We start from the raw sequence: 59,598 nt of genomic DNA, 5'->3' as shown, positions 1-59,598 counted from the left end.
GACAGTGATGTCAGAGGCTTCCCCAGAGAAGGAGTCCCATAGCAGAGACTATACTAGCACTCTGCTTCGAGACTCCTGCTCTGGGGAAGCCCCTGACATCACTGTCCATATATGGACAGTGATGTCAGGAGCAGAGCTGGAGTCCCAGGCAGAGTGCTAGTAGTGCTCTGTCTGGAACTCCGGCTCTAGGGTTTCCCCTGAGATCACATTCCGGTCCAGGAGGATCCCCTGACATCACTGTGTATGGACAGTGACGTCAGGGGCTCCTCCAGCAGAGGAATCCCCGGCATCTACAGGGGAGCTGTGTGATATCATCTACATGGGAGCTGTGTGGCATCATCTACAGGGGGTCTGTGTGGCATCATCTTCAGGGAGGCTGTCTGGCTGTATCTACAGGGAGGGCTGTGTGGCTGTATATACCGGGGGCCTGTGTGGCTGTAGCTACAGGGGCTGTGTGGCTGTATCTACAGGAGGGGCTATGTGGCTCTATTACAGGGGCGCTGTGTGGCACTATCTACAAAGGGCTGTGTGGCACTATCTACAAGGGGGCTGTGTGGCACTATCTACAAGGGGGCTGCGGGTCACTATCTACAAGAGGGCTGTGTGGCATTATCTACAGGGGGCTGTGGGGCACTATCTACAAGAGGGCTGTTTGGCACTATCTAGAAGAGGGCTATGTGGCACTATCTACAAGAGGGCTGTGTGGCACTATCTACAGGGGGCTGTGTGGCACTATCTACAGGGGGGCTGTAGGGCACTATCTAAAAGAGGGCTGTGTGGCACTATCTACAGGGGGCTGTGTGGCACTATCTACAGGGGGCTGTGGGGCACTATCTACAGGGGGCTGTGGGGCACTATCTACAAGAGGGCTGTGTGGCACTATCTACAAGATGGCTGTGTGGCACTATCTACAGGGGGCTGTGTGGCACTATCTACAGGGGGATGTGTGGCACTATCTACAGGGGGGCTGTAGGGCACTATCTAGAAGAGGGCTGTGTGGCACTATCTACAGGGGGATGTGTGGCACTATCTACAAGAGGGCTGTGTGACACTATCTACAAGAGGGCTGTGTGGCACTATCTACAAGAGGGCTGTGTGGCACTATCTAAAAGAGGGCTGTGTAGCACTATCTACAGGGGGCTGTGTGGCACTATCTACAGGCGGCTGTGTGGCACTATCTACAGGGGGGGCTGTATAGCATCATTTATAAGGGGGCTGTGTGGCACTATCTACAAGGGGGCTGTGTGGCACTATCTACAAGAGGGCTGTGGGGCACTATCTACAAGGGGGCTGTGTGGCACAATCTACAGGGGGCTGTATGGCATCATTTATAGGGGAGCTGTGTGGCATCATCTACGGGGGGGCTGTGTGGCACTATCTACAAGGGGGCTGTGTGGCACTATCTACAAGGGGGCTGTGGGCACTATCTACAAGAGGGCTGTAGTACTATCTACAGGGGGCTGTGGCACTATCTACAGGGGGTTGTGTGGCACTATTTACGGAGGGCACTGTGTTATTATCTACAGAAGGCATTGTTGCACTAGCTAAAAAAAGAGATGTGTGCCACTATCTACAGAGGGCACTGTGGCACTATCTACAGGAGGGCCATGTGGCACTATCTACAGGGGGCACTGTGGAATTATCTACACGAAACAGTGCATAGCAATAACTACAAAGAACAGTGTGTGGCAATATCTACAGGGAGCAGCGTGTGGCAAAATCTACAGGGGGCAATGTGGCATTATCTACAGGGAGTAGTGCATGGCACTATCTACTGGGGGCAGTGTGGAGCACCGTCTGCAAGGGGCACTGAGTGCGGCACTATCTACGCTGGTTTTTACACTACCAGTAATGCTCAGCACATATGGCCTCCAAGCCCTAATGATAAAGTGAGACATCACCTGCCTGTATACAACCAGAAAACCAGAGAGAGATACTGGCTACCAAAATAGTTCTCAGCCAAACTAGTGCAGAATTTTTTGTTCGTTTATTTGTATGCAGAAATTCTGGAAAGCCGCCACACCCTAAGTTTCCCTGGAAACAAGTTTCAAATGGTGGCAACTATGCTGATCTGAGGTCTGATTTAATTCAGGACTCTGGGGCCTGATTTCAATTAGGGGTCTGGTGTCTGATATATACTATATGTGTGGCACTGTTTACTATGAGACACTATCATTTACTGCAGTACAGTATTTTGGGGCAGTTCGCATCACAGCAGACACATTATTAGGGGTAACAACAGGATGGCACTATTAAAGGGGGCAGCAGCATGCCAACGATAACAATCATTGTTACTGCATAACAATTATCAATAAATGATTGTTGAGCTTTGGTTACACTGACAAACTATCATTATGATTGCTCAGAAACGAGCGAATCGATTATTAATGGGCGTTTAATAGGGGCGTATTTATACTTAGTCCCTAGGGCAGCGTGAGATGTAAATACAGCCCTGACGCTATGTTACGTTGATAACAGAAGGACTAAAAGGGTGAAGGATGGTGGTTATAGATTTTTCTGGTCTTGCTTCCAGCTCAGCCCTGGCTTAGACACTGGCTTGCTATTTTCTTCCAGAGTAGATTGCTCTCTGACTGTTCATTCCTAGTTATATATCTCCAGCCAGAGATGTTGAAACAAGTCCAATGGAAAATCCATTAAATCCATTGCAGACAGTCATAATAAGACCAAGTGTGTTCCTGCCAATCATTCACGCTACGGAATTGTTTCATGTGGGGCCACTAGTCAAATGGTGAAATAATTACTTATAATTATTGATATTAACTTTTGTGGCACTACACATGTAATTCTGTATTTGTTAGAAATCCCCTTTATTTTGCTCATTGTAGGGGGTTCCAAGGGTTTGGACCTCCACTGATGAAACATAAATGGCCTAACATAAGGATAGACCATCAATATTTTACTCACGGAATACCCCTTCAAACCTACATATAGTCACCCAGCTCTTCCAGGCTACTGAATGACAAATCTACTTGTGTTATGCAGTGAGTCATCCCCCACTCACGTGTTGCTACATAACTTTTTAGATCTGTCATACAGGAGTCTAAAAAATCTGGATGACAACTATTCCGAGATGTGTAATGATGCTCCAAGGCTGAATTCACACAGGATGGAAATGCTGCAGTTTTACCACAGCGCATCAGCAGCATAATTTGAATATCCGTAACATGCTCGGATTTCCATTGTTAAAATGTTAAGCAATATGTGGATGAGATTTGTTCAAATTTTATTCACATGACAGAGACTGTAATCCGCTGGGAAATTCTGCACAGAAAATCTGTAGCAGGCTTCAGTCCCAGCCATGTGCATGGGATTTTAACAAATATCATCCACATGTTGCTGAAAATCAGCGGAAATCAGAATATGCTGCGGATTTTCAAATCTCCAGCATGCTCATTCTGTTCTAAACACTGCACATTTCAGCCTTTTACAGCAAAAGCCACAGAAACGCTGCAGAAAATCCGCAGCATTTCCGTCCCATGTGAATACAGCCTATCAGTGTAAATACAGCAATATAAGTACAGATGACCGAATCGATTATACACCAATCGAGTTCGTTATGAATTTCCCAAAAGTTTCAGATTGGCCGAAATCGACCAGCACGAATCTCTCAAAATTAATCGCTCCATTTTACAGATCAGAAGACGACAAGAAGCCAAGGAAGAAGGATCACATGACCTCGGGCGGCGGCCAGTGGTTCTTCTCTATAATTCCTTTCAGTCCTCCCTCTATCACAATCAATCATGAGAGGTATAGGTGTAAAGGCCCTTTTACATGTCCAATTTTCAGGCAAATTGTTCACATGAACGCTCGTTCCCCTGTGTAAATAGGGTAATGATCAGCCGATGAATGAGAAAACGCTCGTTCATGGGCTGATCTGCTGGTTTATGCAGCAATAAATATTATTGTTGTTGGTAGCCCATCTCCCTGTGTAATCATGCCGACATGATGGAAATGTATGGGGATGAATGATCACAGTAAGGGTATATTCACACGCAAACGCAAAATACGTCTGAAAATAGGGAGCTGTTTTCAGGCGAAAACAGCTCCTGATTTTCAGACGTTTTTTTAAGAACTCACGTTTTTTGCGGCATATTTTACAGACGTTATTGGAGCTGGTTTTTAATGAGTCAATGAAAAACGCCTCCAAATCGTCCCAAGAAGTGACATGCACTTCTTTGGCGCGGGCGTCTTTTTACGCGCCGTCTTTTGAAACGAGTAAAATTATACCTCGTGGGAACAGAACACCGTAAAACCCATTGCAAGCAATAGGCAGATGTTTGTAGGCGTAATGGAGCCATTTTTTCAGGCGTAAAACTTCCAAATTACGTCTGAAACCACTGCGTGTGAACATACCCTAACTATCGCTCGTTCCCATACATAACCAATCATTGCTCCTTGTGAAAGGAGCAAACAAGCGTCGATTCAACAAGCTGCTTCGTAGATTGGCTGGACCAGCTGTCACTGAACCCGTCAGTCCTGCTGAACTGACAGATACAGGTTTCAGCGCTAGATACAGCTGCTCTATATACAGGATACAAAGCAGCTGTTTCTCAAATAGTAAAAATAATTTAACAAAAAGTATTTAGAAAGTTGCACAAAACACACCGATAGACATTTTTATTAAAAAACAAAACGATTTCAAAAAGGTGTACATAGCCTTTAAATTTGCTAAACCATTAATTTGTGTTACATTTTTTTGAAAATAAAGAGGTTAAAAAAATTATGCCGCATCAACCAGGATTTTACCGGCGTGTGTAGCGTTAACACGGCCTATACCACAGGAACATCTTCAGTAAATAACCCTGAAAAAACGTATTTTAATCTTATAATAAAACACGTACAGGAAATATGTGCAAGATTGCATTACTCCGCTGGGTTTGGGATCTATTTTAATAATAGAAAATGAATGTTCGGAGCTTACGTTACATTCTTTCTGTCAGAATGTTTTCACTGCTTACCAGGTCAACTGCAGTTCAAGCCTTACAAATAGGATGGAGGTGGTTCCAGAGAAGCGAACGCATTAGTAATTCCTAACACCGGCAATCCGCAGCCTGGAAGACATTCACAATAGGCGGCTGGCCAAAATCTTCTATGTCTTTGTCTTAATTAAATAATAAAAGCTGAAAGACCCACAGAGCGTTACTAAGTGGAGAGAGGAATGGAGAAATCCATGGCTTTTAGCCTCAGCTTTAACTGGGGGTTTTCACAATCAATTACTGCTAGATATAAACATGGTAAAGGATTTGGAAGCTGAACAGGTAACAACTTCTCCCTGGTCTTATATTGACTCAGATTTATATTGTAAAATGTTTCAGCTGCGCCATGTTACAGTGTACAAGTCACCCGTAGAAAGAAGGGTACCTGGTACTGTTACGAGGAGTGGAGATGTATGCTCTCACACAGCTTTCCCATGTTCCAGAGTAGCAAATCTGTCAAGGTATGCAGTGATACATCATCTGACTCTATGATACTGCATACTGTAAGTAGGCAGCCGGTTAGGACTCGGGAAAAGTTGCGTGACAATTCATTGTGGGAGCTTTCATTTAGTCCATACTGTTACTCATTTCACTTTTCAGAAACAGACGTAATACTAAAATGGCTAAATAAGAACTAAAAGACTTAAAAGGGGTTTTCCCACCATTGAAAGTGATGACATGTCTCTAGGATACGCTATTACTTTCTGATCTGTGGGGGTGCCGGCTGATCCTCATAATGAGCATGCGTGGCGCTCTCTCTACTAGTTCTTGAATGGAATCTGCTGCCAGCGGCCGTCACCCCAGTCAAAACAAGGATCGGGTAACCCCCGTTCTTAATATAGGTGGGGGTCCTAGAGCTGGGAACCACATTTATCAGACATTTATGGCCAGTAGCGTAGCTATAGGGATCGCAGTGGTCGCAATTGCGACAGGGCCTCTCAGCCTACGGCCCCCTCACCATGTCTTCCTACTGTTACTGTAGTAACTGAGGCCTATGTAATAAACTACAAGGGCCCCTGTTACTACAGTATTAACACTCAGGGGCACACGCAGGAGGAGTTTCCTGTTGCCCGGAAACCCCCCGTGACCAGGGCCGCAAGGCCCTTACATACTAGTGGTGTCGGACTGCCGCATTCAATTGTATCTGCGTCCTCAGGCCGCAGATACAATTGAATACTATGGCGAAGCAGGGAGCCTGCTCCCTACTCTGCCATTCACTAGGATACAGGCCACACCAGGCCTGCAGCCTATAATACGCTGGGACAGGATCCCTGCGCATGCCAACGCGATGACGTCACTGGATCATGCCGGCCTATGCAAGGATCCAGTCTCGGTGCCTTATAGGCTCAAGGACTGAGGAGGCTGTGGAGCTCCGTTCTTCACAGGAGCGGGGATAGGTAAGTATGTTTTTTTTTTCATTTGTTTGGGGGGCACCCATGCACTATCTACAGGGGGCACTGTAGCATTATCTACAGGAACTACCACCTACGATGGGCTTGTACTAGCACCAAATAGGAAAACAAGTGGATATGCCATAAATGTCTATGTTGGGAATACCCCTTTAAACTAAATTTCTGCGTTTCTCTGAAATAGCATTGTTCATAATAGTATAGATGCATTGCTGCAGGGAATTACAAACCCCCATCTGCAGGCTGCTGTTTATGTCGGTCAGCTTTCAGTCTGCCAATATACTCTGGACTACATGATGCCATAAAACAGCCTGCGTGAGCTGGGGTATTTACAGGGCAAAACAAGAAAGTTACAATGCCCAACAGAGATGCATCTGCCCTTCGAATTTTCTACATTTATAAAATAATTTACACTATTAGCATGCAGAATGTCATTTTCTTTCAATGCTAACAACAAATTTTTGTGGAATTTTCCAGTCTTTATAAGTTTCTCAGAAACATGAAATAGATTTTAATTACTAAAATTATCTCTGAGGTCCCCAAAAATATTATATACCTAGAATTTCACAATGTCTTCCTGCTTACGTCTATATATAGTGTCATGGTAATCTTATGTTGAAATGCGTTTAGGTCATATAGTATAGATCAGGAGTGTGCCCTTCAGGAGTCACAACAAGGGTGGATTCACACGCGGCAGATTTGAACTTCCGCGACTGAAAATCAGTTCCATTCATCCAAATAAATGGGGTTGTTTCTATGGCAGGTGTATGAATTTCTGCAAGTTCCGTTTAGATTAATAAAACAGATTTTTAGTAGCAGAAATTTTTGCAATAAAATCTGCCGCGTGTGATTTCACCCGGGACGGATACACTGCGTAAAAGCATGCAGAGTAAGGCTATGTTCACACGGGGTCTTTTGCCGAGTTTTTTGACGCGGAAACCGCGTCGCAAAACTCGGCAGAAACGGCCCGAGAACGCCTCCCATTGATTTCAATGGGAGGCGTCGGCGTCTTTTTCCCGCGAGCAGTAAAACTGCCTCGCGGGAAAAAGAAGCGACATGCCCTATCTTCGGGCGCTTCCGCCTCCGACCTCCCATTGACTTCAATGGGAGGCAGGAGAAAGCGTGTTTTATGCCCGCGGCGCTCAATGGCCGCGGGCGAAAAACGGCGCGATAATTGCTATTCACACGGAGTATTTTGGGGGAGGAATATCTGCCTCAAAATTCCGTTTGGAGCTTTGAGGCAGATATTCCTCCCCCAAAATACTCCGTGTGAACATAGCCATAAGTCCTGTGCGCCGCAGGGAAATCCAGGCGAAAAACTGCATCAAACTGTGGTGCAGTTTTTCACCCGGAATATCCGCTGCGGAAAACTGCTAGCAGGCTGGCCTCCAGGGATAACGTTTCATCACAGGAGACCGCTGCAGCCTGTGGTTGGCTGCAGTGGCGGTCACCTGGGATGAAGCGTCATCCCAGGAGACCAGCCTTCCGATGTCCCCCAGGCCGGCCTCATGGGATGACGTTTCATCCCATGTGACCACCACTACAGCCTGTGATTGGCTGCAGCAATCACATGGGATGAAACGTCGTCCCAGGGGGCTGCGCTGGAGGAAAGAATACAGACTTCTTGGTAAGTATCAGGCTGTTTTTTCTGAGTTGTGTTTTTTTGCAGCGGGATCACTGTGAACCCGCAGCAATAAACGCAACAGCTGCTATTTTTTTGCGGGATTTAGCTCCCCATTGAATTCAGCGTTCCTAAAAATATATGGACAGCGGCGTCGTCAGAAGTGCTGGAGTCCCCGCGCAGAGCATCAGCCGAAGCTCTGCTTGGGAACTCCAGTGATAGGAAACCCCTGAAGTCATATGGACAGTGACGTCGGGAGCAGGGCTGGAGCCCCCGGGCAGAGCATTAGCTGATGCTCTGCTCGGGAACTCCAGCGATAGGAAACCCCTGAATTCAATGACCAAATATGGACTTCAGGAGCAGGGCTGGAGTCCCGAGCAAAGTGCTAGCTTATTCTCTGCTCGGGGACTCAAGCAATAGGCAATGTGACTGCCCCTTGTGGTCATGTTCTTGATAACACTCCGACACGAACAGCACATGACGCAAGCCCTCAGTCACATGAGGCCGTGTCGGTGCGTCATCATTATTAGAAAAGCTCCAGGACTTCCGGGAACAATTCATGAGGTTAGAACTGGATGATTTAGTACAGAATTTTAAATTAAAAGTACATTAGTAAGTTACTTCTTATCACATAAATACATTATTGCAATGAGATTTTTGGTCCCTGGATAAGCCCTTTAATGATGGTATCATGGAGCTATGTTATACTATCGATATAAAAATGAAGCAAGCAGCTCAAAGAAGGGTAACGTGACATGCAGTGATAACTATTAAATACCTTTCACCCTGTTTTATCTGATACAGCATAACATAATCCTGCGTGACAACATCTTTCAGCGACATAGTAATGATATGATTTCACATGACATGAAATATTTACCAAGGGTAAGGTACACAAAAAAGCTGATTTTTTTGCAGCATAAGAATATGTAATTTTCCACGGTTACATTATACATCACTCCTGTCTTATAGATGGAGTTTACCCATGCAGAACCTGCTGGTCAGGCCACCTGCAGCCCGACGCATTTACTATATGGGACCCATACCTATCTCTAGAACGGGGTCTCCTAAACCCTGTTCTACCTTTTTCTGCTCCCGCTGCCTCTTCCTGGTTATATGGATGGGAGTTACGAAAAACAGCGTAACTTGCTGAGCTACGCTGTTTCTGTAACTCCCATAGTAGTGAATGTCAGTTACGGAAACAGCTTAGCATGCGAGTTACGCTGTTTCCATAATTACTATTCAGTTCTATGTGACTTACGGAAACGGCATAGCTCAGCGAGTTACACTGTTTCCTTCTTCATGGTCGGAAATCACACGAGTCAGCCAAAGAACAGAGCGGTAGAACGGGGTTTAGGGGGCCCTATTCTAGAGATAGGTGCGGGTCCCAGTGGTGGGACCTGCATCTATTTGACATTTATGACATATCCTGTGGATATGTCATAAATGTCCCTGATGGGAAAACCCCTTTAAGGCGTAATCTTAATACATTTCTCCCATGTCCTGGAAAGTAATGTTGTTAAACAAAACAACATTAAATTAATACAAAAACAGTGAAGCAGAGAATTTGCAAAGTTACACAACTGTTGTGTAGAGTTGTATTAGTTAACTTCAGCCCTGTCACTGCAGCTGGTAAAGGGCCCAGAGGCCGAGGGCATCGGCAAACTTGGGGAGTGATTCTTAGGTCATAGAAACCCCAGTCTGAGCAGTTCATGAGAAAACATTGAGGTAAATGAATAAAAATACTGAGATACTGATTTATTACTGAGCGCAATGTGAGCTGAATAAGTCCCTATGCAATGCGCCCTCTAGTGGCAGCTGCAGGCAGAAAGAATTTTATAATTTAACTAGATAGTTGTGTGACGGATATTCTGCACCTATTTAGATTAAATACAATTAAATTATAGGTACACTTTCCTGCCCTATAATACCACACCAGTAAGCCCTTTACCTCCCTGAACCATATAATAATAAACTATACATCATTATATAATATTACTAAATGATCCTAGACCTCCAGGGGTATTAGATATCAACCCATAAGCATCCTAGACCATCATGGATAATAAATATCAATATTAACCCCTTCATCACCATAGACCACCATGCATAATAAATATCAATATTAACCCCTTCATCACCATAGACCACCAGAAACTTGATATTAACGGCTTAATCCAGGAATACGATCACTATCTCCTGAATCATCCCATATATACAGTGAAGGAAATAAGTATTTGATCTCTTGCTGATTTTGTAAGTTTGCCCACTGTCAAAGTCATGAACAGTCTAGAATTTTTAGGCTAGGTTAATTTTACCAGTGAGAGATAGATTATATAAAAAGAAAAACAGAAAATCACATAGTCAAAATTATATATATTTATTTGCATTGTGCTGTAGGATTGGAGTACGTATAGAAAGTTGATGTTATAATCAGGAGTGGAGGGGAAAGGAAAAAAATCAAGTGTTTGGCTCCGGAGGGGGCCACTACGGTACAGGAACATTGTTTTTTTTTTTCTTTTAAAGAAACATGATGGCGACTTTCCGCTGTCTATCTCCACTATGTGGGTTTTCCTTTGTGTAGAAGAGCTGGTATATGAGACCATTGTCCATCCATTGTTTGCTGCGGAGATAAAACTAGTTATGCTGCTGTTCACATTACTACAGTTTACTGCCAACCAGATATTTTTTTAAGCTGTTGCATGACATTGGCATGTCGAAGCTTCCCTTTCTCAAAGATGTTGTTCAGCAGCTGGGTAAATGTATGTATAATGCATACCCCAGCTACCACAGAACTGCTTTTTTTAAAATTTATTTTAATTATAAATTAAAAAATTAATTAAAATTATAAACTTTCTACAGCCACTTGCGGAGCCATGCGGCATATGAATTTATTATAGTCAATGAGAGATGTATAAAAAAATACCTTTGCATTGAACTTCCCCTAGAGATGGCTGCAGGCAAACAGAATTTTATCATATAACACTATAGCTGTGTGAAGAAAAGCAGGGGATTTGTGCCACAAAATTAAACTATTGGTACACTTTACCCTAGACCACTTGCGTTTCCTCCTTAACCATCTCAAAACTACCAGGGATATTAGGTATTAGCCAGTCATCCATAAATTTATGGACAATCCGTATGGGTGGAGGGCATTTTGCCATCTTCACATGAGCACCAACAAGTTTCGAAAACCCTGCGTTGAGTGGGTTAGGCTAGGGAAGATCAGGAGCCTTTGGTGGTCAGGAATGGAGGAGGAGCAGCCTGGGAAGAGGTGAGGAGCAGGGGGTGAGTGACAGCCCATTACCGTATTATATGTGTATTATAATTCTGCTCATTGTATAGAAAGCGGCCCTAGCCTGCCTCACATGTATACATAAGAGAAACAAATGATGTGTGTATATTTAATGGAAAGATAAAATTATCGGCTAATTTGATAAAATACATATGCTGCACATATGTCATTGGTTCTTCGCTGAAGCATATGGGAACACCACTGATTTGGATGGAAGAGATTATTTGTGCGGAGCGTGTTCCTGACAGCTGACAATGAGGTGTGAGTCACTCGACCATAAACGTGTTGTTCACCAGACAGGTATTATTACTATTGGCTGTGACATTTGAATAACACAGATAATAAAAACTTTCAAATGGTATAAAATGCCACTAATCTTTCAAACTTCACATTTCCCATGTACCATATGTCTATTCACTCTCATAGAATATAATAAATGCAAACCAAAGTGGGGTTATATTAATAAATAACCTATACCCCCTCCCCACGCATGCTCACAGCCAGCCACCGCTCTTTTACACCTAGACCAGATCTGTGCCAGAAGGGGAGATTGAAGCTCTTGGACCCAGGACCACAGTTTCCAAGCAATAGCCATGCAGTCATTGTACCTTCCTTATATAATGCTTATGTGTTCTTATGTGGCATTGAACGTCTGAAGGAGAAGGGTCCAAGATGCGGCTGCTACCGCTGTACCCCCTGTAGTTATACAACTGGATTTCCTGCCATTACAACAATTGAGACAGAGGGTGTACCTGGCATCCAACACCCCTCTTCCAAGTGTTTTTTTCCGAATCTGTAAAAGGTGCTTGGCAGAGGATCTGCACTGTGACAGGCCTATAACACTAGCTTGACCTATCACTTAATTCAATCATAGATACAGTTTAAACTGAAAGTTTACATAATTAAAGGGGTTGTCCACTTTGGGGGCTGTTTTTTATACTAATGACTATTCACAGGATAGGTCTTCAATGTATGATCGATGGACCCCGCACCGATCAGCTGTATCGGCTGCCTCCAAGTGCCGGAAGCTATGCAGGGTCGGTGAGAGAAGCAGTGGACTCTGACCACCGTATAGCGGCCATGCTGCAGTACAGCAGCTCTGCTCCTATTCAAGCAAATAGGAGCAGAACGACAGTAACACAGCACAGCCGCTATATAGTAGTCAGAGTCCACTGCTTCCAGCACCGCCCCCTGCACATCTTCCGGCGACCAGAACAGCTGATTGGTGCGGGGTCCAGGTGTCGGACCTCTACCAATCATATTCTGAAGGCTTATCCTGTGGATAGATAATCAGTATAAAAAACAGCCCCCAAACTGGATAACCCATTGAAGGCCTTATTACACGGACCAATGATCGGGTGAACGAGCGTTGGTATGAATTCTTGCTCCCGGTCATTGCCCTGTGTAAACAGGGCAGCAATCAGCCAACAAATGAGCAACGCTCCTTTGTTGGCTAATCAAATCTTATATGCAGCCCGGAAAATGGTTGCTTGTCGGAAGCACAACTCACAAAATAAGCAGGGAATGTGCTGCCGAAAATATGTAAATCCTTGGGGACCAACAATCCTATTAATCTTTCTCCCCATACATCCCGATCATTGCTCTGTTTAAATGGAAGAAGGGTTCGTCATGCTGTATTGTCGATCGGCGTACAGGTAGAAAATAGAGGAATGCTAAGGATCATTGTCCTCCTGGAAGACCTAGATACAACCAAATTTCTTGCTAATGCCTTCAGTAGGTCTAGATATTTCTTCCTCATGATGCCATCTATTTTCTGAAGCGTCTCTCTTCCAGCATGACACCCCCCCCCCCCCCCCCCCCACAGTATGATGATGGCATCCCCATGCTTTGCAATTGGGATGGTGTTCTTTGGTTTAAAAGCTTTACCCTTCTTCCTCTATACCTAGCATTGACCATTGCGATTAAAAAGTTGAATTCTTTTTTCATCTGACCAGAGAACACTCCTCCATAGGTCTTTGTCCAGGTGATCATCTGCAAAATTCAGTCTGGCTTTCTTATACCGAAGAGGCTTTACGGTTGAAACTGCGAATCCATTCATTTCGATTGGGCACGAACACCTTTCCGTATATTTACGGATGTCTGTCCGGGTCATAGAAATGATCCGCAAATTATAGAACATGTCCTATTCTTGTCTGCAATTGCGGGACGGACTCTCCCATAGAAATCCAGGGGCACTTCCACAATTGCGGACAGCTACGGATGTGTATCCGTAGCCATCGGATCTGTATTTGGGGACAGTAAAAACCCTTACAGTCGTGTGCATGAGGCCTTAATGGTGGATATAGATACTTTAGCTCCTTCACCATTTCTTACGTTGTTGTCTTGAGGTTCAGTTGACCCATTCTTACTCCAATTTGTTCAGCCCTAAGAGTTTTGTGCCTCCTTTCTGAACGATGCAGAATCTGAGTCAAGTAAAATTATCTATATTTGCATACAATGGTTTGTGCAGATATTCAGAGAAGGATCCAGACTTATGGAGGTCCACAATTTAATTTCTGATGTGTTGGCCGAGTTGCTGAGTTATTTCTATTGTATCAAGGGGAAAAAAAGCCACTGGATATAAAGGTAGTCACAGGCACACTCATTACCTCTAAAGCTTCTAAATGTCTTTACACCACTTTCTTGAATCTTTTTCATTTTTCAAAAACACAGTATACTTGAATCTAAACTTCTGACCCACTAAAAATGTAATACATTGAATTAAAGCTGCTCTATGGCAGTTCTCCTCTCTTGCTAATAGAGTGCCGCCTTGATGGGACATCCACTTTAAGGGGTTAAGGCGTTATTTCCAACTGAAACATTTATGGTATATCCACGGGATATGCTATAAATGTCTGATATATGCTGGAAAGGCAAATATCTCCAGAATGGGGGTCACCCTTCCTGGTGAAAAAAGAATGGAGATGTGGCCGTGCGTGTCTCTTCATTTATTCCTATGAGATTTACGGAAATAGTCAAGCAATCTGGCTCGGATATTTCCATAGAAATGAATGGAAAGACATGCATGGCCGCCACGTCTCCATTCAGTCTGGGACGGGGTCGTGGAACCCACATCTATTATACATTCGTGCCCCCTCCCATGGATTTCATTTGGGAATACCCCTTCAATGGGGTGTAACATATTGTTATGGGGACATCAGTCTCATGCACGTATGGAAGTATTTGTGGCTGATGCACTGTTACGGGGATATCTGTGGTAGGCTTACTTAAAAGGGTTGCCCAGGCTGGTGGCTGTTTTTTATACTGATGACCTATCCGGATCCTGTGGGGATCCAACACCCTGAGCCTGCACAGATCAGCTGTTCCGGCTGTCTACGGACGTCGGGAGCCATGCAGGGTCAGTGCCAAAATCAGATGGTTCCCATCACTGTATAGTGCCCGTGATGCAATACTGCAGCTCTGCTTCTATTCAAGTGAATAGGAGCAGAGCTGCAGTAACCCAGCACAGCCACTATACAGTGGTCGGAGCCATCTGCTTCTAGCACCGACCCTTCTGGAGGCAGCCAAAACAACTGGACAGTCCCTTTAAGTGGACATCTGTGACTGGCACCCTGTTAAAGGTGCATATGTGGCTGGTACTCAGTTCTGGTGGCATCTATGGTTTGCACACTGTTATGGGCCATCTGTGGCTGAAACGCAGTTATTGTGACATATGTGGCAGGCTGACTGTATATGGGCCTATGCGGCATGCATTTTCTGAAAGTATAGGTAGTTGAGGACTTAAAGGGGGTATCTGTGGCTTACTATTTGGGGCCAGTAACAAAAGCTTGTAAAGAATTTTGAGCACCTCACACCAGTTTTCATTGTATCACAAGCACGTTCAAATGTTGGAGGGTCTGCTACTCTGAGACCCATCGGGCATGGAGAAAGCAAAACTCAACAAAGTGCAAATTTCAACGAAAGGCAAAGAAATGGATTCAGCGCTGTATCCTCTGTGTCTTTAAAATAGGAAACTATTTCCAAGTTTTATTATACAATGAAAAAATAAAAACAATAGCAATGCAGGTAGATATTCCCGGATAAATGGAGGGATTGTGGCAGTATGAGCGGTGCCTACGCGTTTCTGACGCCTACTGCGTCCTTAGTCATGGCTTCTATAGCACTGGATCCATTTCTTTGCCTTTCTTTGTATCCTATACGTGTGCCGACACGAGGACCCGTGCGCGATTCTACACAACTGCGATAAGGTGAGCTGGAGGAACCCTCCCAATACTTTCTCTGCAAATTTCAACATCAGAATGTTTTCCTGGCTACATGGAGAAATTCCAATACAGTCTTTATATTTCATTAAAAAAATAAATGTTATTTGAACAAACCATGAACGTAGATTATAATAATGATAGAATTCATCATCATCGCCGTGTACATTGACATGATTACTTTCCCCTCTGGATCACTTTTCGTTTTAGGTTCCGTTGCTCTTTTTGGGCTAAAACCTTGTGTATTTTGGGTGGTTTAGATTTTCTTTTGTTATTGAGATCATTTAGAGAAGTAAAATTTCAGCAATTCCTGCGCCACTATGTAATAATCAGCAGTATTAGAGCTGGGACGCTGACGACTGCTTTTATATTGGAACCAACAGGTCGGTCAGCAATATAAACATATGCCAAAAACTTGTACAAATACACTTGTCTTCGGTGAAGAATGATCGCAGGATAACGTAAGCAGCAAAGTATTATTATTCTATACCCAGTTTTGTGCAATTCATTTTTAATGGAAGAATTTTGTAAGATTATTATTTGCCTGATGTGGCGGATTAGGAGTAAAGCAGTCGTGTTTAATTATGTAGAAAGCCCTAATGGACTGTGCGGTGCTGTTATATAATTGTAGGCCCGGATTAAGTTCTTTTCTGCCGCTATGCCTAAATTTAGAATGATTTCTAACTAGGAAAGGGAATTAAGACTTTCTAAGTAAAAGAGGTAAAAGTTCAATTGAATATACTGCCAGAAATCCCTGGTGAGATTAGGTTAAAGTTCCCAAATATCTGCATTGTATTACTGAAAATGATTTATTTTACTAGTGGAAATACATGTCTTTACTTATTTTAGGATATTTGGCCTTGATATTGAGTGCTTGATTCTCTCTATCCAAGAAAAGTAAGTGAACCCTTTGGAATTACCTGGATTTCTGCATTGATTACTAATAAAATGTGATTGTTTTTTAAGTCACGATTATAAACAAACACAATGTAACTAAACTAATAACATACAAACAGTTGTACGTTTCATGTCTTTTATTGAGCACATTGAATAATTATCCATAGTGCAGGGAGAAAAAGTCAATGAACCCTTGAATGTAATAACCTGTAGATCCCCCTTTAGCAGCAATCACCACCCCAAACGTTTCCTATAGCAGCAAATGAGCTTTCCACAAAGTTCAGGAGGAATTTTGGACCATTCCTCTCTGAAAATGTGTTTCAGTTCATCAATATATCTGGGATGTGTTGCCTGTACAGCCGGTTTCAGGTCGCGCTACAGCATCTCCATAGGGTTAAGGTCAGGAATCTGAGTCCTTTTTCAGCCATTCTTTCGTTGATTTACTTGTGTTCTTTGGTTCATTGTCTTGTTGCATCACCCAACGTCTCTTCATCTTGAGGTCATGGACTGCTGTCCTTACATTCTCCTGTAAAATGTTCCAATTCACCTCTGGATACATTGTTCCCTCAATGATATCAAGACGTCCAGGCCCTCAGGCAGCAATGCAGCTTAAAACCATGATCCTCCCTCCGCCAAGCTTCGCAACTGGGATGAGGTTTTGGTGTTGTTTGACATAGTGTTGTGCATTTGTGCTAAAAAGTTCCACTTTTGTCTCATCAGTCCAAAGAAATTTTTTTCAGAAGCATTGTGGAACATCCAGGTGGTCACAGGAAAAAATGAAACGAGCCGCAATGTTTTTTTTGGCCAGCAGCGGCTTCCTTCAAAGTGTCCTTCCATGAACACCATATTTGTTAAGTATTTTTCCAATAGTGGACATATGAACAGAGGATTTTGCAGTTTGCAGAGTCTTTAGTAGGTCTTTTGTGGTTACCTTTCAGGATTCCCTGTTGTGCTCTGGGAGTGATTTTAACAGGACGCCCACTCCTAGGGAGTGTAGCAACAGTCCTGAATTTTCTCCATTTGTAGACAATTTGTCTAATTGTGGATTGACGTAAGTACCAAACAAACGTTAACGAAGTGCAGGGATTGTGAATAGACATCCCGTCCTGGCTGGAAGGAATGTCTAGTCACGGTCTAAACACTTCAGTAACGTTAATATGTCAGTATAAGACAGCACATAGCAAACAACCCAGTGTCACTATGCGCTGTCTAAATGAATGGAGAGAAGTGCATGACGCTGATTGGTCAGCGTCATGCACTCCTCTATACAACGCCCACTTGGTCTAAAGTAAAAACACGCCCACTTGGGCATTAAGAAGCTAATTAGCATAAAGCTAAAATCGCTCCTAATGTGGTGAAAATAGATCGTTTTTCTAAATAAAAAGCATTACTGTCACCTACATTACAGCACCCATCTGCTTATGTAGGAGACAGGGCACTTATAATGTGGTGACAGAGCCTCTTTAAGAACAGATTTGTCCGTTTCCAGGCTTTGTGTGCCTTTATTTAACCCCTTAACGCATTATCAAGTAACTGTACGTGATAAGGGTTAAGGGGAAGTATGGAGCGAGCTCACGGGCCAGTCAAACATGCCATCGCGCACCACCCCTGAGCACGATCGGCCGGTAACAGCGGTTGTTATGGCAGCCTGGGGGCCTAACAAAGACCCCCAGGTCCGTCATCTTAGTACTCATTTGAAGCTCTGCCTCCAGCAGGGCTTTAAAGGTGATTGTCAGAATCACAATATACTGCAATACATTAGTATTGCAGTATATCATGCAAGCGATCCAACGATCGCTGCTTCAGGTTCCCTAGCGAGACTTAAAAAGAAAGTAAAAAACAGTTAAAGAAAGTTTTTTTTATGTTCCAAAAAAAATAAAAGTATTAAAGGTTCAGAAAACCCCTCTTTTCCCATTTTTTCTCTAAATCAATGTTAAAAAATATTAAAAGTCAACATAACTGGTAATGCCGCATCCGTAAAAGTCTGAACTATCACAATATAGCGTTGTTTAACCCGATTGGTGAATGCTGTGGGAAAAAAAAATATATAAAAAAATAAAATAAAGAATATATATATATATATATATATATATATATATATATATATATATATAAAACATGCAAATTGCTGTTTTTTGGTCACCTTATAGCGCTCCTGAAAAATGAAAAAAAAAAATTAGCAAAGAGCCGCATATAACCTAAAAATGGTATCGGTGAAAACGACAGCTCGCCCCACAAAATGTAAGCTCTCACATTGCTAAATTGATGAAAAAGTTATTGCTCTCAGAATATGGCGACACAAAAGATTTTTTTAATTTAGCAAATAGTTTTATTTTTTTAAAAGTGGTAAAACATAGAACAAAACATATACATTTGGTATCGCCGTAATCGTATCAACTTGAAGAATAAGGTGAATATGTAGTTTTTACCGCCTGATGGATGCCGTAACAAAACCCCCCAAAAAATGGAAAAATGGCGTAATTGCTGTTTTTTGCCCATTTTACCCCACAAATAATTTTTTTCAGCTTCCAAATAAATTATGTGGTACAATAAATGTTGCCATGAAAAACTACAACTTGTCCCGCAAAAAACTAGCCCTCATATGGCTATATAGACGGTAAAATAAAAAAATTATAGCTTTTGGAACGTGGGGAGGAAAAAACAAAAAAAGGGAAATCCAAAAAATGGAGGGAGGGGGTTAAAGAAGCTCTGTCACCAGATTATAAGTGAAAAATGATCATTTTTGAGCAAGTTATGAGCAATTTTAGATTTATGCTAATTCGCTTCTAAATGACCAACTGGGCGTGTTTTTACTTTTTACCAACTGGGCGTTGTACAGAGGAGTGTATGAGGCTGACCAATCAGTGAACAATCAGCATCATACACTTCTCATTGTTCCAGCCCAGCTTCTTTCACTGCACAATCACACTGGAACAATGAGAAGTGTATGACGCTGATTGTTCACTGATTGGTCAGCGTCATACACTCCTCTGTACAACGCCCACTTGGTAAAGAGTAAAAACATGCCCAGTTGTCTATAAAGAAACTAATTGGTATAAATCTAAAATTGCTCATAACTTGCTCAAAAATGATAGTTTTTCAAAATAAAAACCACTGCTGTTATCTACATTACAGCGCCGATCAGATTATGTAGGAGATAGGGCATTTATAATCTGGTGACAGAGCCTCTTTGAGGACCTGTCACCTCTCCTGACATGTCTGTTTTAGTGAATAATTGTATATATTTTATTAAAACCTGATGTGCTGTTTTTTTGCAATTTCTTCTGGAAATTTGTGAATAAATTGTCAACTGGGTGTTACCAGTTGAGGGTGTGTCCCTACACAGACTGCTAATGTCCAATCAGTGCTTGCAGTGTCAGATTCTGCAGGGACACGCCATTTGACAAGGAGAATGCTAGCACCCATTTCACAATTTATTCAAGATTTTTTTGGAGTGACAGAGGAATGGCACAACGAAAGAAAATCTGTTCCAAAATGTTTATTTTACTGGGAATACAAGTATTTACTAAAGTAGACATGTCAGGAGTTGTGACGGGTTCTCTTTAATAGACAAAGCACCTGTGAAACCCACACTTCCAATCTCATCTTCTTAATTGAAACACCTTTTGCCAATTAGCTCTCGAAGACGTCATTGACACAAATGTTCACTTACTTTTCTGGCTGCACTGTGGATGTTTACTCATTGTGTTCAATAAAATACATAAACGGTACTAGGCCCCGTTTACCCGGAGTTTCTTGCCGCGGTTTTTGCCACAAAAACCACGACAAAAAACGTCTGAAATCGCCTCCCATTGATTTGAATGGGAGGCGGAGATGGTTTTTTCCCGCAAGCGGAAAAAAATGCTCGCGGGGAAAAGAAGTGTGATGCCATTTCTTAGGGCATTTCCGTCTCTGACCTCCCATTGACATCACTGGGAGGCAGGGAATGCGTTTTTTTGCCCACGGCGCTCAATGGCAACGGCCGAAAAACGCAGCACATGGTGTGCAGGCAGGTCAGACGGAATTTTGAGGCAGAGTTTTTTGCCTGCAAAAAACTCTGTGTAAACAGGGACTAACTTTGTGTTATTGGTTTAGTTAGATTGTATTTGTCTATAATTGTGACTTGTAACAATCAGGCCACATATTATTAGTAATCAATGCAGAAATCCAGGTAATTCTAAAGGGTTCACTTTTCTCAACGATCTGTTCAAGTTTATGGGACAGAGATGAAATACCTGACACAGCCCATGGACAAGATTGGCGCTGCTTCTAGAAGAAACCAGTCATGTTTCTCTAGTCTTATGCAACCCCGTTATTAAAGCCTAACCTAAAAATACAGGTTTGACTGACGTTTTTTATATATTTCTTGTCTAGGAGTTGTATCTGGTATTGCATCTTAACCCCATTCAAGTAAACAGGTATGAGCTGCAATACCAGCCACAGCCAAAGGACAAGAGTGGCACTGTTTCTGGGGAAAAAAAAACAGACCCTTGTTTTTCCAATCTATATTAAACTGTAAATTGATGTACAATGGAAGAGCTAGCATGTCCTACCATTTTAACTATACTATTTTGATGTTTGTTTTTGACATCTTTTTCAGAAATGTCTCATAGAATGAACTCTTTGTTGATGTGAATATTTGTAGATTTAACAAGCCACACCAGGGAATCTCTGCATACATTATGTCATTTCTTATTATCCAAATCGGAAAAACTCACAATTCCCAGTGACATCTACCAGGAAAAAATACATATTACAGCTGTGTTATTATACAACGGTTGGCTTTAAAGGGGTTTTTATATCAATAATGAAATTTTTGTAAATTATTTAATCCCAAACGTCAGTGTTGGCTAAACAAATGGTACATTACATGGCCTGGCTAAGAATACGAGAAGCCATTATCTCCAAATTAGCAGCTATTGTAAAGCCGCATATGAGGTAATTAGACTGTGTCTTGCCAATTCAAATTCAGGTTTTAGTAACATATAATTTTAAGATCTGCACTGTTTATATTATTTTCGTGCTGTAATGTGTTTCTGGAGCTCATTTCTCTACGTTTCACAATTTCTCATTTTAGAAATATTACAATTAACATTTGTAAGGTCTGAAATGATAAAATCTCAAATTCTTCAAAATGGTTCTGGGCAAAGCTTCATTTCTTGTTTAATTTCTCACGTCAATGTGTCTAGTTCAATTGAGAGATAACAAATATGAACCGATCTGATGTATTTCACCTCGACTGGGGCTTGTCCCTGGTCTGACACTTCAACATTAAGGGAGAATTAAACTAAGAAATGCATTTATGTTGATCGTGTGCTATATCGCAATAAATCATGATTGAAACATAAAGGTCCGGGAGTCATTTTTTTCTTCTGAAATTCTATAGGCTACATTGGAGAACATAGATGGATTTTTGGAAAGGGTTTTTAATTTGCTAAATGTGGCTTTGGGTCTTCTGTTGTCCTCGATTAGATTTCTGCTGCCTGACACAAGGGCTCCTGTTCATGTAAAAAGATGCAAATAATCCCATATGACTAGTCTGATGAGGTTACATCCAGTCATTCTCTAAGCGTATGAGACAGTCACTCTACAATGCTCCCCGAGTGGGTGCCCCATAGTAAATATAGATAATTAATTATCCTAAAAATTAATGTCTAGTTTCTTAGTATATGTTCATAGCGAATGGAGCTCTGTTGTTCTAAGTTAGAGCTCCAAATACCCTGCACAGATATATAATCAATTGATAAAGTTGTGGTTGCCTGCAGCCGCCATTAGAGGGAGCTTAGCACATACGGTTTAATCTTGGAAATAAACTGGAAGGTATCGGTACTCCTTGAAGAGATCAAGGTGTTAAATGGAGTCTGTAGGGCAATGTTCCCTGGGAAAAGCATGAAAGTGACCAGAAGTTAGAAAATTGTCTCTCCAGTGCCACCTATAGGTAGCTACCCTGTAAGTCAAAGTCTGACCCATTAAGGAGCCTTAAAACAGGACTAGGCCAGGGGCAATCGCAGGGGGGGGGGGTGGTTCCAGTTGCACGAAAACCCCCTTATGATCAGTGCCAGATTATCATTGGAGCTGTTGTAGCCCCAGCTACAGGCCCCGCTATCCACTGGCTCAGGAGAGTCACTGCTAGCTCGGGTAGCCGTCACAACAATTGGACTCAAGGACTTTATTGTGATGTCTGCATTGTTCCGCTGGAGCAGGCCTGGTCAGAAGAGACCAGGCTTGCATTGCTGGAGGGCAACGAGGGTAGGGTTACAGGTCAGAGTGCATTGTAGACGCCTGCAAAAGACGCGTCCCATGGGCATAATCCAACAGGCAAAGTTAAGCTTGCCCAACAATAGACTGTGCTGGGTATGCAAGAAAAAAGGAGTCTCCAAGGGCGCTGCTGCACTTCAGTTTAATGCATCAATACATAAGTAATGATAAGTCACGTACGAATGAAAATAATATAAAGGTTTATTTATATAATAAGGCTACGCGTTTCAATGCCGCACTGGCATCTTCATCAGGCCATGGGAAAACATACAAACTTCACTGCTTAAATACAAACGTACCATTAGAAAAAAAAACACGCCAAAACCTCTCCTCTGGAGCCAACAATAGACTGCAACTCTAAAGGGGAATTTTCCGTAGGTATTGGGCCCAACTAACTTCCGCACGTAGAACTTCTAGTTTATCCCCTGGAAGGCGACACTCCATCTTAATGAAATCGATTATGATTCCAAGAAAAATTAACAATGCACGAGCGCGGCCCCTTCGTCTTCTTGGGGGCCAACGGGACGCCACACTGTTTTGCTACCTATTAGATTGAGTGCAGCAGGGTAGCACACATAGGGGAACCCGCAGGACCAACACACAAAGAGTCGTCAAGGTAGTGGATGACCGACGAGACACCCGCCACGTCACAAATCCCCCATTCCAGGAAAGAGCTAAAAGCCTCAAAGTAAGTGCAGGAAATCCAGCATCCCATCGGGAGGCATCGACCCACGAAGTAAGCCCCGTCCCAATAACACCCCAAAAGCTGCAGGCTATCTTGCTGTACCAAGAGGAGACGAAAGGCAGACTCAATGTCGGTTTTAGCCATTAACGCGCCCCACGCCGTAAAGCCGCACCCACTCCACTGCCACATCAAAAGATGTGTACACCACGGAGCAAAGTTCAGGAGTGATCCCGTCGTTGACCGACAGCCCACTCGTGTGAGATAAGTGGTGAATGAGCCGAAATTTATTCGGCTCCTTCTTGGGCACCACTCCAGTGGAGAAACCACCAGGACGGGGAAAGGGACATCTACAAAGGAGCCCGCCATCCTACCCAACGCTACCTCTTTACTGAACTTATCCCTGACAGCATCAGAATATTGCAAAACCGAACGCAAATTATGCAACGAAAAGGGTACCTCATAGGTGGGGAGGGAAGGATCAGAAAACCAAAACGAAAACCTTCTAACAGTACCACCCTAGTCTTATCAGTAAATCTATTTAGGTAAGGTTCTCTCTCTACCCACTTCACGGGAGTCAGGCCTTTGGTTAGCGCCACCTGATCCCCTACTCTTACCCTTTCAGAAACATTTAGTGGACCAGTGTGAAGTCCCACCGCATGTGGAGAAACTTTGTTTGAACTTACATCCTGGTCCAAACTTGCATTGGCCCTCATTAAATTGCTAACAAAGCCACAATTTACTGCCAGACACCAACTTTGACCAGAGTGTGCAGAGGGGCTGGCAGCACCAGGCCCACCCTGAAAGGACTGGCCGAAATGAACCGGGGCCATACCACGCAACCACAATCTTATGTCCTTATTATACCACCTGATGTCGGGACACACCACCTTACGCTGCCAGAACTGTTCATAATAGCGCAGCCACGTCTGCCCACTGTAAAACCGGTGCGCTTCGCCGATAGAGTTCATGTAACAGAAGAGATTGGAACAACGTTCCGGCACCTTCTGCCCTGTAATACTCACCAAAATGGCGAAAGCCTGAAGCCAGTTCGCAAAAGTTTGGGGGATCAACCTAAACCGATGCTTCTCCTCTTCCTTACTCTCTAAACGCCTTTTCCTTATCTAGGTTAAATTTTTCAAGGTGGAGTAGAGAGAATATCTCAACATATTCGTCTTTCTAAATTTTCTCTCTAACCTCGTTTTAAATGCACACCTAATGGGCCCTCAAAGCAGACATACACGTCCCCTTTCACCTTATTGTCCACCCCAGGGGACCTTAATATAGCAGGTAACGAAAATCTAGGTGAAATAGACTCACCAGGCTGTGTAGGTGCTGTTTCCCCACCAGCCGGGCGAAGGAATCCTCCTGACGTCCATCTTCCTCACCAACCTCCCAGTCGCCAGCATCATCCAGACCAGCATAGCCTGGTCAGGCACCACACGACCAACAGCCACGGCCCTCCTCATGAAATCGTTGGGCCATTGCAGATGACAAGGGCCTCTCCACCCGACGGGTTGGGGCCGTTACCTCCACGCTGCCAGCAGGACGCTGCCCACCAGGATAACGCTGTGTCACCGCTGACAGTGACACATCATCCTCCAGGTGTTTGGCGGCCTGGTCTGAGAGAAATCCAATTAGCTGGTCTGACTCTGTGGATGTGGGGGGCAGGCTCCCTTGCATCTGAGACAGCCCCTATTCTCCAGTACTGATGGACGTGGATCTGCGACGGGCCATTCTGGCGATGTTCCAGTCGAGCGGCCAGGATAATGTGCCTGGTCATAGGCGTGTGCCGCGGTCGGCGGTGACATGGCCTGGTGAGTCCCTAGAGGGGCTCCGTACCCGGCCCCTGACTCTTGCCAGTGTCTCCAGGCTCAGACGTTCCAGAGGTCGCGTCCGGCGGGACCGCAGCCACATAGGGGATGATGTCACCAGCTGAGCCCCGGAGGAGCAAGGATCCACGCTGCCAAGTGCCGGCCGAGCGGAAGTCCCTGGCAACTCATGGCTCCCGACGACCGCCGCTGCAGCCAGCTTCATTTCCAGAGGGCTGGATAGCCCCAGCCCTTCTGCCAGCCATGCCATTCCCCGCTCAGCAACAGCTGCACGGAGCTGCACCAAGAAGGCCGTAAGTATCAGACAGCATTACAGACAGCATTACAGACACTCAGAACGCTGTCTGACCTGTATAATGGAGCCAAACTCCCCTGCCTCCCCTTATACAACCTGTGCCTCCCCCGTCCCCTACCTAACTCCTACTACTCCTCTAAGCTTCCTTAATCCTTACCTACCTAAACCCCTGGTCATGCTGACCTACCCCTAAGGTCCCATGCTCACGACCATAAAAATTCTCCGGAATTGCGGACCGTAATGCGGCCCGCAATTACGGACACATTCAGTTCTATTGGCCGCGGACACCTTTCTGTATCTCTACGGATGTGCTGTAGAAATGTTCAGAAAATTATAGAATATGTCCGTTCTTTTGTATTTTGCGGGAAGTGCTACCATACTTTGTGATTACCGGCACGGCCGTGTGCATGTGACCTAAGACCTTTGGCCTGTTTGCAGCCTGTACTTTATATTAGAGCTAGTCATATAAAGGGCAAAGCTGGTGGATATGCGCAGGCCAATACTCATGACGTAAAAATTAGAGGTTAACGGGAGCGTGGCGAAAATAACTTGGTTGAAAGAGTATACATTTGGAAACTCCCCTTTAAAAATCCTGCGTTTGCCCCTGTAGGGATAGCACCTAAACCACACATCCGTTAGTAGACAGCTGTTTTGGAGTTCTTGCTATTCATCAGTACAGAATAGGGTACTTGATTAGCTGGTGAGATGCCCGTTTAGCTGCAGTTCTGGGAAGATACTGGTTCCACTTGTAGAAATCCAGCTGGTGTAGGCAGTCTTAGGCCAGGTTCCCACGTAGCGTAAACGCTGCGTAATTTCTGCAACGGAATTGTGCGTGGAAATTCTGCAGCATTTATGATGAGATTTAGAAAATCTCATGGCCATGCTGCAGAACAAAAATGCAGCGTAAACGTTAATAAATTGACCTGCGGTGCGGAATTAAATTCTGAAGCATGTCAATTTATGCTGCGTTTTTGTTGTCTGTTGCAGGTTTTCCCCATTCAATTCAATTCAATGGGGATGCAAAACCTGCAACAGAAAGCCGTGTTGCGACTTTCGCGCGGTGATCGCAGCGATTACGCCGCAAAAATCGCAACTCCGGAACAAAAAAAACAACATACTTACTCAGAATGCTCTCCTTCTTCCTGCAGTACTGTAATGACGTTTCATCCCATGTGACCGCTGCAGCCAATCACAGGCTGCAGCGTCACATGGCCTGCAACATCGCAGAGAAGAGGGAGGGGGTAAGTATCGACTTTCTTTTCTTCAAGCGCTGCTTTCCAGAGCGGAAGTTCCATCCGAAAAACTGCACCACGATTTTTCAGACGGAAGGTGTTGCGGGTTCCAGGTTGGATATGCTGCGTGATTTTTATGCAGCGTATCTGACCCGTGGGAACCCGGCCTTACAGGCAATGGTTCCTGGGAAAAGTATACAAAAGAACTCTCCTCCAGAAGGCAGAAACCTTTCTAGTGCCACCTATAGTAGAGGCGTAGCTAGGTTCTCATGCAGACGAGGCAAAGATTCAGTTTGCCCCCACACCCATCTGAAGCTTAAAGTGCAGCTAAACTTTCAACAAACTTCTGACATGTCATAGTGACATGTCAGAAGTTTTGATCGGTGGCGCTCTGCGCACGTAGACCCCTACCGATCGCTAAAACTAAGCGCCAAAAGCGCTCGGGTGATCGCTGAGCCGCTTTTTTTCTGATTGGCTTTTCTTGGAAAGCCGATGTCACGGTGTACCAGCCCGTAGACTTTCTATTGAGTCCGTACACAGTTACATTGGCTTTCTGAGAAAAGCCAATCAGAAAGCAACTTCCTTTTAGTGATCGGTGGGGGACTCAGTGCTTGTACCCCCACCAATCAAAACTATGACATGTCAGAAGTTTCTTGAAAGCTTAGTTACCCTTTGAACTATCAGCGCCCCCTCCCACCCACCAGTTAATGTAGCATAACTTTTTTTGTATAACATTGTTTTTATTAAGTTTGCGTAACAAAAAAAAATAAATGTACATATCACACGCTATACAAGTATATAGGGTATTTTAACAGGATGAGGGGCCACAAGGCTAGGTCAAGAAACTGTGAGGAGCAGTGGGGTCCATAGAAATCTTTCTAATATATCATTGTACCTATCTCATATAAATCTATGAAGTATTTTACTTTGAGTGTAAGGCTTTACTCACATGTAAAACCAGTCCACAAAACAATATTGAGAAATATACAGGAGTGTCATTGTTAGTTTCAAGATGTGTGGCCCAAACCACATGTAATCTGCAGATTATTCAGTCTGTCTGTCTATATCTGTCTTGAGCACTGGATAATCGGTGTGTGCTCCTTGCAGCAAATATTATCAGCAACCAGTTATATGTTCCTAACGTCATAGCCTGGTGTTACAACTTGCATCTGTACTGTACTTCTATTCAATCCCTTACAATTTATATTGCAACAGAAAGGTCTCGCTTTACAGCACTTCATTAATAAGTGAAGTGTGGCTTCTACTCCACTGCAACAGAAGAGACATTCTCTTTTTTATTTAGGACATGATTAGAGAGAGTCAACATGCCTCAATAACCTATAGTACAACACATATTTTACAGCATGTAGTAGTGGATGGAGAGCAAAGTTGGTCTTACTGAGACAGGACCGCAATCATTACTACTGTGTTAAATGTGAGACAATGGAGGAAATGTAACAAAATTTATGCAAAGGAAAAGTGAAGCAGTTGCAGGTAGCAAACAATCAGATTCAAGCTTGAATTGTTTTAGGGGCTCTTATGAAAATTTTAAGTAGCAAATCGATTGGTTGCTATGGACAACCTATACTCCCGGTAGCCATGCTCATTAATACATGAATACTCAATGCAAGTAATAAGTATTCATATATTAAAGAAGACCTCCAACAGAAACACAACTTTCTATGTCTGCACCCCCACCTGACTGTATACCAAACTCTACAATTCTTTTATGTATACTCTACTTACTTTTTGAACTGCTGCCTTGTCTGTGCATTAAAAAAGCCTCCATCTTGATTCTTAGATTTCCGCAGCTTTCTCTTCCTCTCTGCTTTGCTATCAATCCCATGATGCTTCAGCACAGCCTCACATGACCAGCTAAAGACTATACCATTTCTGCATGCTGGGTGACACTGATTATCATTCTCTATATATTCTCCCAAATAGGCTGAGAAACCATAAGTATACAGACAGGGAGGCTGCACTATATTCTTCTACATTATACCTGTGTGACAGGAACCTGTCTAAGTATCAGTGGCAGCTGATGATAGAAGTCCCCCCCCCCCCTGTGTATAACTAGTGTGGTACAGGAACTGCTGAAGCCTGTGATGGGTGACACATAGATCTCCATAGACTCAAGTAGAGACAGAGTGTCACCGAGCCTGATTCACACGGCTGCTAAGCAACCATCCCAGTCTGATATATAGAGATAGAAGCAGCAAGAAAAATAACAGGTGAGAGACTGACACATGGAATACCGTAATGGAGCACATGGGAAAGTATAGTTTTGGCCTTTAATTGTACTATATGGATGTTCATATAATCATGAATTGTGCCACCGCCGCTATACACAAGCCATAATTATAAATACATAAAATAAAGCCATAATAAGATCCATCAATAGTAAGTAAGAACCGCTCAAAGGTTTAAGAAAATATATGACATATAGCCAATGTTAAAGTATATGATTAAACAACAATCTACAATTGACATAAATATATTCTATATACAATGTTGTTTGTTTAGTCATTATTTGTCCTGCACAAATCCGGAGTTACAGCCTTTATTCACTTTTCTGAATATCTACATTTAATACAGTACATCTTCAATGATCTAGTGCTGGGTGATTCTGGAGTGGCCTAAAGAAAATGATTGCTGGCACCCAGTCACTGGAATCACATTACAGGTCAATTGATGTTCAGCACTTTTGGCCACTAGTTTAATACTGCTGGCTCCTCAAGTTGATTGCCCGGCTCCTCATTTCTACATTAGCTCATCCACCCCTGTACTATTATACACATGAAATGTAGCCATGGGTTAATGTAAGCTGATAGTTGTGAAATTGCACAATACTTGAATACGTGCAGTCATGACGTGGACAACTCGTGCAGAAATAAAAGCAATTCAGGGGTTTTCTTTTCTGTTGCTGCCAGTAGCAAAAAGTGAAACTCAGAGGTTGTACAGAGCCGTAATATGCTTGTGGGCATGAAGCCTTATGATGTGAAGTAAACACATAAAATATGTGCCTTAAAGGGTAACTAAACATTCAACAAACTTGTGACATATCAGAAGTTTTGATGCGTGGGGGTCTGAGAACTGAGACCCCCACCAATTGCTAAAACCAAGCTGCAGAAGCGCTCGTGTGAGCGCTGAGCCGCTTTGTTTCTGTTCGGCTTTTCCCGAAAGCCAATGTAGCAAAGTGTGGGCTCATAGACTTTCTATTGAGTCCGTACACCGCTACATCGATTTCCGTAAAAAGCCAAACAGAAAAGAAACGGCTGAGCACTCACACGAGCACTTCTGCTGCTTCGTTTTAGCGATTGGTGGGGGTCTCTGCTTGGACTCCCACCAATCAAAACTTCTGACATGTCACTATGAAATGTCAGAAGTTTGTTGAACGTTTAGTTACCCTTTAAATAAATCTAAATGAGTCGTTGAGGTTGATAATATTTGTCAATATATCAAAGCATTTGCTAACTTTCTGACATTTTAGGCTGCCTTCACATCACATTTATTGTACTATGTTTGACGTAAACATCGGGAAAAGCAAAGAGCCTGTTCACATCAGCATTTGGTTTCCGTTCATGGGTTCCGATCAACCTTTCCGTCGGAAGAACCGATGAACGGAAAGCCGAACAGAAACTATAGCTTCCGTTTGCATTACCATTGATTTCAAAGGTAATTCTTCAGTTTCAGTTGCTTTCCGTTTGCTTCCGTTCCGTAAAGTTTCCAATTTTTTTCACGGAAACAATAGTGTAGTCGACTACGTTATTATTTCCGCTAAAAAAAGGTAACGGAAACCAAATGCAACGGAAGCATTACCATTCAAATCAATGGTAATGCAAACGGAAGCTATGGTTTCCGTTCATTTGTTCCTCCAATGGAAAAGTTGAACGGTACGAATGAACGGAAACCAAATGCTGATGTAAACAAGCCCTAAACTGATACGTATACGTTAAACGGATCCCGTAATTATCTATGGGTGAAGGATGGCACTATTAGATGGCTGTGACATATGCCTATCACACATAGACTACTATGGAATGTGTTTAACGTATACGTCATTAACTCTTGTGACCTCAGTACATGACGTATCCGTTTAGATGAAAAGCCATCAAATATGAAAAGTAAAAAGCTAGTAAACAGCCCATGTTGTATACATTAAACATTGTGATGTATGTCATACAGTAGCATTAGTCACTGAAAGGTGCCAATGTTAAAAAAAAAGTATACTGTTCGGTATGCGTTTGTTTTTCGTTTTTTCCCAGAGTTGGGAAACTCTGTACTGGGCTACAGGATCATGCCGGCCTACGCAAGGATCCCGTCGTGAAGCAGCTCAGTTCGCCGTGCTAGGTGAGTACAATTTTAGTTTTTGTTTGGGGGCACTGTCTACAAGGGGAAGGTGGGGGACTGTATGGCACGATCTACAAGGAGGAGGTGGGGGCTTATGGCACGGTCTACAGGGAGGCTGTATGGCAAAATCTACAGGGGAGCACTATACTGTGTGGGGGCCACTAAGCGGACATTATACTGTGTAGGGGTACAACAGATGGCATAATACTGTGGGCACAATTAGAGGACAAAATACTGTGTCCTTAAAGGGGTTGCAATATATATAATATTATACTGTATGGGGGCACTAAAGGGGCATTATAATTTTTTCATGAGGCATTGTTTTTAAATGATGGGGGTGGGGCATCGAAAGATCATTTCGCACGGGGCGCCATCTATCCTAAGGCAGGCGCTGATCATATTTATAAACCACTAGCGGTAGGGCCGGCTTCAGGTTTATGTGGGCCCTTGGGCGACACAGACTTAGTAGTCCCCTTTGCGGGGGAACTCACAGCGGCAGTAAAATGGCAGAAAACTTCACTTTGTGCCCCATATGCCCCCATATAGAAGTTAGGCCCCCAGTTTGTACCCCCATAAATGTAGTGCCCTCTGTAGATAGTGCCACACAGCCCCCTCCCAGGTAGTGGCACACAGCTCCCCTCCCTGGTAGTGCACACAGCCCCCCCCAGGTAGTGCCACACAGCCCATCACCTTCCAGCTAGTGCCACACAGCCCCCTCCTCCCAGGTAGTGCCACACAGCCCCCTCCTCCCAGCTAGTGCCACACAGCCACCCTCCTCCCAGCTAGTGCCACACAGCCACCCTCCTCCCAGCTAGTGCCACACAGCCACCCTCCTCCCAGCTAGTGCCACACAGCCACCCTCCCTGGTAGTAGCACACAGCCAACCTCTCTGTAGGTAGTGCCTTTTAGGCTCCCCAGCTCTGGGGTAGCCCCTGACATCACTGTCCATATACGGCTAGAGATGTCAGGGGCAACCCCAGAGCCAAAGTTCCAGGCAGAGCGCTCCAAGCACTCTGCCTGGGACACTGCTCTGCTTCTGACAACACTGTCTATATATGGACAGTGATGTCAGGGGCTTCCCCAGAGACGGAGTCCCGGGGCAGAGCCGCTGGTAGCGCTCTGCCTGGGATTCCTTCTCTCTCTCTCTGACATCACTGTCCATATATGGACATTGATGTCAGTGGCTTCCCCAGAGACGGAGTCCAGGAGCAGAGCCGCTAGCGCTCTGCCTGCGACTCATTCTCTCCTGCTGACATCACTGTCCATATATGGACAGTGATGCCGTGACGACGGCAGCAACAGCACCCTGCAGGCTGAGTGGGCCAACCCCAAGGGTAGTGGGCCCAGGCACCTGCCCTAGGTGTGCAATATATATACATATATATATATATATATATATATATATATATATATATATATTGCAAACTAAAAATTACCAATAATACGTATTACCAATTCTTACAGCACAATGAGAGAAGCTTCTTACTTTGCAGCTGCTTCTTAACTTTCAGGACACACTTGTAAACCTTCATCTTCTGAGCATTCTGCCAATGGGCAGGACTCCAGAAACAATATGAGGCTGTTGAAAGGAGGGGAGAGATGGAAAGCAGAAGCGATTAGCTGACATGAAGATCTGATAAACTGTTTCGGTTTCCGGACATTATTATTTCGCACTGTTACTTTCAAAATTTCCCCTTAAAATAAAAAGCAATCATTTAGTATCTTGGGTTGTTCTATTATTGAAAATCCTACTCAGGTGTTGAGTGACACCAATATAGACATTATTAGCTCACGATCACACACACAGTTTTGATGCAGTTTTTGGTGCAGTTTTTTGTGCCAAAGCCAGTGAATCCAATAGGAACGAAAGGTATAAAAAAAGACTGATGCATCTTCTTTCTTTTGTGTCTACTTCCGTGTTTGGCTCAAAAAACTGAGCTAAAAACTGCATGAAAACTGTGTGTGTGATCCTGGCCTAAGGTCAGGTTCAGATGGAGCAGAACTTGATGCACATGCTGCAGAAATAACCCCATTCATGTGTATGGAAGGGATTTTCAGTGGCAGAGAGTTCTGCAACAAATATATGCTTATCCCAATCTAATGGAAAATCTGACAACTGTGAGATATGGAAGACGGGGAAAGATATGTGTGGTGGAGTGAATGTTTGCAAATATCTTTGAGATGCCCAGTGCCTTTTCAACTATGCCAACCAAGGGGTCCCCATATCAAAATCAAACACGGTGCCTCCATCACATATTCAAGCGATGGTCCCCTATATAATAAGGCCAGCTACAGTGCTTCATAACAATGCCCGCCATAGTTCTCCCATAACAGTGCATTCAAAACAGTGCAAGCCATAGTGATCCCGTAACAGTGCCAGTCAGAGTGCCCCTATAACAAAGCCAAGCACAGTGCCTCCATCACAAATCCAGTCATGGTATTCTCCAGAACAAAGTCAGCAAACACAGTGCCGCCATCATATATTCAAGCGATGGTCCCCTACATAATATGAAGCTATAGTGCTTCATAACTGTGCCAGCCATAGTCATCCCATAACAGTGACTGCCACAGTGCTTCCATAACAGTATCAAGCACAACGCCACCGATTTCTATGACGGTGTCTCTGTAAACGGAACATACTTTCTCCTGCGGTGCTTGCAAACTCTACTGTATTGGGAGCGATCTACCTCCCCGTCTGGCCCGTCCTGCCCCCAGTGCCCCGCTTTCTGTGAAACTAGTAATGTCTCTACCTCGATCAGATATTACTGTTAGGGTATGTGCACACGATAACTGCAATTACGTCTGAAATTACGGAGCTGTTTTCAGGAGAAAACAGCTCCTGAATTTCAGACGTAATTGCATGTACTCGCGTTTTGCGAGAGCGTCTTTTACGGACGTAATTTGGAGCTGTTCTTCATTGGAGTCAATGAAAAACGGCTCCAATTACGTCCCAAGAAGTGTCCTGCACTTCTTTGACGAGGCTGTAATTTTACGCGCCGTCTTTTGACAGCGACGTGTAAAATGACAGGTTGTCGGCACAGTACATCGTAAAGCCCATTGAAAGTAATGCGCAGATTTTTGATGACATATTGGAGCTGTTTTTTCAGACGTAATTCGAGGCGTAAAACGCCTCCATTACGTCTGAAAATAGGTCGTGTGAACCCAGCCTTAGCCTCGTCAAAAGAAGAGCAGGACACTTCTTGGGACGTAATTGGAGCCGTTTTTCATTGACTCCAATGAAGAACAGCTCCAAATTACGTCCGTAAAAGACGCCCTGCAAAACGCGAGTACGAGCAATTACTTCTGAAATTCAGGAGCTGTTTTCTCCTGAAAACAGCTCCGTAATTTCAGACGTATTTTCCATTATCGTGTGCACATACCCTTATAAGAACCACTGGCCTGTTCCAAGTCGTTTTGACAGTTTTATCTCTTGGCACCGTTAGGACATGGTGGGTGACACCCAGGACAGTGTTTAGTGTGGAAATGCTATTTTTGCCATGATACACCACCCCCAGCATTGTAGCATGAAGATCTGCCATAGAGAACTTATGCGTGAGCGGTAATGGTAAATCTATGGGTTGAAACTCGGATTTAGACATAACTAAGAAAGTGGTATATTTATCAACAACATAAAAGGACGACTCAAGCATTTACTGGTGATTTTTCAAAATGTATTTTAGGGGGAAATGACCTTTAAGCTTCCATTGAAAAATATATAAGTACAACCATTACCTCGAAGACCTGCGGTGACATATGAATTATACAGTCAATGCTTCCGTGCCAGTGTGTGATGGAAGTAAAGTGTTATGTGACTGTGGGATTTAAGTGCTTTTAGGTGTTTATCAGCCTGGAGAGTTCCAACACGAGAGGCTTCTCTTTTCAGCACAGAAGTGAAGTGATGAGAAAGAGCTCCAGCAGACTACTAGGTAATGAAAATGATTTCCTCAGCGCACATGTGGGAGAGAGTGACTCATGCAGCCATTGATGGAAGAGATACAACCTCCCTCATTTTCCTCAATACCACAGGATTTAGGCTTAACTTTTCTTTGTGAAATCCTACATAGAACCTGCAAATCGTTCAAAAAGTTTTTTTGTTTTTTTTTTATTTCTTAGAATTGTATTATTTAACTACAGGAAAATGCATAATTTAGTACTAAATGACTAAAATTTAAAGAACAATTACGGTACACCTTTTTTGTAAATTTAAGCCCCATAGATTCTCGGACCTCATTCAAATGGGCGTATTGTATTTGTTTTTAACTGTCTGTATTCGGGAGGTACCACATGGATCACTGCAGTTCTATTACCGAACCTACAGCACTATAGGTGTCCAAGGGTTAATCCGGAATACAGAGAGTCTAGCATGCAAATACCACACAATATACCTGCCTGAATAGGGCCAGGGCTACACCTAAAGTTTTTGTAGCGCTACTGATTGATTTTAAAGGCTATGTAAACCTATGAAAGTGATTTTTTTTTTTAATATATAAAAACGGCAGTCAGTGTGTTTGGTTTATCTTTCGCTAAGAAAATAAAAAAACGAAAAATGGCTGTGACGGAAAGGGGTTAAAGGAGATGTCTAAGATTAGAAAAACGTTGCTGCTTTCTTTTAAAAACAGCGTCACACCTGTGCATGGGTTGTGTCTGGTATTGCAAATCAGCTCCATTGAAGTGAATAGGGCTGAGCTGCAATACCACAAACGACCTGTAGACTGGAGTGGACCTAGATTTTGGGGTGGAGCTTTATCTTCTCCTATCTGTCAAAAATGAAAGCTCTAATTTATCATGGCATATGGAAATCATGTAGACCCCCATTTGGGACCCCCTTCTAGTAACCAGAGGAGAGAGCTCTGAATGGCCTGTAAACTGTATGATCAGACGCATCGTCCCCCATAAAGCTAATTGCTAGGCTAGCTTTATTTAAGGCACTGTTTATCTGATGGTGACTGTTTTGGTGGTCTCGAAAGTCTTTTGTATGGTCGTTGTCAGGCCCTATTTGTCTAAACCTTTTTTTAAAAATGTAACAGCATTTTTAGAAAATTCATTTTTTTCTCATGTTGTAGCTGTAGTTGCGGTTTCCATTGCAGTCGTTTTTTCCTTATCAAAATCAATGGGGAAAACGTAGGAAAAAAACGCCATAAATAAAGGTATACTGGAGTTTTCGAAAATCACAGCATGCCCTAAAAAATGTGCAGTTTGTGGGTTGGCAAAAATGAAGTAGAATTTACCTGTAACCAAAACGTCTACATACCGTGTCAGATAGTCCCAGCTCTGGGCAGACTCTCCACCTCTATTTGGCGTCATCTTAGTGTATGTGCACACACAAAATAAAAAACGTCTCAAAATACGGAGCTGTTTTCAAGGGAAAACGGCTCCTGATTTTCAGACGTTTTTTAATCAGTCACGTTTTTTGTGGCGTTTTTAACGGCCGTTTTTGGAGCTGTTTTTCTATAGATTCTATGAAAAACAGCTCCAAAAATGGCTGAAGATGTGACATGCACTTTTGTGCCCTGTCGGAACAGAACACCGTTTTTCCCATTGAAATCAATGGGTAGATGTTTGGAGGCATACTGCTTCCGATTCTTCAGCCGTTTTTCGGGACGTTTACGGCCCGAAAAACATCTGAAAACACTGCGTGTGCACATACCCTTACAGCCGTTTCCAGTGCTGCAGACATAAGTGTTTTATAAAAAGTTCTTTAGGCTATGTTCACATGGTGCGTTCAAATTGTGGTTAATTACCTCAAAAACGCAGCGTTGTGACGGGATTTCACAGCAATAAATCTCAATTTGACCACACCATCTAAGTGTACAAAAATTTAATATTAGTTCTTTAATAGCTCAGTACATTTCCACGATATATATCTGTCTTTTTATTTGCAGGCCTGATACCTGCATTTCCTCTACTCTAGTGTCCCCAAGGCAACACTTCCTGGGGTGACCTTGTCATAGAGGATTTAAATCGCCATATACATGAATGTCCACCTTATAAAATTACAAGAATTGAACTAGTGTTACAGGTTATTTAAATCCCCCAAATCTAAACATTTTAAGCCCCTGCCCCAGGAATACCTGAAAATGACCAGAACCACCACCTTTGCATACAAATTTTCAGAAACTCCGGCCTTTTGCTATCTGGTCTAGATTGTCCCGCCAAAATCAGTACTGTTGGCAATTGTGAACTCTGCAGAGGGAGATCCATTTATATAATAAGTTTTCTAATAGACTATATCCCATAGTCCAATAAGTCTCAACCTATAGTGTCGTCCATAGACGATGAAGACACAGATTTATTCACAACCTGCAGTTAGTGGGAGGTTGACATTTATCGGTCTACAGAATGTGGTCTATTAGAAGAAAAAAAAATCGGAATATAATGCAGGAGGTGGTTCATGTAGTGTTTGATTGCCTAACGTATCTATAGGACGACATTCACCCAATGGATACCTAAAGAGTGTCCTTTTGGCATCTGTTGGGTGGGTCAATATCTGCATACCTTCTTATCAACTGTATAGAATAGTGTAGTCAACTATTCTATATATATTTTTTAACACGGGAGACTATGGGCAACCTATATAGTGGCATTTGTTGGAGGTTTTCGAAATCCTCCTGACGAATGGCTCTGACGTAGTGAATAGACACTAAGGGCGGATTTACACGAGCGTGTGCGTTTTGCGCTTGCAAAAAATGCAGCGTTTTGCGCGCGCAAAAGGCACTTAACAGCTCCGTGTGTCATCACCATATGATGCGCGGCTGCGTGATTTTCGCGCAGCCACCATCATTATGACACTCTGTTTGTATGTTTGTAAACAGAAAAGCACGTGGTGTTTTTCTGTTTACATTCATACTTCTTACTGGTGATGCGCGAATCACGCGCGTCCCACGGAAGTTCTTCCGTGTGGCATGCGTGATTTTCACGCACCCATTGACTTCAATGGGTGCGTGATGCGCAAACAGCGCAGAAATATAGGGCATGTCGTGCATTTCACGCAGCGGACACACGCTGTGTGAAAATCACGGACTGTCTGCACGGCCCCATAGACTAACATAGGTCCGTGCGACGCACGTGAAAATCACACGCGTTGCATGGACATATATCACGTTCGTGTAAATCCGCCCTAAAGCTGAGGCAGAAAGCTGGAGACTAGGGCTTGTAAAGTCAAGAACTAAAAATGGCTCAAAGATATAGGATATTAGAAAAACACATTTTCCCATTTATACAACTTTGTTGCTTATACTGTATAATGCCTCATGTACACGACCGTAATTTTCTTCCGTAATTACGGAATCCATTCATTGCTATCGGCCACAGACACCTTTCCGTATATTTACGGTTGTATGTCTGTGCCATAGAAATGATCCGCAAATTATAGGACATTTAATTGCGCCGCGGACTCGCCCATAGAAGTCTATGGGTGCTTCCGCAATTACGGATGACTACGGATGTGTATCTGTAGTAGTCAGATCCGTATTTGCTGACAGCAAAATCCTTTACAGTCGTGTGCATGAGGCCTTCCTTACTCAGGTACAACACTATGAAGCGTGTAGCTGTATTATAGTGTGTTAATATCGCCATCTAGTGGATGAGATGAAGAAAAACTCAACCACTTTGGTATATATAAAATTTAAGGGGGCATATTATACTGTGCAATATTTTACTATTCATACACTACAGATGCTAGAATTAGGATTGGTGCATATTATAACGTTCCACTCTGTCGAGCTTCAGCCTCTGTGCAAAGAATTGCAGTAGTGAGAGCTGCTGTAGATTCATGGACACCTATATAATAGCAGGTCCTACTACTCCATCTTGATTCTAGCCTTTGAGGCAATATTACCATATAGTAGAGGACCATGTTAAAATAAATACTGCTTTATTAATACATAAAAAATATATCAATAATAAAGATTCATTTATAGAAAGCTCAGAGGTGCGCCATCCACGAGACAATGTGAGAACTTCCCTGAAAGCCTGAGATCAGATTCAACATTTTGGCAGGTCTAAAGTGCCATCGCTGCACTTTCCAATTATCTATTTGGGGTATGGCACACTCTTTTGCTTTTCATCTCAGGCAGTAAAGAAGTCTGGATCCTCCACCAGCTGTCTGTACCAGCGCCTCCGAATTGCTGCCCGCATAAATAATCATGTAGCGTCCTGAGGGGCAGCCACATGCTCCAGAGAAAAGGCAGAAGCAGCTTTTGAACACTTCTCTCCCATTTGTCATACCCGGTGCTCAGTTAGCACAATATAGAATTGCACTAGAGCTGCATCCAGCACAGGCCGGACTGACCCTGGCACAGTGGAGGGTAGGCCAGACATGACAGGGATAGGATGTAGGATATAGCGCACAGCTAGGTGGGGGCAGAGTTAGTAAGAGGGGTGTGGACGTTATGGGGAGGGAGGGATTAGCAGGGGTATTAGAGGCTGTGTTGTTGGGTTCCCGGTCTTTTAGATGGGAGCAGCACACAGCAGGTACATAATACCCAAACTCCTGCATTCCTCGTTTTATGTGCTGCAGTTCATATGGCGTCAGCGGAATTTTTTATTCAGAAGCTGTGAGCTGCTGCTGAGCATGGCCCTGCTTGGCTGGAGGAGCAGGTGGCGGCTTTAGTCAGCTTCTTCTCCCCCACACCGTGCTAGGCGTTCCCGCCCGCCTACGCGGCTGAGCCCTGATATGGCTCCGAGGACTAGGCGCCACACGAGGAGCACCTCAGGGGACCCTCCGTCCCTGGCTTCTGGCGGCTCTACTCCAGCAGCCAGGGCCGGGTGGAATCCTTCTCCGCGGCGGAGTCAGCGGAGGTGGAGGGTTGCGGCCTACACTTCCGGCCACCCCTCCACTCTCCTGTTCTGCAGTTCGATCTCAGGACCCGACGGCCGCCCCCGGTTATGTGCCCGCGGATGGAGGTGGCAGGGAGCCTGCTTTAGGCACGGGCAGCGAGTGGCCGGCCCTCCCACAACCTACACACTGCCGGTTTTGGAAGGAGGTGGTCAGCCCTTCCCTTACCTCGGTTCCGGCTAGAGTGCATGCCTGTTCGTGCTGCAGTGGGTCGGGAACCAGGCATGCAGATGACTTGGATGATGGTGAGCTTCGTGAGCAGGACGCCCCAGCTGATGGGTCCACAGCCCAGTGCAGCTTGGTGAGTGCATTTCACCATCTTTACCTTTTCCTGCTATCCTTATGTTTCCTGTCTGGGGTGGTTTCGGGGGTTCTGGGACTTGGGGGACTGTACATGATGGGGGGTCTGGGTTATTGAATGTTGATGGTGGGGGTGATAGTCTGCGAGATCTAGTCGGTTGCGTTAGGGAATTGTTGGGCCATTTGGACGGAACTAGCGTCGCCAGATCACCTACCCCGTCACCACACATGGCGTGGGTGGGATCGATTAAGGAAGGGCATCAGTGGCGGCCTTCCTGCTCCGGTGGGGAGTGCGGGCGGTACCACGAAATCGGTGGCGGTCTCGGTTCAGACTGACTCGACGGCGGCGGTCAATGGGGTTAGTCTTGATGACAAAGCAAGAGGGAAGGTTTATGTGTGCTTTATGGGACCTTTGGGGATGCATTTAAAACAGGAGATCAGGAAAAAAATTGGAAGGACGAATACGTTGAGATTTTTTCCTTATTACCACCTGAAAAATGTAATCTTGATAAGGGAAAACGCGACGAGAGTAAGAAGGAAGAGAAGGAGGAGCGTCTGTTATCGCCTTATACCCAAAACGTATGTTAACTGGTTACAGGCATTCGCCATTTTAGCTAGTGTCATAGGTGAGAAGGCGCCGGAGCATTGTTCCCCCCCTTTTCTGCTATATTGATTCCATTGGGAACCGTAATAGGGTTTACGGCAGTCTGGCTTGGCTGAGGTATGATGAACAATTTAGGCAAAGGAAAGCAGTTCGTCCCAGTATTAGGTGGGATCATAAGGATATTGTCCTTTGGTTGCGAGTCACTGCTCTGGTTAGACCGGGCCAGTCCTTTCCCAGGAGCGAGGGGTCATCGGGTCAGTCTTCCTAATCCGGCCCTGGTGGTAACTCCAAACTCGGCCTCTGCTGGCAGTTCAATTATGACCAGTGTAAATTGGGTACAGAGTGTAAATTCAAGCACATCTGCTCTCAGTGCAATGGTTCTTCCCACGGGGCATCTAAATGCTTACGTAAGGGGAAGCGCGGCAGGGGAGGGGGTTTTAATTCCAGTCATGGGGGTGACTCCAGTGAAACTGGAAAGGATGGTCAAGTTTCTAAATAATTATCCTGATAGGCCCAAGGCGCAACTGTCATTTGACAATTTTGACATTGGTTTTCGCATCCCCCTTCCCCCTCAAATTTGAAGTCCGCTTATCAACATCCCGATGTGGTTAGGGACAAATTGACCAAGGAGGTGGAGTTGGGTCACATGGCTGGGCCGTTTAGTTCCGTCCCCATGCCAAATTTAGTCGTCTCTCCATTGGGGGTTGTCCCCAAGAAGGAGGTGAACAAATTCAGTTTGATTCATCACTTGTCTTATCCGAAGGGAGCATCGGTTAACGACGGTATAGATCGCGACCTCTGCTCCGTGATATACACGTCGTTTGATGCTGCGGTTAATTGGATGCACTATCACGGTCCGGGGGCTTTAATGGCACAAACGGATGTCGAGACGGCCTTCCACCTTTTACCTGTAGATCCAGATAGTCAATGGTTGTTGGACTGTTTTGGCGGGAGGGGGTGTTTATGTTGATCATTGCCTCCCGATGGGCTGTTCCATTTCCTGTGCCTATTTTGAGGCGTTTAGCTCATTTTTTGGAATGGGTGGTACAGAAAGTCGATGGATTCGATTATACATTACTTAGATGATTTTTTGTGTGTTGGGATCGAGCGCTAATTTGTTGCATGCGGTGCATAGTGTGGCACGTGATTTTGGAGTTCCGTTGGCTCCTGACAATAATGCCCAGAAACTCAATGGTGGTCGTTGGACCCACCAACGACCACCATTGAGTTTCTGGGCATTACTATAGACTCAGTGGCAATGGAATGCCGTCTCCTGGTTGACAAGTTATTGGCGCTGAGATCGGAGGTTGTTCGGGCCTGTGTCGTTAAGAAAATTACCTTGAGGGAACTAGAATCCCTTCTGGGAAAACGTAACTTTGCGTGTCGCATCATGCCGAAGGGCAGGGTTTTTTTGTTGTCTTTTGGCTGCGGCTACGGCAGGTGTGCGCAAATCTCACCATTTTATACGGCTCACGGCGGAGCTTAAGGCGGATTTCAGAGTGTGGGAGGATTTCCTTGAGTGCTATAATGGCCGTTCCTTTTTGATGGCTTCATTGGTGGATAACGTTGATGTTGATCTATTCACGGATGCGTCGGGTGTAGTGGGTTTTGGGGCTTTCTTTCATGGGCAGTGGTGTAACGGGTCTTGGCCGGTTAGTTGGGCGGAATCGGGACTCACAAGCAATTTGGCCCTGCTCGAGCTGTTTCCCATCGTGATAGCTGTAACCATTTGAGGTGACAGGCTCAGGGACAGGAAAATGAGGTTCCATTGCGATAACTTGGGGGTGGTCATGGCTATTAACAACATTTCAGCTTCTTCCCCTCCGGTTGTGCGCCTGCTGCGTCATTTGGTGTTGGTGTGTTTGGGTTTGAATGCTTGGGTGGTGGCGGTACTTGTGCCTGGTGTAGATAACTCTATAGCTGATTCTGGTTGTTGGTGCCAGATGCAGATGAAGTGGGTGTTGTTTGTCCGGGCCATCTGTGGCATTGGGTGTTCGAGTGGCGGGAACTTTGATTAGGCGGTCGTTGGCAGACAGTACATGGGTGGCATACACGGTCAACTGGAGTTATTGGGAGGAGTGGTTAGAATCATTGGGTGACGTCGGGTCGGATGATGACAGGTTAGTGGAGCTGCTTTTCTTCTTGGGCCATGCGGCGGAATCAGAATGATCGGTCGCTCGATGGTGGCCCTCGCTTTTTGTTTTAAATTACGGGGTTTGAAGGACGTGACAATAGAGTTCTTAGTGGGTCAGGCGTTAAAAGGTTTCCATAAGGGGGCGGCGGAAAAAGATGCCAGGCGGCCGGTTTCTTTTCAATTGTTGGTGAAATTGGGTAGCTGGGTCGGTTTAGTTTAGAGTTCTCCTCACGAGTATCGTTTGTTCCATTTCGCTTTCTCTTTAGCCTTTTTCGGGGCCCTCAGGATTGGGGAACTAGTTTCACCCAGCTCTCGGCGCCCTGGTGGTCTTTTACAGGAAGATGTGGTTCTAAAACGGATCAATTCGGTAAGGGGAAGCGAGTGGTTATATTTGCAGTTCCAGGGAGTGAGGTCTGCCCGGTGCGTTGTCTATGGGCCATGTTATGTCATGTCGATGGTTCCTTCTTGTCCAAATTTCAGTTCACTGCTGTTTTTAAGAAATGCGTGGTGGTTGGGGTTGTTGGAGTGGCTCATAATTCATCCCATTCATTTCATATCAGGGCTGTGACGGAAGCTAGTAGGCGGGGCCTGGATGAGGCTGGTGTTCAGCGTATCAGTTGTTGGGAATTTGTATGGTTCCGTTGGTACGTGCGTCCTCACCTTTTATCTAATGTGTAAGTTGGCGTGGGTTTTTTTAGGCAATGGAAGTGAACAATGATGGTGTATCCAGCACTCGATATAAAAGTTAAATGGTTTATTAGGTCATGTTAAAACAAAAGATTTAAAACAAAAATCCCGGGACCACGCTTACGCGTTTCAGACCGTTAAGGTCCTCAGTCATAGCTTGGAAAACACGGTCGTGTGCATTGGCCGATAGGTTAACATGTGTTTTATACTATCCGCAATTGCGGATAGTTTACAGCCGCAAATGCACAATCGTGTGCATGAGGCCTTAAAGTGTTTGACAAAGGGGGGGGGGGTTCCCTCTATCAGCGCATAGGCATCCCACAACACTGATGGGTTATGAAAAATGGTGATAATGCCTACGCGTTTCGGACATCGCTTATGTCCTTATTCATGGCTTGTCATAAATAACACAATAGCATTCCGTAGTTTATATCCAGTCAATATGGTTAGTAATGACCGGGTGTAAACTTAACAGTAGATGTAATTTCAATATAACATAAAGGGGACAACTTAAGCTATAGAATTAAATTAAAATCAAGATTAAAATGATTAAACAAGTATTGGTCGAAACAAATAACTATATATACTGGCAATATTGATGAAAGAGTTGCACAAAGAGTTGCACAAATAAGCATATTTTGCAAGGATTCGAACTACATCTATAGAAACCTCTATGATGTAGCCAGGTGGTTTTTGTTTCACACGATGTAAACAGCGAGGGAGAAAGTGAATTGCCCAAAGTGCGGGCTCTACGCGATACTATACGGCAACCTTCTTTAACCCCTTAAAGACGCAGCCCAGTTTGGGCCTTAAAGAGGCTCTGTCACCAGATTTTGCAACCCCTATCTGCTATTTCAGCAGATAGGCGCTGCAATGTAGATTACAGTAACGTTTTTATTTTTAAAAAACGAGCATTTTTGGCCAAGTTATGACCATTTTCGTATTTATGCAAATGAGGCTTGCAAAAGTACAACTGGGCGTGTTGAAAAGTAAAAGTACAAGTGGGCGTGTATTATGTGCGTACATGTGGCTCTAGTATGCTCGTGGACTAAAACACAAGCCCCAGAAGCAAAGAAGCAACTCGTGCATTTTGGGGCCTCTTTTTTTATTAGAATATATTTTAGGCAGCATGCCAGGTTTGAAGAGGCGTTGTGGTGTCAAAACAGTAGGAATCCCCCTCAAGGAATTCATTTATGGTTGTTGTTACCATTTTGACCCCACAGTTTTTTCAAAGCACGTATTTGAATTGGGCTGTGAAATTTAAAAAACGACATTTGTTTCAATAAGATTTCATTTTTGACCAAAATGTCTTATTTTCACAGGGAACAAAATACCCCATCTTGTTGCCCAATTTCTCCTGAGTGCAGGAATACCCCATTTGTGGTGATAAACTGCCGTTTGTGCCCATGGGAGGCCTCAGAAAGGAAGGAGCGCTATGTGTTCTTTAGAGTGCAGATTTTGCTGGATTGGTTTTCGGGTGCCATGTCGCATTTGCAGAGTCTCAGAGGTATCAAAGCAATAGAAACCCACAAGAATTGACCCCATTTTGGAAACTACTCCCCTCAAGGAATTCATTTATGGTTGTTGTTACCATTTTGACGCTACAGTTTTTTCACAGCACGTATTTGAATTGGGCTGTGAAATTTAAAAAACTACATTTGTTTCAATAAGATGTTGTTTTTGACCAAAATTTCTTATTTTCACAGGGAATTTCTCCTGAGTGCGGCAATACCCCATTTGTGGTGATAAACGGGCGTTTGGGCCCATGGGAGGATTCAGAAGGGAAGTGTAGCGCCCATGGCCGCGGGCCGTCGGGTTTACTCACCTCCCGATGCCCGCAGCCATGGATCCGTGAGCGCTGGTCCCCATCTCCTTCCTAGGAAACGCCAGCATTCACTTCCGCCCCGTTCTGCTGTGTCCCGTAGGGTGCGTGCGCACGCTCGTGCCCGGCCTTAAAGGGCCAGCGCGCGCACAAGGGAAATCGTCATCATCAACTGCCATGATTTCCTGGTCTATAAGAAGGCCCCAGGCCTTCTGATCCTTGCCTGAGCATTGTTAGTCTATCCCAGTCTGTCTCGCAAATGGTCCCTTAGTGTTTCCCCGTTCCAGTTGTTACCCGTGCCCTGTTACCCGTTCCTGTATCCCGTATTGTCCTTGTTCCTGTGCCTACCAGTGTTGGAGTCGTGTCTACTGCACCTGCTATCGTTTGCCACGTCCAGTGTCTTCTGCCACGTCCAGTGTCTTCTGCCACGTCCAGAGTCTTCTGCCACGTCCAGAGTCTTCTGCCATGTCCAGTATCTTCTGCTACATCGGATACTGCCCGCCACGTCTGGCGCTACCTTCTGCACCGGCCTCCATCCGTGCTGAAGCCACAGCCACCGTCTGGACTAGTTCAGGTACCCAAGCATAGCTATCTGCTATTGGCCTAGTGGGTCCACATACCCTTTGACCGTGACAGGAAGGACCACCATTTGGCCTACTGTAGCTTTTCTGGTGCGAAGTCATGTATGAAGAACCCCTGAGGTACAAGTACAGTTGAAACCCCCGAGAAGTGACCCCATTTTAAGAACTACACCACTTAAGGCATTCATCTAGAGGGATCAGATGGTGCAGATAGTGCAGAGTGAGATTTGTAATTTCCTATACATATGCCATTTCAGTGTCCAATATATTGTGCCCAGTATGTGTCACCAGAGACATACACCCCATAAATTGTAATGTGGGTTCCCCGGGTACAGCAATACCCTACATGTGGCTGTTATCTGCTGCCTGGACACATGGCAGGGCTCAGAAGGGAAAAACCACCATTTAGCCTACTGGAGCTTTTCTGGTGCTAAGTCATGTATGCATAACCCCTGAGGTACCAGTACAGTTGAAACCCCCGAGAAGTGACCCCATTTTAAGAACTACACCGCTTAAGGCATTCATCTAGAGGTGTAGTGAGCATTTTGGTCACACAGTTATTGTGTAAAAGGTAATGCGCAGCAGATGGTGCAGAGTGAGATTTGCAATTTCCTATACATATATGCCATTTCAGTGTCTGATATATTGTGCCCAGCATGCGCCACCTCAGACATACACCCCATAAATTGTAATGTGGGTTCTCCCTGGTATGGCAATACCCTACATGTGGCTGTTATCTGCTGCCTGGACACACAGCAGGGCTCAGAAGGGAAAGATGAGGGGGATAAACTGTGCGGAGTGCATCAGGGTAAATAAAAAATCAAGGGATGTATGGTAAATTTTAAAACAATCTTTTATACAGAGCCCTGGTTTTTTGGGACAGGCGTCACATTGATATATTGTGTCCTCCCTTATCCCCCTCTTATAGCAGACTTTGCACCTCTTTTGACTTTTGCCCTTCTTGCCAGTTTGGGGAACTTCTCCTGGAAAGTGTTGCCCTGGTATGATGCGTGTGGCCTCGCTTCCAGAAGTACTGGGTGCCCCCCCCTTTTCCTGGTCCCTAAAAATTAGGTTCTTGATAACCACCTCTTGAAATTCCAGGAAAGTTCCCCTCTGGCCTGCACATCGACGTAGCACGTACGCGTTGTACAATGCCATCTATATGATGTGCACGGCCAGCTTCTTATACCACACCCTCGATTTCCGCATGGCGCTGTAGGGCTTCAGGACTTGACCTGACAAGTCCACCCCTCCCATGTACCTATTGTAGTCCAGGATGCAGTCTGGTTTGGGGGTCTTTGTACTGGTTCCTCGTACAGGTACATGGGTACTGGTGTGGCCATGTATTGTTGTCAATACAAGGACATCTCTCTTGTCCTTGTATTGACAACAATATGTTGCTGCTAGAATGTGGCCTGCTCTCACCCCTTGTGAGTGTTTGCCCAAGAAGTGTTTTAGGGAGGCCTCTCAGATTTTTTTCTGGAAGCGAGGCACTTGAGGAGTCGGACGCTAGTATGAAAGTTATCCAGGTAGAGGTGGTAACCCTGGTCCAGCAGTGGGTGCACCAAACCCCACACAATTTTGGCGTTAATTCCCAGTAAGGGGGGCATTCTGGGGGCTGAATACAGGTGTCCTTCCCTTCATATATCCTAAATTTGTAAGTGTACCCTGACGCACTCTCGCACAGCTTATACATCTTCACGCCATACCTTGCCCTCCTACCCAGCAGGTACTGGCGGAATTGAAGCCTCTCTTTAAAATGTACCAGGGACTCATCAACAGAAATACACTTCTCGGGGGTGTATGCTGGAGCAAACCGGGCACTGAAATGGTCTAATAGGGGTCTTAGTTTATATAAACGGTCAAAACTGGGGTCATCTCGGGGTGGGCACTGCTCATTATCAGCATAATGTAAGCAGCGAAGTATTGCCTCATAACGCATCCTGGACATGGCCATACGGTACATTGGGGTGTGGTATAAGATGTCTGTGCTTCCCCGACCGCATTACGTATTGTCCCAAATGCAACACCCCCCTGACGAATTTATGGCATGGAGTATGGGGGTGCGTTCATACGAAGCGATTTTGGGGGATGGTACACAAATATATTCCAGGTTCATTGGAAAACGAATCTCCCAATGACGCCTCAAGCGCTACTGTTCCATCAGGCGCGGCCACCGGAGGAAGAGGGTGCTCGAGGGGTGAGATCACCTCCCCTGCTGGTGCACACGATTTTATTGGTGGCCTTGAGATGCCTCCTGAGTAAATGCCTGGAAACAGACACGCCGGGGTTAGACCTGATTGTGTCTCGTCTGAAACAGTTATTAGTTCTAGAGAGGGTGGAGGTGGAAAGACGGAAGGAAACGGGAACCAAGAAGCTATTCGCTAAATGGAAAATATTCATAGAATCGCAGTGCACAGCAGCCGAGGTAGTGGAAATTGTTACGCCTTTCAGGCACACAGAGTGGTATTACACGCAGCTCTTGGCAGGCACTTTAGGGGGTTTGCAACTTTGATCTAGTCAGGGGATAAATGAAATGTAGCTACTCATTAATGACCTAAGTCGTGTCGGGGATGGGGGAAGTCATGTTTCCGGTCTATATGAAGATCGACACTTATGCCATGTTTGTATATTATGTTACGTTGTATTTAATTCAAGGTTAATTTAATGACAGTTGAGTGCTGTGCACTCATGATGCAACCTTTGCGTGAAATGTTTGTAAGAAAATGTGAAAACTGTTAATAAAAAATGATGTTTTTAAAAAAAAAAAAGATGTCTGTGCTCCAGTAGGTCCTAATGGATGGCTTTTTCAGAAGCCCCATGTTCAAGAGCAGTCCCCAGAACTTGCCCAACTCTGCTGCGTCTACAGGATTCCACCTGTGGGATTGGGCATAAAATGATGTGGGGTTCTTTGTTATATACTGTTGGGCATATAAATTTGTCTGGGACACCATAAGCTCTATAAATTCATCAGTGAAAAAGAACTTTAAAAAAAACATCTCACTGAGCCCTGCCGTGTTACATTTGATCCCTGAGCTGCCCGTGTACTCAGGGATTTGGGGTCCATAATTGTCTGGTGTGGGCGTCCAAATGGGGTGACAAAACCGATAAAAACAAGGGGACATATACAAAAACACTGAAAAAGGCCATACTTACAAATGGACACAGCCAGGTCAGAAACGCTGAAGGAGTGAGCAGGTGCTTTAAATAATAATAGCCACTCCCACTAGTCTTGAGGGGACTAGTGGGAGTGGCTATTATTATTTAAAGCACCTGCTCACTCCTTCAGCGTTTCTGACCTGGCTGTGTCCATTTGTAAGTATGGCCTTTTTCAGTGTTTTTGTCCAAATGGGGTGACTTCGCTCGGGGGTATCACTTGTTGCGGGGTCACTTCTCTCAGGGATTTCAACTATGGTTATGGTCCTGTGGTGTCTCCTAGGGGTCCCTCCTCTTCATCACTGGATGAGGAGGTCGACAAATAAAACAGAGTCTCACCATCCGACGAGTCTGTGTCGGAGGCCAGAAATGAATACGCCTCTTCGGCAGTAAATGTCCGTTGGGACATGTTTGTTGTGCTTAGACAAAATGTATATACAGCAAAAAAAAATAAAAAATATTCCCTAACTGGGAGCAATAGGCTAGCACTACTGGCACAAAAGCGTGTTTTGTTTTCTGTTTTTCTTTATTTTTAGAGAACAAGTGGACTTCCCTGACACTAAAACTAGGCCTCATGCCCACTTCCGTTTTTTCCTTCAGGGTGCTAGCCATTTTTTTGACGGCTTACACCCTGACCCATTCATTTCAATGGGGCCATGCACACTTCAGTTTTTTTGACGGTCCCATTGATCTGTTCCGACAAAAGTAGAGCATGTCCTACTTTTGGCTGAGATTCCGTGACCGTGTGGCCCATACAAGTCAATGGGTCCATCAAAAAAACTGAAGGAAACTGTGTGATGGAGCCGTCGCCTAGCAACGACCGGGCTCGCAGAGGTAAACATAGAGACAGATATTGGACTGCAGTAATCGGCAGCCCCTGGACAGCGACTACCGCTGGACAGCGAATACCATGTGCGGCACTCACAATATCATGTACATAGTGTGAATGGGAATAGTTTCCTCTCGGAAACTGAAACATGGACGTGTACACGGAGTACACACGGGAAGCACACTGATCCAATCACGGACACACGGATCCGTGAAAAATGGCCATGAAAACGGTGATGGAAGTGTGCATGAGGCCTAACTAGGGCGAGGGTTCCTAACACTAAACCTAACTATATTTTATGTGAACTTCCCTAATGCTAAACCTAACTACGGCGACGATTCCCTGACACTAAACCTATCTAGATTATTCCGAACTTCCCTGACGCTAAACCTAACTACGGTGACGGGTGCCTGACGCTAAACCTAACTAGATTTTATGTGAACTTCCCTGACGCTAAGCCTAACTACGGTGACGGATTCCTGACGCTAAATTCCGCTATACCTAACTATGCTTTTTGACGGTTCCCTTACACTAACTAACCCTAATACTAATCTAACCAGTTAAGTTGTCAAAATTGGATTTAAGGGGTTCCGAGATGTTTAAAACTGCAGTTGCTCGTCTGCTATATATGGCAAAGAAGCTGATTGCTCAGCGTTGGTTGCAGGAGTTACCTCCCACACGGTCAGAGTACATTGCCAAAGTGAACTGGCTTATAGCTATGGAAAAACCTACAAACAAACAAAAAAGATCCAGCAGCACCGGTGGAAAGATGTAGGAAGATGTGGGTGCAAGCCTCAGGGAGCAGACCAAGCTCTCAATATCCACAGAGATCCAAAAATAGGCAGCACACCATAGAGTTAGTGAAAAAAGAGGGTACTTTATTGGCCCCAAGTGGAAAAACCTATATACTTTAAAAGGGGTGCTTAAAAAAAACACGAGGAGACGTGGGCTTCTTGACTGGATGACTCGGGTTTGGCTTCTGTCGAATTGACCAGAGATAGGGGTATATCTAGAAATCTTGTCTAGGGGGTAGAGAAACATAGAGGGGCTGTACTCATGTGAAACTGCTACTACTAATGCTGAAGAATGCCGTTGCTGTCTTGTTTGCTTGGGAGATGTCAAAGTATATGATGACATAATATTTGTACGGATTGGGGGGGGTTATGCTCAGGTGCACTGGTGTGGCGTTGGGGTATGGGAGAGCTTTTATGTGTTATCTTGTGTAACATGTGTGTGAATATTTCATGTGCTTGTAGTGTGAAGAGAGCACTTGTTTTGTGGAAAATGTAAAACTTGTTTGTTTTAATAAAAAGTTACTTGATTGAAAACATTTTCAAATTTGGTTAAACTAACTATTTTTTTTTCTTGTTTTTTTAACTTTTTTTTTTTTTTTGTTTTATATATTTTATATAGAAAAAAACTCCCCAGGGACTAAAAAATGTGGTCCTGAAGACTGAAAAGTTGTCAGTGATAGGAGATCACTGACCAAAAACGTGGGGGGAACTCAAGGAGGAAGGGAACAGGAGTGGGTAGTGGATGGGAAGGTGGGAAGCAAAAAAAAGTGTTTTTTTTTTTTTTTTTGTAACTTTTTTTTTTACTTCTTCTCTCTTCTGTCTCTCTGCTCACAACCGTTCTGAACGCCTCGCTAACTCCAACAGAGGCGTTCAGGGCGGTTGCAGCAGGATGTGATGTCAGGGAGAGAAAGTGAAGAGACCGATCACCGCTATTTGTCACTGACTAGCCAATAGCGGCGATCGCCGAGGCGGGACCATAGCAACTGGTTCCGGCACATTAAGCTGTGATAGCCTGCTGTCGGAAACAGCAGCTATCACAGCTCATGAACGCGCGGGGCGCGAGCGCCACTGTGCTGAATGCAGGATGTACTATTAGGTCATGGAGCGCGAACGATACAGCTACCATGACCTAATAGTATGTCCAGGAGCGGGAAGGGGTTAAAGAAAGTTGCCGTATAGTATCGCGTAGAGCCCGCACTTTGGGCAATACACTTTCTCCTTCGCTGTTTACATCCTGTGAAACAAAAACCACCTGGCTACATCATAGAAGTTTCTATAGATGTGGCTCGAATCCTTGCAAAATATGCTTATCTGCTCAACCCACCAAAACTTTCCATGATTCGGAGGGTTCTACAAATTTTTCTATAAAAACATATATTAACTGCAACAGTGAATCTGTAGTATATATCATTGAATGTACTGATTGCAGGTTAATGTATATTGGATGTACAAATAGAAAATTCAAGATAAGGAATCTTGAACACCTAGGTTATATAAGAAATCCCAAAATCATCAACATTTCTAATGCATCCAGACACTTTATTACTCACCATAATAGGTCGGTTAAAACACTAAAGACATATGCCATAGAGAGGGTCAATAATCCTGCAAGAGGGGGTAATCTAAGATGTATGTTGCTGGACAGAGAGGCATTTTAGATCTTTGGTCTCAAAGCCAGCTATCCATCAGGTCTTAATCTTAGAAAAAAGAACTCATGTTCCATTATTAAATATCATTTAGGTCATGAGAAGATAGGAGTTATGTCATCTTTGAAATACGGATCTTCACACCCCTCTCATTACTTCCTATAGATCCTTTCATATCTATTTTCCTGTTGACTATACTTTGTTGATTAAATTAAAGCAAAATAATACATTTATTACAAAATAATATCCAAAACAAAGTTGTGCAACTCTTTCATCAATATTGCCAGTACATGTAGCTATTTGTTTCGACCAATACATGTTTAATAATTTTAATCTTGATTAATTTAATTCTATAGCTTAAGTTGTCCCCTTTATGTTATATTGAAATTACATCTACCGTCAAGTTTACCCCCGGTCATTACTAACTGCCATAAATATACTCAGATAGACACAATATTTTTTAAATGAGTGGTTGATAAAATACATAATATGGTAACTTTACTTTCTTGTGCTTTTGCATTTAAGAAAGTGCAATACAGGTCTTCCGGAGTTCCGGAATGATATGAGTACCGTATAATCAAGTTGCGTTCCATTGCACCGGTATCATGCTACACTGCATTCCACCATATTGACCGGATATAAACTACGGAATGCCATTGTGTTATTTATGACAAGCCATGAATAAGGACATAAGCGTAGGCATTCTCACCATTTGCGAACCATCCCTGTATTTGAATTTTATATAGTTTGGAAATAAAGTTGGAACATCGTTCCTTTTAATATTACCTGGTGCTGGATTACAGTTTTCCTCTGTCTTTTTTACCGATGGGTTATCATTGCAGCCGACAGCCAGGCGAAAGCCCCCAGGTCTTCCACCAGTATCTGCCTATTAGGCCATGCCAGAGGCTCATACGAGCGGTGTGGCCCCTTCAAAACAGCTGATCGGCGGGGTGCCGGAAGTTGGACCCCGACCGATCACATATTGTTGGCCTTTCCTGAGGATAGGCCATCCATTTTATGGGACTGGAAAACCCCTTTGAACCTTGCCTCTTGCAGTGTTCAATAGAAATACTAACATGGCAGACCTGGAGAACTTCATTAGGCCTCCGACAACCCCTTGCGATTGCGTCACGTGAGGCATCATAGGTTAACAGAGAGCCCCCCCCCCCCTCTGCATAATGGCTTAGTTACTGCAATCGCTATTGACTGCGTCATCTAAGTGGTTAAACCATCGGGAATACAGTGATTTTCAAACAAGGTGTCAGCTGTTAGGGCCTGTTCACATCACCGTTCGCTTTCCGTTATGGGATTCCGTCTGAGCTTTCTGTCGGGTGAACCCCGCAACGGAAAGTGAAAGCGGAACCACAGCTTCCGTTTCAGTCACCATTGATATCAATGGTGACGGAAACATCGCTAATGGTTTCTGTTCGTCACCATTCCGGCAGGTTTCCGCTTCTCTGACGGAATCAATAGCGGAGTCGACTGAGCTATTGATTCCGTCGGAAAACCGGAAACCTGCCGGAATGGTGACGAACGGAAACCATTAGCGATGTTTCCGTCACCATTGATATCAATGGTGACTGAAACGGAAGCTGTGGTTTCACTTTCACTTTCCGTTGCGGGGTTCACTCAACGGAAACCTCCGACGGAACCCCGGAACGGAAAGCGAACGGTGATGTGAACAGGCCCTAATATACAACTAACACCCACTGTGTATGGAGCGGGCTCAGCTCCTGAGTTAGCTCCATTCTTCCCTCCTCCTAACTTTGACACACATGTACGTGAAATGTTAGGAAGGAGTGAAAGGGGTTGCCTACTTTAGAAAACCCACTTTCATATACCCTACCAGAGAATTCTGTTTAAATAGAGAAGATCCACTGTTCTAAGGAGTGAGCAGTTACAAAGTGTATCTCTAGAAGAGGCTGGACGCAGCTGCAGGCTTAAGGGAAGCCGACATGACCGTCCTGGTAGGGAAAGGGTTAATGTTACGAGGTCAGGGAAAGTTGAAGGAGCTGAAGGAGGGACGGGGAGGAGTTAAGGGGGGCGGGGGGGCCGTTACTGCGCTTCCCGCTGTTTCTCGGCATTGAGCCGGAAGCAGCGGGAGGAGTAACACACAGTAAGCAAAGCTCCCACCCTCCCACCCTTGTTTTGTTACTCCTTAGGTCTTATGTACGTCTGGCTATGAGCGTTGTGTTTTATTTTGTGTGCTTATTTAACATGTTTTTCTTTTTTCCGGAGTAGGTTCTGTTGTCATGGCAGCTGGCGGGGGGAGTCCTTGAGGCCAGTCAGTACAAAATGGTGGGGGGGTCGCATCGGGGGTATGCGTCCCCCAAAAAAGGTACATGGTTGAAGACTTCATCGGGTGTTATCCCTTTGAAGTGGTCTTCTGGTAGAAGGTATGTCACTTGAAGGCTTCATCGGGTGTTATCCCTTTGAAGTGGACTTCTAGTGGTCGGTATATCACTTGAGGGCTTCATCGGGTGTTATCCCCTTGAAGTGGACTTCTAGTGGTTGGAGCCATCTGCAGAGGTGAACGGTGCTTCCGAGCTGGTTTACGGCTGGAGGTAATTAGTGGTTTGCAGATGGCTAATTCGGTGTGTTCTTGAAAGGAACATCTGAAGGGGCTTCAAGGACTTCCTCTGCTCGGGTTAATGTTAACGTTTAATTGTTATTTATGATTCTGACCCATGTTGGGTCATGTGAATTATTAGGAGGAATTCTCTGGTGGATTCCTAACTAGTTATCCGAATGTTTCGGATTTAAATTGTTTTTATAAAACTGTGAAATTAATAAACGGCTGCTGTGGCCATTTCACATCCAACCTCGGTGTCATGTGTCGTTACTAAATGGGGATGGGGGATAGTATGGTTTAAGGTTAACCCACGACTCTACCTAGGCAGGTCATGCTCTGGAGGTCGTGTCCTGTCCTACATTACAAGTACAACCCAATAATATGAATGAGCAATGTGTAATGCTTAATTTCCCCTGTGGTGGCTCTGCAGGGAAATTGAACACTTACTGCCAAGTTTCCCCACAGATTACAGCTGATCGCTGCGGGTCCCAGCAGGAGAACACTTTGTGAACAGCTTATTGTCAAGGGATCCTTCTAATAAGTAGGGATTGTCCAAAGCGGACAACCCCTTTAAAGGTGTCATCCTGACAATGTAGTGTCTGGCTCCTGCAGCAAAAACATACAAAAAGCGTCATGTGTGAACATACCCTAATCATTTTACCGAGAGAATACATCTGAACATAAAACATGCAATGCTGACTTTTGATAATATTTTATAAGGTGAAAATCACCCAACCGCATTTGCTCAGAATTCACCCATTTATATACAGACAATGAATATTTTATAACCCTCTAGGCAATTACCTCCAATTAACAATGTTAACTCCCAAGTGATTACCAGATGTGGATGTTTCAGATTTGTCTACATGGCCTGAAGATGAAGGATTAATCTGTTTTACAAGTATTGAATAGAATTCCAGCCTGCAGATCAATGCCTATTCTCTGCTGCCTTTCTGCATTGTTGTGGAGGGACAAGTGGCTGCTGCGTTCTACAAACTCTGTGCCAACCCTACAGAAATAACCCAGTCACACAATATACAAATATTTATGCAAGGTAAATGGGGAACAATGGCCTCAGGTTCATAACAGGTGCTCGGGGTTAGAGCTTCTAAACAATTTCACTCAGCTCCCACTAGTAAAAAAATACGAGAAGTATGGCCTCCAAATAAAGGGAACGTCTTTCCAATTATCACAGTGATCATTGTAGCAGGTTGTATATATAACATTCATTGTGAGGAGGAAAATAGAGAATTCTGAAAGGTTGAAAGATAATTTTGAAACTAAACTAGCATTTTACTAAAAACATATGTCAATACAAATCGAAAGAAAATATCTTTTCAACTAAACATAATTATATTGTATTTTCATCCTACAATGTCAAGCAAAGAAAAAAAACACAGGCTTCTATGGAGTCCAACTCTCTCGGAAGGGAGCAATTTGTCTTAAAGGGGTTATATGATTTTAGAAAAACATGGCTGCTTCCTACCAGAAATAGCACCACTCTTGTCTATAGTCTGAGTCTGGTATTGCAGTTTAGTACCATTCACTCTAATCTCATAAAATCCCTTTCATTACGTTTTTTTCACTAAAACATTTATGGCACATCGATCCTTGGTGACAGAGGAAGGTTGGCTGTGTGTCAAGTTTCTCACCAGGGAAGTGCATACTTGAACCACAATTGGTTTGGTGCTGGCTAAACAGAAGTGCAGAGTCTTAGGAATTTCGCCATGCCTCAACCTTAACCCCCACAAAGAGGTATGTACTGTCCCGTGGGATTCCAATATCACGGTTCCCGAATGGCGGCGTTTGAACAGCAGAGGCAAAGGTGAAGTCAGGAACATAGCCAAGGGTCATTGCTAGGAGAGAGGTCAGGATGCGACTGGGCGGAGGAGGAGACGAAGACGTAGTCCGAGGACGGCCAGGAGTCAAAATCCAGCATGTCAAATTACAGATAAGAGACAACAATCCGAAGGTACGAGACAAATGAAGAATCCAAAAACAAGGCAAGGTCAAGATCAGGGTCAGAGTCAGGGTCAATATTAATTATCCACAAGCTAAGGCCTCATGCACACGTCTGTATTTATGTATAAATATCAGTATCTATGGTCAGGGGGTCTGTATTTAGGGATTCTGGTCTGGGGTCTGTATGAGTTTAGGGAGTCTGGTGTCTGTATTAGTTTATGGGGTCTGGTCTGGGATCTGTATTTAGGGATTCTGTATGGGGGTCTATTAGTTTATGGGGTCTGCATTAGTTAATGGGGTCTGGTCTGGGGTCTATATTAGTTTAGGGGGTTGAAACTGGGGTCTGTACTTATTGGGTATTGTATGAGGTCTGTATTTAGTTCTGGTCTGGGGTCTGTATTAGTTTAGGGGGTTTTGTCTGGAGTCTGCATTTAGGGGGTCTGAGGTCTGTATGTGGTGGTCTGGTCTGGCATCTGGGAAGCAAACTGTGCAATTTTTCGGAAATCATCATGGCGGTCCGGGCCGGATGGAGAAGAAAAGGAAAGTGAATGACTCCCAACAGAGATGTCTCCTGTGAGTCACTGGTTTTATAAAGGAGCTGTCACCTCTTCTGACAAGTCTGTTATAGAAAATCATTGTATTTCACAAAAAGTCTCCACGTAGTCGAGGACTAATTGACAACTGAGTGTTACCATTCCCCTTGTCAGGAAGATGTGTCCCTGCACAATCTATTATTGTCAGCGATTATTGGAGACCATCAGTATGTAGGGACACAGTTCTTTGACATGGGGATTGGTAAGGCCCAGCTGTCAATGCTAGTACAGGAAGGTGGTGTTGAGTATAGACATGGCGTGGTAAGGCGCCGGGGAAGGGGTGGCCCAAGTTTGGGAAACAGTCCAGGGCCTTTAGTCTATGTAATCCGCTACTGGCTAGCAGGCCAGATTCCCCTGTAAACAGGCTGCCGGGACTGACGTAATCAGTGAGTGCCAGTTGCTGTGACAACCCGGCACAGGTGGTCGCTGAAAACAGGAGATCGTCGCTGGCAGGAGTCTAACTCAGTGCTTGTGTGGGCACTCTTAATTATACTCTATAGTATCTAAGAGATACAGAACCCACTTAACTACCAGACAGTGTAATGAAAAGAGACGCACATGCTGAGCAAACTGTCCTCTGCAAACGCGGGGACCCAAATATGCCATAAAAGTATGTGGTGGGAAATATCCTTTAATCACCATGAGCATATTATCCCCTCCAGGGAAGTCAGCTGCTGAAGAGGTATTGGACTTGGGGTTATTGGCTTTGGGCATGAATTTCCACATGATAGCTGTTGAATTGACAACCTATATATTTAATTCCACTAAAGGTAAGTTCTCATCATATCCCAAATTTACTGCAATATCAACTACTTAGACACAGTGTAAAGGTTTGTTTTGTTTTTTTGTTGTTTTTTTTTGGGTTTTTTTTAAATCGCCCCCTCACAAATAATGACAACCATCTACCCCTCAACAGGGCTTGTCTACCCCATCTAAACGTTCATGCATGAGACACTGGGAATTTGATGTAGTGAGATACTAAGTTTGAAAATATTGCTAAGATTTCATCAAACATAGCCTTGACGGAAAATAACTACCTTACTGGTGGGTACCATATGTTCCCCGGAAACTCTCCCAATGAATATACCTTCTCATTGCGCTTAGGTTGATAAAGCCCAAATCTCTCATCCCTCCTTTTTCTAAGCTGGTCCACTAGCCTCAGGTTATTTCTTTCATTGGATTGGATATTAATCCTCTTTGATGTATTATTAATATATTTAACTTAAAAAAATAACATTTTAAAATTCAGTTAAAATTACCAAAATTAAAAGAGATCCAGCATCTATGTTTTTTTTCCATGGGTACCAAACTCAAGACCATAATGCTTTGCAATGAGACGGCAGTTTAGATGAATGTGCCCCTTCATTGCCATTATGTGATAGTAATAGTGTAAAATATTTATGTCCTTTTGCGAAAGGAACCTGCACAAAAACATCAACATCTTAACCAGATCTCGATGTATGAATTTAGATTTTACAAACTTTAATCATAATGTTGAATTTTTTTGATTTTGAGGAAGACAGCAAGAAACAACGCTCAGATAGAGAGGGAGCTTAGCTACTGCAAACTTCAGGATGGGCTGGCAGCAGAAATGCTATACCTTTTCCACCATACAATGTATATAAGTCATTTGAATTTTAAAGGGCTTGTACAGTATTAGAAAGACATGGCTCCTTTCTTACAGAAACCGCGCCAAACCTGTCCATGGGTTGTGTCTGGTATTGCAGATCAGCTCTATTGAAATTAATTGGGCTGCAGTAATACGATACACAACCTGTGGACAAGTGTGGCGCTGTTTCTGGAAGAAAGTAGCCACGTTTTTCTAATCCTGTACAAGGGTTAAGTAGGGGTATACCTAGTGTACATTTCTGCATATAGAAATTTGCGCTTTTATGAGGTCAATTTAATATCAATACTCGCTGCCTTAGACCCCAATTATATGTTACACCATTATCCTCACACCAATGCGTCAGCTGTGCATATCATGGGTTATC

The 59,598-nt window shown here is 44.1% G+C and overlaps 1 long non-coding RNA gene across 1 annotated transcript; it reads right to left on the bottom strand.

The window, feature by feature from the left end:
* Positions 1–10,469: 10,469 nt before the first annotated feature.
* On the bottom strand, positions 10,470–55,990 carry LOC142761380 (uncharacterized). Its single transcript, XR_012883623.1, has 3 exons — positions 55,854–55,990; positions 32,575–32,667; positions 10,470–10,650 (listed from the first exon to the last, which is right to left on the bottom strand). It is a non-coding gene; the product is annotated as an uncharacterized LOC142761380 (long non-coding RNA).
* Positions 55,991–59,598: the final 3,608 nt, after the last annotated feature.

The sequence above is a fragment of the Rhinoderma darwinii genome, chromosome 4, assembly GCF_050947455.1.
Source record: "Rhinoderma darwinii isolate aRhiDar2 chromosome 4, aRhiDar2.hap1, whole genome shotgun sequence".
NCBI lineage: Eukaryota > Metazoa > Chordata > Amphibia > Anura > Rhinodermatidae > Rhinoderma > Rhinoderma darwinii.
This window is presented reverse-complemented; position numbering and strand designations above follow the sequence as displayed.